Here is a 69206-nt window from a genome sequence, read left to right as displayed (position 1 = left end):
GTCCTGTGCATTGTCCTGTTTGGACCCTTCTAGGTCCTCTTCTCCTACCTGGAATATGCGCTGTGCTGCCAGAACCTGGGCTGCCGGGAAGAGTGGCTGCAATACGGGCGGACGGCCATGCAGCTTAGCGCTGACGTGCAGCTCTTTGGAGGAGGGGTATTAAACACTGCCAGCTTCGCCCAGGCCCTGTCCCATCTGACCCTCAGCCTGGGAAATCTGCCCCTGTCTATCGACGTAGGTAGGTACTGCCCCCGCTGCCCGCGAGAAGGAGTCTCTGCAGAGAGAGCCTGTGCGAGCCTGCTTGTTTTCTTCCCAGGCTATTGCGCCGAGAGGCTCTGCATGCAGCTGCAGAAGCCCGACCTGGACTACGTGGTTCTCAGGACGCTCTTCACAGCGCTCTTTCTCCAGATGAGGTAATCATGGTGCTGGAGAGACTGCTGGTTGCCCAGTGTCAGGGGGCTGACCTTTGGGTGCAGAAAAGTCTGATGGAGAAACTTGGATGGAGTTGTGAGAAAGAGCAAAGAAGGGAAAGCGAGGCAGAGAGGGATGCTGGGAAGGGGAGCAGAAGTGTCTGGAGGTGCTGACTGGGCTCCCACCCCATGGAGACGCTCCATGGAGGCTCATCGTGTTCCTCCCCAGGTACCCTGAATGTGAGGCAGTGCTGCGCAGGCTAGAGAAGCAGGTGTCTGGAGAGCACAGGATCGTTGGGCAGGCGTGCTTCTTCTCCTGCTGCTTAGACCTCTTGCTTGATGCTGGTGAGTCCTCAGTGATCAGGTCCCGGAGAGCCAGGAGGCTTGCAAAGACGCCCACCTGTTTCCTGGTCAGGCAAGACTGCCATACTGGACTTGTCGGCCAGAACTGGTGGCTTTGTCCAAGATTTAAACAGGCAGAGCCCCCCCAGGGCAGGCATAAAGGAACCGGCAATACAAGACTTGTGGAGTATCTTCTACCCTTTGGAAACACGGAAACAATTGTGCTGGCCAAAGTGGTTTTTCTCCTGATATAACAATGACCCCAGAGCCCCCAGCAATCCTTTTACTTCCTCGACAGAGTCCTTGGCCTTTTGGCTGTGTGCATGTGTGTTTGTCTCTTGATTTTTTTTCCCCTCCTTTTTTTCTTTTTCCATTTTCTACATGTGAGCAAAGAGTAATTTCACAAAGCTTTAATTATCCCCTTTCCTTGCTGTGTTTTGAGATTGCCCTTTCTGAAACCTCTTCTCCGACTCACTCTGCTCTGGCTTCCCAGGAAGCAGGCCTAGCAGTGCTGGGATGTGCCTGAGCAGAAGGCACCTAAGAGCCTGTGCTCTGGGGTCCCTGTCATTGCTGATCAATGGCAGCATGCCTTTGTGCAGTGGTAGAAAGCTGCAGCTTTTGCAATGGAAAATGCTCTCAGGGGAGTTGTGAGTTCTCTTTTTTCCTTCCTCATGTTCTCTGCCCTTGCCTTCAAGGGCATTTCTGTGGAGATTGAAGAGCCCTGAGGAGCTAGGGTAGAAGTTGAGCCCTTGCATCCTTCCTGTGTGGCTTGCCTGCCAAGAACTTCCCCGGCTGTGCTTGAGCCTTCTGCTGCTACGAATGCCTGAGGCAAGTCGAGGCCGGGGAGGGAGGTGCTGCTTCTCTGAGACCCATTTGTATTGCAGGGTGGCAGTACAAGTCATTTGAAGAGTGCAGGAGCTTCGTCGAGCAGAATGAAGCCAACTGCATTCTCAAGTCGCAGAGCAGCATCCTGCTTGGACTGTATTCGTGCCTGGCTCTTTGGTAAGTTAGAGACTTGCTTTGAGTGCGGAGAGGCCCAGGCAGTGATTGTGGCAGGGAAGGTGGGAGCTCTGGCCTTGTCACATCCCCCCATCGCATGTTCACCAAGGCGGCCGTCTCTGGGGCACCGTGGTGAAAGGGGCCGGGGGAGCCGTGCACTGTGAGCAAGGTGGCAAGGAGCCCCGCGATGTGCTTCTGTGGAGCCCTGCCAGGGAAGGATGACTGGTGGCATTTGGCCACAGCTTTCCTTTTCCCCTTTTCTGCTCTGAGTGATGCTAACCAAGAGGAGCTACAACACACTGCAGTTCACCCCCCCATGGCCCCAACACGGCCCCAACATGCCCCCAGTAACTTCCTTTTCCTATAAGATGCATTGCCTCTGAAAGCCAGCTTGGGGCTGGAGGGTATAGCCTAGGAGACCTTTTGATTACTTCCTCATCTCTACAAAATGTGTGCGCGCGTGTGTTTGTTTCTCTGGACAATGTAGGTTTGCAAGGCTTGGGCAGTGGGACAACTTCCAGAAGCCCTTTGAAAAGGCCAAGAGGCTGCTGAAGAGAACTGGTGCCTCCCTTGTGGCCAGCCAAGCGTGCAGCCGGCTCCTGGAGTGCCACAGCCTGGTGCTGAAAAAGGACATTGAGCACGGATCGGCGAGGGCCCGTGAGAGCCGCACCAGGGCTCTAAGGGTGAGGGATGAGGAGGAAGGGGAGGCGCATGTTGCAAGGGGACTCTAGGGAAAGCCGTGTTGCTAGCAGCAGTGGGTTGACCTGTGCGGGTCGAAGCAGCCATGACAGCATGGAGTCAGGGCAGTGCCAGAGGGTAGTGGGTTAGAGAGCAACATGGCAAAAGACTCCTCTCACAAAGGTGTCAGCAAGAGATGGAAAAGAAGGCAGTCAGGTGAAGGCGTTCTTCCTGGGCATGTGAGAACTCCCTTGTGGGAATGGTCGGCAAGAGAGGAGAAGAGACTTGCAGAGCCATGAGCTAGTGAGCTCTGCTGAAATGCCCGCTCCGTATGAGGTCTTAGGGCTCAGGAGAGATTTGTGCGGCATCTCAGCCTTGCTAGCTGTGCACTCCTTGTCTCTTTAGGGCTGGTTTTTCTCTTTGGGGAATTGGTGGCCTTCTCAGTGCCAAGCCGTCGCTGAGCTCTATGACTTCTCCCAACGTGCTTCTCTGTTGTTTTCTGGGCAGCTTGCGGAAGAGGTTTTCTCTCAGTGCTCTACAAGCCCCGTCTTCTACCCCAGAGTCTACCACCTGCAAGCCTACATTTTCCTCATGCTGGGGAATGAAGAGCAGAGCCTGTTGTGCCTCAAGCAGGGCCTCCAAGCCTGTGAAGACTATGGCAACCTCCTGGAGAAGACTTGGCTGGAGATGAGCACTGTAAGTACTTCATCCGTGCCTTTGAGGTGCTTCCCGGGCAGAGGAGCATGCTGTAGCAGACGGTGGGCCAGACTGTGCTCCAGCAGGTACACGTAGGGAAAGCCCCCAGAGAGCTTCAGGGGCATGTGCTGAAAGTCCCTGGTGAGCTGGTAGGGGCTAGTAGCCCTGTTCAACAGGAGGGCAGAGACAGCTGCGATGTATCTCCCCCAGGTGGGGCTGGACTGACACCTGAGGAAGCAAGATGCCTCCTTCCCAGCATCTCTGCTTGGCTGAGGAGTGGTGAAGTTGAATCTTTCCCTGTTCCTTAAGGCAGCTCTGGGAGGCCAGGATCAACGTGTGCTGAGTCAAATTTGCCTTCCCTCTCCTTCTCCTCACTGATAGACTTTGGCAGCGCGGCAAATTGGTTGATGGATGGAACAAACTCCTGAGAGAGGCCTTGGTTGCCTTCCCAGACAGAAATGACAGCTCTGGGGATCGCCTGCTCTTCTCAGCTCTCACTGTGGCTTTTTTTCTTTTTTTCTTTTTTTCCCCTTAGGAGTCGTGGTTCACTGGAAAAGGCCCTATGGGAGATTTGTGGCTGAAGACAGCTCCACATTTTCCCCAGCTGAATCAAGCAAAGCCAGAGGTCTATAGCTCCAGGTACCTGCTGAAGCTGCCAGCACTGCAAAGGGAAGATCCTTTTCCAGGAATTAAATACTGTCATCATTAGTCCAAACGCTTCTTCCTTTCCTTCTTCCTTTACTATATGCTGCATCAGGCCTCGTTCTCTCCTTTCCCACAACAATGTTTGCACAACAGAAGATGGACTGAACCAATACGTACGCAATTAGTAAGGTCAATACCTGAAACAAAATAGTCTTCGCTGGTGTTTTAAGCAGATTTCCCAACCCTCCTGTCCATGGTGGGGCAAAGGCAACTCTAAGCCACATTTTGAAGAGTTAGTTACACTAACCCATTCTTGGGCAAGAGTTCAATCCAGGGTAGCGTCCCAAGTCCTCCAAAGGAAAACTGGAAATGGCTGTACTGAAAACAGTCGGAGCATTTTGAAGTTCTTAGCAGTCAGGCTTCCATCAAGTGAGGAATATGATAAATAAGGCACAAAGCACTGCAGAGAAGGTAATGCTCTGGGGGATTAGTAAATTCCCATAGTTTTATAGTTGCTGCCATGGGTTAATAGTATTCCTTCTTCCTGGGGAGAGGTAAAGCATTGGGCCATTTCAGGCCAGTCTCTGTGCAAATCTTCACCAATTTGGTTCTCCCGCTGGAGTTTTACCTTTCTGCAGCCCCACGGGATTGGGGGTGATAGGCACAAGGCACTAGAAGAAGCCTCCCAGTCACTGGCCCTGGTCCTCCTGGGTGACTTGAACCATCCCAATAGCTGCTGGAGGGACAACGCAGCAGGACACAAGCAAGGCAGGAGGTTCCTGGAGAGCATCAATGACAACTTCCTGACACAGGTGATAGAGGAGCCACTGGGGAGAGATGTTCTGCTTGACCTCGTACCTACAAACAAGGAAAGACCCCGTTGGCCAATAAGCAGGGCAATAAGTAGGATCGCAACCCTGGACTTCAGGAGAGCAAACTTTGGCCTCTTCAGGGACTTCCTTGGAGGAATGCCATGGGTTAGGGCCCTAGAAGGAAGGGGGGCCCAAGAGAGCTGCTTAATATTCAAGCATCACTTCCTCCAAGCTCAAGCTCAGTGCATCCCTAGGAGTAAGAAGTCAAGCCAAGGGGGCAGGAGACCTGCATGGATGAGCAAGGAGCTCCTGGCAAAATTCAAACAGAAGGAGGAAGTATACAGAATGCGGAAAGGGGGACAGGCCACTGAGCAAGCAGTTCTTGTGTGAAGGATGAGCTGTTTAGGGCTCTAAGGCAGGGCAGTAGTGGGGTAGAAATAGCGTGCTGGGCGAAGTGTAGAGGCCTGTAGAAGTGGAGAGGCAGGCCAGGGCATAGAGGAGTCACAGCCTGGGAGAGTAAGAGAAGAGTTGCCCAAAGGTCCGTAACCTGCAAGCAGAGGCGGCAGAAACAGGAAACCACCAGCAAGCTCTGCCAGGGACTTGCTCTGGGCTCTTCCCAGCCCACAGGGAGCCACCAGAGGCTCCCGTGCACACCAGGACATGGCAGCCTGCAGTGTCACTCTGGGTGACAATTCATCCTGCCACAGTTTCAGAGGAGCACTCAGCATCCTGAAACTCTTGTCCCGCCCTTTATAAAATACTTGGCGGTTAGAAGTATTTCGATCACACTGGAAGACCCATGCTTAAATACCTCTCTCTCCAACAGCAATGCACACCTCCAGCAGAAGGTTACACTCTGTCTTTTCAATTTAGGTTTGACCAAGGGCCTGGCAGAAAGCGATGACACTGGTGTCAAGCAATATTGGAAAAAAAATGAAAAAGTGGGCCCTAAAATGTAAATCGCTTGAAAAGACTAGGCATGCAAGCATGTGTTCACCTCCTTCTCCTTGCTCCAGAGAAGGCTGTGCCCATTCGTGCCCATCCTTTCCCTTCCCTCCTTAGCAACTGCAGGAAAAGAGGAAGCCATCAAAAAAGCGCTACAACTCTACCTAGACGTACAGAACTTCAGGCCCTGCTCTTTGCAAAACCCTTTTTCTCCACTGCAGCAGACAGCACAGCTTCTCAGGGGGCATCACTTTAAGCTGCCAAGTCAGGAAAAAGTCCCATTTTCATAGCTTAATCAAAACCTTTGACAACTGCCCTTCTGCCGGACACTACAACAGCAGCTATTGCCCATCGACTTTCCCCAACAGCTCCACCACCCTCACCCAGAGCCTTTCACCTTCCCACTATGCCACGACATCCCTGCACTCTCCAGCTGCCGCCTTGGCTTTCACTCACGACCTGCAGTTCTCAGAGCTCAAGACCTTGCTGCAGCTGCCAGGCCACAGCGTAGGCTGAAAATACCCCTCGCTGTCATCGCGATGCTCAAAGACAGCACCTGCCCCCCCGCCACAGCTCACACTGCTCTGCGCAGGTGCCTTCCACACACTCGCCCAGGCCACCGCAGCAGAGCTGGGCCCGCGGCAGCAGCTCCTGAGCACCAGCGGTGTCCGGCAGCTGCTTGCCCGCAGCACAGCTCCCGCAGCCCCAGTACCAGCCCCGGCGCCGGCCCCATTCCCTCCCCACCACCTTTCCCACCCGCAGCAGCCACTGCAGCCTCCCGCCCGCACCAGCACGCGGCAGCCGCCAGCGCCGCTCCGCGCTCCCGACACCACAGCCGGCAGCAGCCCCAGCGGGCACCAGCAGGCCGCAGCCATGGCCGCCACAGCCCCGCCCCCAAGCCGGAAGTGACACCTCCCGCCCCACAGCCCCGCGCTCCCCCATTGGCTGCCCGGGCTGCCCAGGCGGCAGGGGCGGGGTCACGGCAGTGCGCCTGCGCCAGCGCGGGGGGAGGGCGGGGGGTCGGGTTGGGTTGGGGGGGGGCTGGAGCCCCCCGGCTCTTGCGGCCCTTCTGCTGGCAGCCCCGCGGCTTGGTCCCGGCTGCGGTGGCCGTTTCCCAGCGCCACCGCGGCTGCCAGGGCAGAGCAGGGCCCCGGAGCAGCAGAGCGCGGCGCAGACACGAGGGGAAGCACTGCGGCCCTGCTGCGGAGGGAAGCGCAGGCCGCAGAGAGCCCCAGGCCCTGCGCAGAGCCTTGCCCTCCGCCAGCAGGGCCCGCCAGCTGCCCAGGAGCCCCCGCGGGGCCAGCGCTTGCAGCCCCTGTGTGGGGCAGCGGGACACGGGCTGCGGCGGGAGCCGGGCCCCTCTCCTCTGCTGCGGCGCTGGCCGCCGAGGAGCTGCCTCGTGGCCTGGCCCCCGGGGCCTCTGGGGCAGCGTCACCGAAATGGGGAGTAAAGCTCCTTAACACCAACGTAGCCTTAAGAAGCAGGCATTCTCTTCATTACGGCGCCGGATGCACGGGGGATCGCTCCGCCCAACGTGCATGATGCATTAGCCAAAGTTTCTATTGCTCTGTTACATACATACGCATTAAATTTCCCAGAATGATTATACGTATTCATTCTATTTCCTGGAACTAATTATCATATTTACATAGTCATTACGCATGTGGTCTGAGTCTCCAGGGGCTTCTATGGGGGTCTCTGGGGGTCCCTAGTGGTTACTGAAGAGGTGCCTTTTCCATGAACTCCGAGCTCCTTTTCCGTATATGGTCTCGGCTTGGCTCATTTCTTTGCTTGAGAAAGCTGTCTTGTTCCTAACCTTGCTTTCAACTGGGTTCTGCCGGTTTCTCTGTACTCCTTTAGGATGTATCAGCTACAGTTGCGAGAATTGTATCCTTGGGTGCATTCTTGTGAGAATTGTATCCTTGGGTGCATTCTTGTCTGAGGCTCCTGGTAACAGTTTCCCCGTTTCCCGCCCCCTTTTGAGACTTCTTCTTGTCTGAGGCCCTTGGGAACAGTTCCCCCCTTTGAGACTTCCAAAGTAAGATCTCTCTGGGAGTCTCACCTAGATTGCATAATTCTGATAATACTTTCGACTTTCAGGTACCCACAATTGGGTCCAACATACCGTAATTAAAGGTAAACATTGGATCATAATACAGCACAATATGCATACCACAACTACGGCTATGATTATTACCAACAATTCTTTTAACCAGGTTAGGTTTGGTAGCCATGAAGTTAACCAATTCCACCCTGAGGAAAAGGACTCCTTTTGTTTTCCCCACTCCTCTACTGCTTTCTCGATTGAGTTTAGTACAATATTCTGACCATCCTAGAGGGGTGGGTTTAAAAGGAAATCCTATTCCCCCCCCCCAACATTATCTGAAATACCCAAACGAATGAACTAGGCAAACCAATTCTGACTGATCTTACCCACGCGTTGCCTCAGCGGCCAACCTACACTCAGTACCAGGGAAGTAACTGCGGGAGGGCGTCTCTGTCCCGAGGGGCTCCTCAAGCTGGCAGACCCTCTGTCATTGGCAAAGAGCCAAAGACGGCCTCCGGGGCCAATCTGTTTATACCCTTCAGGGGAAGGTGGAGGTGGAGTCGCTAGGCCAGTTGCAGTTCTCTTCACGCAGGCGCGGTCCCTGGCTCTTGGCTGCTGCAGGGTTCAACTCTCCTCCATCGTTATGAGGATCGATCGCACCCATAGTCATGGGGTAAGGGGGGGTGGCCGAACACCCCCAATGGTAGGCTAGCTGCCTTGCGCGCTCTTCAGCACTGAAGAAAGGAGTTTGAGTGACTGTGAATGACTGCTTTACTCTTGCAGTGGGGGTCCCAAGGAGAGATCCCAGAGCTGGGCTAAGAAGGAGTTAATTCCAGTCCACAGTGGGGCCCCAGCAGTGAAAGCAGGTGTTACCTCTCAGGGTCCTGATGAGGAGGAGACAGTCCTGACCACAGCAATTAACACTGGCCCAGCAGTGAGAGGAGGCTTTTGTTTCTCAAGGTCCAGGTGCCCAAGCAGGCCTTATCTTCAAGTCTTGACATCCTTCCTTTTGGAGTGTAAAACACAGGAATTCAGGCTACTTGTAACTGGCACCAAATGTGTATGGGGGGTGGGGGGGAAGCTGGGAGCATCCCCCCACACCAGCGCTGAGGTTTGGCAGGTGGACTTGTTGCTCATTATGCTCCTTGAGGACCCCCTGCAGACCCCTGCCCTGTGGCTGTACTGCAGAGCCGGGTCATAGCCTCTTCATGCTGCCCTCCCTGTTGTGCCTCTGTCAATGCCTGAATAAAATCATGCCCCCGAGTTGCATGTCTGTGAGGAGGCAGCTAATGTCATGGATTCATTACAAAGGATGTACAAATGATTGCCTGAAGACTTCTGAAGAGAAGGGAAGAGTGTCTTTTCTGTCCTTTGTCTCCATTTCCTGCTTTTCCTAGAGCAGGAGAACAGAAAATGGGTAACTCTTATCCTGGCTCCCTTTCTTCAATTCTGTTTTTGTCACCTTTGCAATTCCCCCCTTCCCTCGCTTCTCTCTGTCCTTTGCATCCTTTTCAGATGACAAAATCTTGCAAGAGGCAGCCCAGCCTGAAGCAGACCCCCACCAGGAACAAGACCAAGCAAGGGAGGAAACCTCTTTATTGCACTCAGCTTCTGATGTGCTCAGCTGTCGCTTGGAATATACAGCTTTCAGGTCAAGTCATACATGGTGTGAAATACAGAAATAACACCGGAGGAGAAATTGTCACTTGTGTGCTTTCAGACATAACCACGACCCACGAACCATTGCAATGTGACAAGCAGAGAAGGAGTAAGCAAGTTAACCATAGCTGGTAAAGGAGTATCTGGGGACATGAAAGCAATATGGGTTCCGGTATCATAAATGCAGAGTTCAATCAAGAGTCCCAGATATGTATTTCTTCTTTTTGCATCAGGTTATTCTCAGAGAGTCTCCAGTGTGGGAAGCTCCCTATCGAGCGCCAGAGCCACAAGCAGCATAAATCAAGGGAGTTGCCTCTTTCCAGTTTGTGGATCTCTGTCGGATTTGACCACTGAAGAAATGACCTTGATTTCTTCAGAGCTGGTAAAACAGGATGTGGCATTTAAAATGTGAACAAAGGCTAAAGGGAGAAAATATTTCTCCTGTTTCCCCTGTTTCTCTCTCCTTTTTTTTTTTTTTTGATGCATTCAGATGTGCACATCAAATTAGATTTCCCTTTTTAGACCACAGAGGTTCCTTCTATTGTTGATCCTGAAAGATCCTGAAAGGCCACATTTGTGGCCAGAATATCCACTGTCTCTCAGGGGATTCTGGCTGCATTTGAGCTGCCTGGGACACAGCATTGCGGGCAGTGACGGCTGAATGGTAGGCTTATTTCTCCGCTGCTCCCAGAGAGAGGAGGACTAAGGGATCCTGTGTCGCTGTTTCATTCCTCCTCTCTGCCTGGAGAGCTGAGAGCCTGTAACTCATGCTCGCTTCCCCTCGTGCCCTGCTGACTCATAAACTCCAGTGCTATTGCCACAGTTCTTGAACAGAAGAGGAAATGCTGAGTGCCCAATACAGAAATGATCAGGAAATGCTGTAAAAATAGGGGAACTCCAACACCTGTGAGGATGCACTCTAGCAGAGAAGGGGAAGAAGACAATTGTCTCTATGCTGTTAGCCTCTGATACACATGAATCTGCAGCAGCCACAGGTGGTGGCACTGGGCATTGCATCAGCTGGAATTGTCTGTCTGCAGCGATGTTGTGTCATCGTATACCTGCACGACACGGAGCTCCACAGCACTTCAGGAGATGCAAACCCTAAGGAGAGACATGAAGTACATTTCCTGTTGTTCGTGCTTTTTCAAGGCTCCTCAAAAGGTTTCTTAGGAAGGCAAATGTGAATCTTGCAGTTGTGACCACAGTCACTTTGCATTGAACATTCTCCTTTACCTAAATTCTGTTGTTAGACATGTATTTGGTGACAGTCCCTCATCTCCTGTCCCTGTGAAATATATGTCTTAGTCCTGCTGCTTTTCAGTAGAAGGAAAGCGATTATGGTTTTGGGGAGCCCAGTCCTACAACCAGCTGCGCACAGACATGCTCTTGCCTCTGCTCATAGCCCATTGACTTTGTCCAGCTGACATGGGACTCCTGTGCAGGCAGATCTTGGGGCCCAGCTGCCAGGTGTGGGCCAGGAGATGGCGTATGGCCCAGCACTCCTCAGCCTCCCCCGGCGTCTTCAGCCCAGCTCCCCTCAGCTGGACACCAGCGCCAGCATGGGCTTCTGGGGGGGTGGGGGGCGTGCCCTGGCTGGTGGGGAGTGGGGAGCCCCCCTGCTAGGCTAGCGCCGCCTCCTCCTCCTCTTTGGCCCCTCGGCCAGGGTGATGAGCTGTGGGGTGGGCTGCCCCTCCGGCTCATCCGCCTCTGGGGGCTCCTCCTCCTCCAGGGGGTCCACGTCCATGGACTGCAGCGTGACTGCGGTGGTCCCAGATGGTTCTGCCCCACCTTCCTCTTCATCTGCAGTGCTGCCTTCCTGCTCTCCCACAGCCCCTCTGCCTGGCTCATGGCTGGAGCTCCCTGTGGCAGGCAGGAGTGGAGAGCTTGATCCTGGGCCCTCTCCCACCACCAGCCCGCTCCCAGCTCTGGAACAGCAGTGCTGAGGTCACTGCTGACACAGGGAGGTCATAGTGACAGCACGTCTGGCTTGGTCCCTACCCTCAGCCTGGCTCTGCCCCGTGGGGGGATCCTGGAGGCTGGAGGGTGTCCCTGTGGGGAGGGGCCCATGGGGCTGTGGGCTGATCTCCTTGGGACCTTTTCCGTGGGCTGTCTTGCTTGCTCGGGGAAACAGCTGCTCCAGAAGTCCCTCCAGCAATGGGAGGAAGGAAAACCACAGTAAGCAGAAGTCTTTGCCTTGAAGGAGCTGGTAACAGAAACAGAAAAGGCAGCTTGTTCGGAGAGATGAAAGAGCTGCCTGGCAGTGAATGGCTTTACTCAACACGAGCTGGAGGAAGAAATGCAATGAAAGCCTCCAAGCAGGGGTGGTACCCAAAGTTCTCCTAAGTCAGAAAACCCTGTCTCTGGGAAGAGGGGAGAGTTTTGTAGCACACTGGGATGTTCTCATCCCATGGCAAAAGACAGGGCAGTTTGGGTTTATTCCCTCTCAGGATGGAAACCAGTCCCAGAATACTCTCCTCTGCTCTGGGATGGAAATGCTGCTTCCTGACAACCTCTGCTTTAAATATGAATATGCTGTGAGTGTGTGATGAGTAGGGAGAGACTGTGCCACAACCTGCCCCTGCTCGGAGTGGAGATGTTGGGGAAAATGTCACCTGCAGATTCCTGCAAATCAGGGGGAAGGGACCTCACAAAGGGACCCAGTGCCCCATGGAGATACAAAAAACCTGGGGGACTGGGGTGAGGCAGGAGAGCTGCAGTGTGTAACCGCACCAGTGACGAGGGAGGCAACCCGCAATGTGCAACTGCCCCACACACAGTGGGGGAGGTGAGGGCAGATCTTCCCTTTCCAAATGATAAAATGGCTGACTTCTGCTTCTGTAACTAACAGCGTCCTCTGTCATTCAAAGCAACTTGCCATCATTTTGCATGATTTTCTAACTCTACTTTTTAAGCTTTGGTATAAATCTGGTGTCAAAGTTCGGTAACTTGGACTGTTTAGCCAGTCCAGCTGCATTCACTAATATTCTACTTCTAGCAATGTCAGAGAGAGGCATGCTGAAGGCAGACAATATTTTGTAGGATATTCATATAAAACAGATGATCCAAATTTCTGACTTTTTCCCTTTGAGAGGCACGTTCTGGATCTGCGGTCTAAGTAAAATGATTATGTGAAAGGAACACACAATAATAGTGGGTAAATGCAGCCTGTTAATAATCTTCATTGTGTTTGACCCAAATAGCAACCAGGAGAGGAGATTTGTATAAAAACTCTTAGGGTGTCTGGTATCAATGATCTGAGCTAAGTAAAGGAGCTGTATAACTGTACACAGAATCACAGAATCACAGAATGGTTGAGGTTGGAAGGGAACTTGGCAGATCATCTAGTCCAACCCCCCTGCTCAAGCAGGGTCACTGAGAGCACATTGCACAGGATCGCATCCAGGCGGGTTTTTGAAAATCTCCGGAGAAGGAGACTCCACAACCTCTCGGGGCAACCTGTTCCACTGCTCTGTCACCCTCACAGGAAAGAAGCTTTTTCTCATGTTCAGATGGAACTTCCTGTGTTTCAGTTTGTGCCCATTGCCTCGCGTCCTGTCGCTGGTCACCACTGAAAAGAGTCTGGCTCCATCCTCTTGACACCCTCCCTTTAGATACTTGTACACATTGATAAGATCTCCTCTCAGCCTTCTCTTCTCCAAGCTAAACAGGCCCAGCTCTCTCAGCCTTTCCTCATGAGAGAGATGCTCCAGTCCCCTAGTCATCTTCATAGCCCTTCGCTGCACTTGCTCCAGTAGTGCCACATCCCTCTTGTACTGGGGAGCCCAGAACTGGACGCAGTACTCCAGGCGTGGCCTCAGCAGGGCTGAGGAGAGGGGGAGAATCACCTCCCTCGACCTGCTGGCAACACTCTTCCTCATGCACCTCAGGATCCCATTGGCCTTCTTGGCCACAAGGGCACATTGCTGCCTCATGCTTAACTTGGTGTCCACCAGCACTCACAGGTCCTTCTCTGCAGAGCTGCTTTCCAGCAGGTCAACCCCCAACCTGTACTGCTGCATGGGGTTATTCCTCCCCAGGTGCAGGACCCTGCACTTGCCTTTGTTGAACTTCATGAGGTTCCTCTCTGCCCACCTCTCCAACCTGTCCAGGTCTCTCTGAATGGCAGCACAGCCCTCTGGTGTATCAGCCACTCCTCCCAGTTCTGTATCGTCAGCAAACTTGCTGAGGGTGCGCTCTGTCCCTTCTTCCAGGTCATTGATGAAGAAGCTGAACAAGACTGGACCCAGTACTGATCCCTGGGGGACACCACTAGCTACCGGCCTCCAACTAGACTCTGTGCCACTGATCACAGCCCTCTGAGCTCTGCCATTCAGCCAGTTCTCAATCCACCTCACTGTCCACTCATCTAACCCACACTTCCTGAGCTTCCCTATGAGGATATTATGGGAGACAGTGTCAAAAGCCTTGCTGAGGTCAAGGGAGACAACATCCACTGCTCTCCCCTCATCTACCCAGCCAGTCATTCCAAATCCATGGGAGATGCCCTGGGGTGTCTGTCCAGCATCCATCTGCAGCTCCCCTGCTGTCCCTGCCAGCCATATGTGCTTCTGCTGGACACCCAGGCATCTCAGGGGACCCTGGAGCAGTCTGCTTAGGCCATTAAATTGAGTTTCTGCCCTGAATCACCTTACCTGAGTACAATGCTGGCATGTACATGTGTCTAAGTTCCTAAGGAAGGGAGATCTCGTAAATCTAGTGGATGGAGCCTAGAGAGACACATAGCTCTCTCTATCATTCATGTCTCTTGGGTTCAGCTGAGTAGCTCTGCAGGCTGCACTGAACTCAGTGCCTGAGGAGAAGTTTCTTTCTCCCAGGCGTGGGCAGCTGGTGCGTTTCATACGGCCAGGCAGTCCCCCCCAGAGCCCCCAGCTGATGCCACACAAGGGTGTGTGTCTCTCAGCATTGCACAGGGCGGGCTTGCAGTCACTTGTGCATGCCTTGCATCACCTCTGGCACCGCAGATGTCACCTGGTGTTCCCGCAGGAGCAACTGACTCCCACCCTCCATCGCCTTGGACTAGAATGCGAGTGGAGACAAGGCGGCAGACAAGGTGGAGACAGGCCAGCGTAAATCAGGGGAGTTGCCTCCTTGCAGTTCATGGAGCTGTGTCAGATTTGAGCACTGAGGAGATGACCTTGATTTCTTAAGAGCTTGCAAAACAGGAGATGGCATTAAAAATGTGCATGAAGGCTAAAAGGAGAAAAAAAATCTGTGTTTCCCCTGTGCTGGGACATTCAGTGATGGCTGAACAGCAGGCTTGTTTCCCAGCTGTCCCCAGAGCGAGGAGGCCTAAGAGATCCTGTGTCGCTATTTCTTTCCTCCTTGCTGCCTGCAGACCTGAGAGCCTGTAATTCATGCTAGTTTCCTCTCATGCACTGCCAACTCATCAGCTCCAAAACTGTGGCCACAGGTCTTGAATGAAAAATGCTGAGCGTCCAGAGCAGGAATGCTGCGGAAATCCTGTCAAAAGAGGCAAAATCTAGCACCTGTGAGGAGGCGCTGTGGCAGAGAAGGGGGAAAAGTCATTTGTCACTGTGCTGTTAATCTCAGAATGAATTTTCAAGAGCAGCCGGTGGTGGCACTGGGGATTGCGTCAGCTGAAACTGTACCTGCAGCACTGTTGTGTCATCGTATTCCTGCACAGTGCAGAGCTACGCGGCGGTTCAGGAGATTGAAGCTTTCAGGAAAGACATGAAGTAAAGTTCCTGTTGTTTGCGCTTTGTCAAGGCTCCTCAGACGGTGCCTTAGGAAGGTGGAGAGGAACCCCACACTTGTGGCCACAGTCACTTTGCATTAAACGTTTTCCTGTACATAAATGCTGGCATTGGGCACGTATTTGGTGAAACTTTGGAATCCCATGTCACTGAGAAATATATGTCATAGTGCTGCTGCTTTTCCATAGAGGGAAAGAGGATGGTTTGGGGGGCCCAGTCCTACAATCAGCTGCGCACAGACATACTCTTGCCTCTACTCGTAGCCCAGTTGACTTAGCCAGTTGACCTGGCACCGCATGCATGTGTGCGTGTTATGGACATTTGTGGCACCCCTGGCACCTGCATGCTAAAGATCTTGTGAAAGGAGAGACTTTGTAAAGGCCTAGCCCATGGTAGTCCCTCCATTCTTCGGGCTTCCTCTGTCACTATGGCTACAAAGATGCTATTTCCTAAGAATCTCTGAAGGAAGACTGTTGTAACTGCCCAAAGGCTCCTGTAACTCACTGTAACTACCTACCCCCTCTGAATACTGTAACCACCTCTAAGCTAACTATCCTAATGCTGCACTATACCATTAACGACCCTCCCCTAAGAATACTATAAGAATACCCTCTCCTAAGAATACTATAAGAATACTATAACTAACTCTGAATGAAGACTACTCCAACTGCCCAAAGATTATGGTACCTACCTACCTAACTGTAACCAGCTGCACCCTAAGAATAAGTTTCCGCCTCTTGGGCCCCTCAGGCTGGGTGCCGGAGAACGGGGCAGGCTGCCCCTGCAGCTCGTCCACCCCCATGGGCTCCTCCTCCTCTGGGGAGTCCACCTCCATGGGCTGTGGGGCAGCTGCGGCCATCCCAGATGGTTCTGCCTACCTTCCTCTTGTTCCGCAGTGCCACCTTCCTCCTCTCGCTCAGCTGCTCTGCTTGGCTCGTGGCTGGAGCCCCCATTACGGGCAGGAGCAGGGAGCTCAATCGCGGGCCCTGTCCCACCGCTGTCCATGTTAACAGCTCTGGCACAGCGGCGCTGAGGTCACTGCTGACATGGGGAGGCCATGGTGACGGCACACCTGGCTCAGGCCCCACCTGAAGGGGCCCTGCCGGGCTCTGCCCCATGGAGGGATCCTGGGGGCTAGAGGGTGCCCCCGTGGGGAGGGAGCTGTGGCGCTGAGGGCTGCTCTCCTTGGCACACAGGGAGGCAATAGCCCAGGGGCCTCCAAAATTCACCTGCTCTCATGTAGATGCTCTTCTGCAACTCAGGACAGCTCCCAAGGCACAAAGCAAGGGACCCGCCAGCCACATCCTTGCTCACAGACACCTGAAACAAGGCAAGGTGCATGCTTGGTATTCTTACCTAGTCAGGAAACACACGCTGTCATGGTGGGCCTGGGCATCTTCAAGGGAAGCCCACACACTCTGCTTCCCGAGCAGCCGTAGCCATCTCTTATCAATGCACTTGCCCAGTACAACCTCTAAGGCCTCAATGCAAGGCCTGGTGATAAAAGGAATAAATTAAATTAAATTACATTAAATTAAATTGAAATGAAATAAATCTCAAGCAAGAAAAGTTTAGAGGAAGATGTGTCTTGAGCAGTCCTAAGAAAGTTTTTTGAGAAAAATGCAACGTGCACAGAAATGAAACTTGATAGACCTGCAGTCTGCAAAGCTGAAAGAGCGCTGGCCTCTTCATCCTTTCTGATGCCCCAAAGCAACTGATAGCATGAGAAAATCCCAAGGCCCTAACATACTCAGTACTAAAAATCCCAGGGAAGACCTAATGGCTCTTCTAAAAGGCAATTGATAAAGCCTAACTTGCAGACAGCAAATAGCACTTTTTGTTTTCCCTACTCTTTATGAGCTGGAAGGTCAGCAGAGCACTACAGCGCTACAAGGAAGGCCCCTGGGGAGGGCCCCCAGGTTGAGGGTAGAGATTTTAAGGGGTGTCTAATTTCAAAAGATCAAAAACATTCTCTTTTTGTTCTCAGAGTGTACTCTCAATGCTGCTGGCAGCCTGACTAGTGCTTTGCTATTTCTCCGTTTGTCCCTGTGGTGTGTTTCAAGCTCATCTTTGGTGACTGTAAAAGGCCAAATTATGGTGCTTCATCATACGAAGATGTTGAATCTTACCTCCTGATTGACATTTGTTGTCATTTGGCAAAGAAACTTCCTTGACAAGAGGAGAGGAGAGGAGAGGAGAGGAGAGGAGAGGAGAGGAGAGGAGAGGAGAGGAGAGGAGAGGAGAGGAGAGGAGAGGAGAGGAGAAAGAAGAAACTGCTCCAGATGGCTGCAGGATGCCCAGAATTTTGTGATGCAGTTTAACTGAATGGTACTAGTTAAATGTTGATAACCTTAATGTAGTCACTAAGAATGAGCTTGGTCTGAGTTGTGCTGCACTTTTTTGGCTTAAGCTGAAGTACAAGACTTCCAGACTAGAAGGGACTAAAAGCAGAAATTCTCAGGCTTTTCTAACCATGCGAAGGTGTGGTTTTGCTACGTTTTCTTGAAAAAGGAACGTGACGGGCTTTGCAAGTTGCAACTTGGCTCTCCTGCTGAGGCTTCCTGTTCCTTAAAGAGTACTTTCCTGTAGGCAGATTCCCTTGCAAGTTGCTCTGTTTTTTTCCTTCCTAGTTTTCTTTTTCTACAGGATTTAGAGGCTACCTTCACTGTGGAAGCAGTGTGCAAGTAGAGTCTTTTTCTAAAGAAAATTTTCCTTCTTATGCTTTTTAACACACAATTCTTACTGTAATATGTTCCTCCAGAATATTAGCGACAGGTGTTTGGGGCCCTTCATAAACTGCTATGCTTCCAATTAAATGTTCCCCCAGAGTTTCTCCAGGTCCCTTCTGAGTTTTTCTCTGTGTGAGGAAGACAGCAGAGAGGACACTGACACTGTGATGACCGCGAGTTGCTTGCCAAATGCGTTTGCTACAGGGCTGCCTTCATGCCTGCCTGGCATCTCTCCAGGCATGTCGTGATCCTGTCCATGATCACAAGCGAGCAAGGAAGTGTGTATTTCTCCTGCTCAGCAGTGCAGTTAACAACAGAACAAAAAAAGTGGGAGATGAATGTCTCTGCTGTGCAGTGTTGAAACCAGCTCTGCTGCATGGATAAAGCTCTGCTCATTCCCCTGGAAGATGTGTCTGGGGCTGAGCAGGGGCTGGTTTGGCAGCTGCGTCAGTGCCCCATCCGTGTGTCTGAGGGCAAGTGGCTGTTTGCTGCGCTTGTGCTGAGCTTGGTGCGGTGGTCTGAACTCCACGGAGTTACCTGCAGGGTGATTTTTGCAACTGTAGCTTTGAAGCGAAAGGGCTGCAGGGAGCCTAAATCCTGAAGCAGGCCCCCAGGGGCCTCTTCTGCTCGGGCAGTTGTGCTGACTCCGCAGCCTTTTGCACGCTGAGTGCCTGTGAAGGAGGGAGCTGTGCTTTTCCCCTAAGAATCACTGTGTGCAGGGCACACAAGTGCTTTTCTTGCATGTGAGCTTGTGTTTGGGGTGATGGCCTCCTGCTTGCACAGTCTTCAGCCTCCTGCAGAAAAATGTTTCAAGGAGGGCGCTGAGTCTCCCTCTCCTGCTGGGCAGCTTTGTGGCCACAGGGCCGCAGGGCTAGCGCCAGAGCTTCTCTGCAGTTCAGAGAAAGCTTGCTTGGTCCTGCCTAGGAAGGGGAGGGATGCCTACATGGACACACGTGAGCTTACACGGCCTCTACTTGTCTCTGAGTTTTGTGGGAGCTCGATTAAAGTAGCCCTGTGGCTGGTACAGAGCCCTACTTTCACCAGCATGTGCTGGACAAATCCTCTTAAATTTCTTCCTGCATTTCTTCCCGCCCTGCTGATGTCAGCCCCTTCCTTTTGCTGGTCTGAGCGTTACTGTGATCACAGACTCGCCATCAGTCCCAAGGCAAGGCAAGGCGGCTTTACAACTGAATGCATGCCCTAGTCCGTAGAGAATAGGGATGCCTCCAGCAGCTGCTCTTAGGCACTCGGTCTCTGCAGGAGCTGGTCCCTGGAGCCCGGGTGCTCCCAGCTGGTGCCCTCTGGACGGAGCAGCCCCCAAAGCCCGCAGCTGTCTTCTGTCTAAAGGGACGGGTGCGCTTAAGTGTGATGCCTGGCAGGCTAGATTCTTGAGTTTATTTGAGAAAGAGAAACCAGGAAGAAAAGAACAGAAAACAAGCAACTTGTAGCAGCCAGCTGTACTTTGCCTGGCTAGAGGCCAGCATGCAGCTGTGCGTGCCGTGTTCAGCCCCTGCGGGACTGCGCCCCTTGGGCGAGGGCACTGCCTGCGCGGGGGTCACCCTCAGCTCCCGGCTCACCTTCCCATAGGGAGCAACGAGCTGTGGGCTGCGTGTGAGCTGGGGTGCCCAGTGTGGGTGCATGTCCCTGCAGCGTGAAAGCTTTACACAGCTCTCAGCCCCAGAGCAGGGAACTGGAGCTGCCTCCTGCCGAGTCTTTCAGCTTTTTCTTCCCCTCTCTGATGCGCCTGTCTGCCATGGTCCTGGTGCAGCCCTGTCCGTCTCCTTCTGGCCTCCCCCAGGAGGCCTGTGGGTGGAGGTTTGCTCTGTCGCCCACCTTCTGGAAAACACCCACTTGTTCTGATGACAAAAGAACCCAGGACATGCCCGGCTGTGTGCTGCAGTTGCCAGGGAAGCGATGGCATGCAGAGGCTGTCGCTGTTAGCTGACCCTGTAGCCTGATGACAGCATAGAGGAAACGGATGACGTGCAGCTGATGTCACTGCCAGCCGATTGTGACCCGCCCCTTGGTGGCAGAGGGCCAGCCGCCCCTCCCAAGGCCCAGGCTTATTGCGCAGCCCTGCGTGGTGCCGTGCTATCCTGTCCTGCTCCCTGCTGGGCACGGTCGTCTTGTCCCGAGGTACCCCGTGTACCCCAAGGGTGCTGACGATGTCTTGTGCCTGGGAGAGAAGGTCCAAGCACTGCTCAGGACTGGGGGAAGTAGCTGCTTACGTCCCCGATCTCGTTTTGTCTGAGGACTTGAGGCACGAAACCGGTTGCGTTCAGAATTTTCACGGAGTACTGCTCTTTGCAGATGTGTCAGGTGGGTCAAAGGCTTGTGAAGGGTGAGCGTTGAGAAGAAGTGAGAGGCACGAGGCATTGGGACTCCTCGGGCCTTTTGGAGCCCTGGTGCCACCTCTAGTGGCGAATGGATCGGAGGAGATCTCTTTGCTGCTGACGTCTTCCGCTTTGGCAGAAGTAGAGCTCAGAGGTAGCTGACGTCCCAAGGAGCAAGGGGCTCCAGAAGATGAGAGGACTGGAAGAGGCCAGGAGTCGGCTAGCTGAGCTCGGCGGAGGCACCCAGTGCCAGGCAGTCCTCCATGGGCTGCAAGAGAGCATGGGCCAGGGGCACCTGCTCCAGGCTGTGCGGTGTGGGGGGACACACGCTGCCAGGAGCAGCGGCCAGTGCGAGAGTGTTGGTTTCTCTTGGGCGGTCAAGGCTTGTTGTAACCGGCCAGGTCAGGGCGAGATGTAATGTGCAGGCTCTCTGAGGTGGGAGCATGAAGCTGGCTGCCAGGTCCTCGGGCCATGTAGGCACTTCCTGATTTCTGTGTGCCTATGTGTCCCTGTTCTAGGTTTCACTGCTCTGACAGAGAAGTTTAGCCAGAGCATCAGCATAGAGCGGGGTGCAGATGAGCTAACGCAAACCCTCAATGACTACATGGGTGACATTCTGGAGGGTAAGTGCCGTTCTGCAGGACTGTCTGCGATGGGGCCATGAGCCTGCTCTTTGGGAGAGGAGAGAGGTGTGCTGGGCAGCCTGCTGCTGCCTCCTTGTGCAGGCTGGGCGTTTCTGTGGGCCCTGAGGACCACCGAGAGCAGCTGGACTCTTGCGATGGAGGAAGCTTTTGCTGGTGTTGGGGCCCAGGGGAGTGGGGGGGCATGCAGCCAGTATCAGTGTGCAAGTGACGTGGGGACGCTGGTGCTGACAAATGAGCGTGTTACCTTCCCTAGCTCCCTTTTGCAGGGCCCGGTACTGCAGGCACCAGTGCTGTGGTCCCTGTGACCAAAGCAGAGAGGCTGCAGCTGTGCTTTCCTGAATTGTGCCCCACAATGCACTGCTGCCCTTGTGCTCCTCTGGCAGCAGAGTGCCTTCTTCTGCGGCTTCCTTGAAGAAGGCAGAGAGGCAACTCTTCTCTTTCTTTTGCCTGCAGAGCTGCTGGGCTTTGGAGGAGACATCCTGAAGTTTGCAGGTATATCTTTCTAAACGAACCTTAGCTTTGTCTGCTGCCACTGAAGAGGCATGCTAGGGAAGAGGACAGAGTGAGCGGCGAGCTGGCAAAGCCCAGAGGGGTGGCTCTGTTGGCACGCAGGTGCTCAGGGGGAGCTGCCATCGTGGGCCCCAAGCTGGAAGCTGCAGCGGGACGGCGCTGATGTGCAGGGGTTGGGGGGGGGGTAGCCTGGGAGCTCAGGTTTGAGGCAGCATGTGAGGAACGAGGGGTCAAGAGAGCCCCTGCATCTCTGTGCTGAGTGGGAGTGGCTGTGGGGATGCCAGTGTTGCTGCAGACCTGCTGCGCGCCCTGGTCCTCTGCCAGCGTGTCTGCTGTTGTAGCTGGCCTGGAAGAGGGGAAGGCGTCCCTGCGCGCAGGGTGCTGTAGTTGAGGAGGATGCCTTCCCCCAGGTGCATGTCCCTCAGCACGCCTGCTGGTTTCTGCTGTCTGTGCAGGTGGGTGCAGGTGAGGGAGTGTCAGGTCTCACCAGAGCCTTCCCCCGTTGCCTTGGTTTCCGCAGGGGATGCTGTGCTGGTGCTGTGGAGAGCGAGAGAAACGCAGCTGAGAGACACCATCAGCCTGGTGTTGCAGTGTTGCTGGCAAATCCAGGAGAAGTACAGCATCCGTGACACAGCCGTGGGTCTGAAGCTCCGACTGAAGCTAGGTACAGGGAGTGCTGAGTTGGCTGCGCTGTGCGAGGCTCCATGGCCCTGTGCAGTGCTGAAGGGTGCTTTGCCCCCTGAGGCAGAGTTGTGATCCCTCCTGGGGCCAGTGGAAGCCTTTTGCCTGGAAGGCTCTTGTGCGTTCTCAGGCAGCCGGTTACAAGCTGCCTGCATGCACCCTGAGCAGATGGCCAGCAAAGCTGCTGGTGTGCTGGGCCTCTGCGGTAGGCAAGCGCAAGAGGTGCCCTGGCCCGTGAAGACTTTGTCAGTATCAGCTTCATTTGCCTCTTTCTAGATGCCCATTTCAGGCCCCTCTGCCAGGAGGCCCCCTGCTTAGGACCCCCTCCCCGTCGATACTCAAGCTTGACTCCGTAAAGAGGGATGGGCACCTCCAGCTGAAGCAGCTGAGAGAAGGAGCCTGTCTTCAGGGCTGAGCTTCAAACTGAGCCTGTGAAGAGTTGAGCGGCGCGAGGCTGCGCAGGTAAAAGTGCTCTCTGCCTCAGCTGTGCTTGTCTCTCCCCAGGGATCTCTGCAGGGCACATGTCCCTGCTGACTGTTGGAGACAGAAAGGAGCAGCGCTTCCTGATCCTTGGCAAGGCCGTGGGTGAAGTCTGGCAGGCCCAAAACCTTGCAAATGCAAGTGAAACTATCCTGTCAGCCAGCTGCTGGGAGCTCTGCAACCAGAACCAGGTCAAGAGCAAGAGAGCGAAAGGCCAAGGAGCTGTGAAGGTGGGTGAGATGGCCTCTCGAGTGGTTTTGAGGAGCTGGAGGTGGCGGTGAGGGAGGAAGGTGTGAGAAGGCTGAGGAGACGGCCGTGGAGGGAGTTGTAGCTGTAAAAGGAGGTGGACAGCTGTAGCTGTTGCCTTTCCAGCTGAGGCTTAGCTCTGGACTGTGCTTGCTGGGTTTGAGGTGGGGTCAGGAGGGACTGGCAGGATTTGGCCCTACTGGTAATGTCCTCTGTGGGTCATGGAGTTGTTCTGGAGACGGGGGAGATGCTTGGCCGATGGCTGCGCAGCTCGTGTGCTGCCGATGCCAGTGTTTGTCCCAGCGCAAATCCAGCAAGGTGGCCTTGACACACGAAGATCTTCTCCCCTTCTCTGGGAAGTGACAGCGGAGCGTAGGAGGGGGCCTTGGGACTCTTGGGGAGGCCGATGGCAGTGCTTTTGCTGCGTGTGCCTTCAGGTTACAGGCATGCAACGGCTGTCTGTGTCGGAACGTGAAGACCTTTTGTCCAAGTTCACGCGAGCCCGGCTGAACTGCTGTTCTCCTGAAATGCCAGGTGAGTGCCAACTTTGCCTTGTTCTGTGCCTGCCCAGAAAGATGGGCACTGGCTTGCTGAGGGGCCAGTGAGGAACGGCCTCTGTCCTCTCCCCCTTGCAGTTAGGTTTTGTGCCTTGGGCCCTGCTGTGCTCCAGCGGAGGCACTGGCTGCTTCCTGCTGCTGCTTCCAGGGGACTGCTGTGGCTGAGCACCTGCAGGAAGAACACACGGGCAAAGGGCAAAGAATTTTTCTCCCTGAGTTGCAGTGCCAGCCCCTGCTTTGCAAGGCCCCCGTAGCCAGGCTCGTAGCGCCATCCTGCCAGTGACTGCCTGTATTTTCCTTGCGTAGGCATCCTGAGACCTGCTGTTACCTTGGCCCCTCATCGTACTCTGGGGAAAGTGCTGAGGAAGTACATCCCAGCAAGTGTTCTGCGCAAGGTATGGCCACAGGTGCTGGGAGGTGCCTTTTGGGGAGAGGGGAGAAGGAGATGTGCATTGCAGAGAGGGAGTTCTCAAGAAAGCAGACAAGGCAAAGAAAATGCCCCCTTCCTTAGGTGAGAACCTGGGGAAACGGGTCCACTGTGCTACACATGCCAGGAAGCTGCCCGCTGTGTGCTCCTGCACAGAGAGACGTGGGCGGCGGGAGGTGGATTGCCCTCTGCATTTCCTACTGATGTTGTGGCCATGACCCTGTGATAAGAGAGAGATTCCTCTGGAGTCGCGACAGCATTGCTGAGGGTGGCCCCTTGTGTGCATACCTGCAGCAAGGTGTGGTGTTGTCGGCAGACGTTTCTCTGCCTAGTGCTTTCTTGTCCGGTTCTGTGTCTGTCTTGAGAAGGCTGATGCCTGCTTTGCACTGCGGGGAGGCTTTCTTCGTTCCTCTGATAGCGCCTGCTATGGCCCTCTGTGTGCTCTGCCTTGGTATCTGCTGCAGGCAGTAAGCACCCAGGGAGAGCGGGCCGCTGAAGGTGCCCTGCTCTTGTCTTCCAGATTGACGACGGAGAGCCCCTGGCGTGCTTATCCGAGCTGCGGCCGGTCACCTGCCTCTTTGTGAGGCTGCAGTTTGCTGCCAAGGTCAACCTAGCCCAAATCTGCAAGGCTATCCAGGACAGCAGCGTGCTGATTTCGGAGATCCTCCGTCCTCACAAGGGTGAAATCAACAAAATCTCCATGTTCGATAAGGTGAGCGTGGGGGAGCAGTGCCCCCGCGCCCAAGCGTGGGTGGCAGAGCGGAGGGAAGCGGCTCTGTCTCTAGAGCAGTGGGGAAAGGAGGAGCAGCTCTGCCTCGCTGTTGGGATTGGTACCTCTGGCCTGGGGTTGCCCTGAGGCTCTGCTGGTCTTGGCGGAGGCTGGAGCCTCAGGGCAGGAAGGGTTTGCTGCAGGCGTTGTGGCAAGGTGTGCTGCCTCTGTCCTGGGCAGGGCTGCACGTTGCTGTGTGTGTTTGGCCTCCCTGGAGGAAAGCTGCCCTGCGAGAGCGTTCACGCCTTGGAAAGCGCGATTCAGATCTCCACCGCCTGCTCCACAAGGCCGAGGAAAATTGAGTGAGTGGGGAGGCATGCTGCCTGGGACGGTACGGGGTGAGGTGGGCGGTGGTTTTTCGGAGAGACGTGCCCTCCAGCTTGGCCTCCACCGTCGCTGGGGGGAAGGAGGCCGTGCCCTGAGAGGTGGCAGATGGCCCTGGGGTGCGCCCCCCATAGCCAGGGGAGTTCCTGCAGCCACCACAGGCCACTCACGGCCCTGGAAGGAGCCACCACGAGGGCAGCGGCCTCCTGCGGGCCAGGGGCAGGCGCTTGCAGGTGCCCGGCGTGTGGAGCGGGACCAGGCCACGGCGCCTGGCCCGAAGTTGCTGTCGCTGCAGGCAGGGTGCAGAGAGAGCCGCCTCCCCCCCCGCTGAGGAGACGTGCTGGGGCCTGCTTGTGTCGGGAGGGGATTTGGGGCACGTGGCAGCTCTTGGGCCTTAGGGGAAGGGTGCCAAACCGCCGGGCTGCTCTCCGCAGCCCCTTCAAGCTGGGGCTGTCCGGCTCCTGAGCTCTGCCAGTCCCCGAGGCCTGCGCTGCCGGGGCGGCTGGCGGTGCGCGGGGAGATGGGGAAGGGGTGGAGGGGGGCAGGCAGCACTGCTCACGGGCGCTGCTGAGTCCCTGCCGCTCTGCCTGCGCGTCAGGGCGGTGTCCGTGGGGGTCACCAGCGGGACGGCGTTCTGCGGAGTCGTTGGCCACCGCGTGAGGCACGAATACACAGGTACGAGGTGTTTGTCTTGGAGTGGGTGCCTGGGCTGGGTCTGTGGAAGGACAAGGCAGAGTGCCGGGGAAGAAGCTGTGGGCCGTGTGCGCTGGGCTGGGACGAGGGCCTGGCCTGCGGCCCGTCAGGAACGACAGAGGCTGAGCGGGTCCCACTGTGGGGCTGGGGAATGGGCTCCAAGCCTTGGCACTCCTCTCGGTCGTGCTCAGCAGGGTTTGGCTCTTGCCTGTGCTGGCGGTGATGCAGCCGTCAGCCTGGCAGGGTGGTGCGGGTTGGTTTCCTGGGTCCGTCAATGCGTGCTCTCTCTCTGCGGCAGTCATGGGCCAGAAGGTGAACCTGGCAGCGCGGCTGATGGAGCACTACCCTGGGCTGGTGTCCTGCGATGCAGCGACCTACGCGGCCTCCAGGCTGCCCCAGTCTTACTTCAAGGAGCTGCCAAAGGCCAAGATGAAGGGGGTCGGCGATCCTGGCACTGTCTATCAGTACCTGGGGATGTCGGAGAAGCTGTGAGTGTCCTCTCTGAGCAGGCTGGCTGGGGGCGTGGTGGCACACAGGGTCCAGCCTTGGTCAGCAAAGAGGAGTTGTGCGGAAAGAGACCGAGCTGCCGCCCTGCCCACACCTCCCACCCCTGTGGCTGAGAAGATGGAAAGCCATAGCGTGGCTGTGCTTTTTGCTTGTTCCCCTTGGGGCCTGTTGGTGTTGGGAGAGTGGGAGTGATGCAGTAGGGGTGGAGAAGGCTCGTAGGTGTCTCTAGGCACAGAGTGGCCTGTCAGCCCCTGTCCAGATGGCTTCCAACTGTACTTTCTGCTCTGTGCTTGCTTGGTTGCGTGCAAGACTAATGCAGTGGTATTTCTGAGCCACCGAGGGGGTTTTCTCTCGGCTGCTTCTAAGCAGGAAGCTCTTGGAAAGCTTTTGGTCAGTGCTGTTCCCCTGGGAAAGCGTGGCTGGCTGGGACTCACTTCCTGGTGGAACTTGAGCTGTTCCTCTGGGACAGGCTTTGAGGTTCTCTTTGGATGACGTTTTGAACATTAGCATTGGCCGTCTCTTTGAAACTACAGAAAAGCTTGAGCCCAAGATGCCAGGCGCTTGGTGTCTTGGCCAACTAAGTGACCCTTGTGCTCCTGTTGCACGTCCTGGCTTGAACCGAGAGCTTATTATTCCTCGTCTTTACCTGGATAGCATCTGTTGCCCTTCTATAAATTGCTTCCTGTGAGCAAACCTCAGGGAAGCAGTTTGCAGGACCAGAGGCTTGTTTTGCTTGTCACGTGTGGTAAAGCAGTCTGCTCGCCAACGGTCCTCCCTGGGTTCTTTCTCCTGTCTTTGCTTTCTTTGGTTTTGGCCTCTGGTGCTTGTGTGTTGATACAGTGTGCTGTCGCAGTGTAGCCGTTGGGCTTGTTTGTGCCGAAAGTTTTGCTGGTGCTTGTTTGGTGTTTTCCCCCTCTCATGGGTGAGCATGAACTTTGGCAGTGGGAGCGTGGGCAGGATACCATGGCGCTCAAAAGAAGAGCGGTAGCTGGGAGTGCATCCTCAGCTCCACGCATGGCTCTCCATCCTCAGCTTCTGCCTGCTTCATTGACTTTTGTTTTTCTCTTCCTCTGCTAGCATATTTGGCCTGGATCTTATGGAGGAGAGGTCTGCATATGGCCCCTTGTTCGGTAGGTGAATGCCTTGCTCTTCTGAACACCAGTTTCTTGCCCTTGGTAGCTGTTCGAAGCAGTCTGGGAATGGAGAAGGTTTTGCGAGGAATGGTGTTGCCTGCAGTGGCCATAAGGGTTTGGTGCATCCCTTGGCTCGTAGCTGGTTCATAGGTTTGGGGTTGGGCCAGAGCTGGAGGTGGGAAGCAGGGTGAGGCGCCTAGTGCTTCCTGCTGTGCTCCACAGCTAGCATGGCGGGAGCTTTCAAGCATGCAGTTGCTCCCAGGCTCAGGGCTAAACTGATGCACATAGCTAGGATGAGGAAGGAGTTTTCCTTCTGTCTGTCTGCCTGCCAGTGCTTTTTTTTGGCAGTGGGTTCTCTCCCTTGTAGTCCCAAGCATTCATTTCTTGGCAGCACCTGGGCATCTTCCTGTGAGGAGTGCCTGCTGCTGTGGAAATGCCAGGGCACACAGGATGCCTGTAACTGCTGCTGCTGTTGTCAGCTGTTTGGGGGCTGAAGATGTTGCCTTAGCTGCAGGGAGGTGGGAAGTGTTCTGTTGCTTGTGGTGCACGGAGGAGATGTTCTGCATCTCTTTGGGCCCTAGGGGCCTGCAGTGACTCAGATTGTCCCTTCTGACCTTGCCCTGGGTGACTGTGGGGAGTTGTGGGAGGATGCCTGAGGAGATCCCTTGCCTGTGGGCAGGGAGGCAGGGAGGGAAAGGGGGCATGGGAGTTGTGGCGTGAGTGAGGCAGGGAGGTGGGCCTGTCAGTGCTCTAAGGCAGGCCTGGCTGCAAAAGTGTAGCTGTTTGGGTGGGAAGGAGCCCTGGGTGCAGGCAGGCTCGCAGGGGCGATGGAGGGAAGGTGCTGTGGCAGCAAGAGGGAAGGACGCCCACGGCTGTTTGCTTTTGAGCTCGCTCCAGCAGCTTGCTTTCTTGTCTGCCTTCACAGGTCGGGAGAAGGAGATTGCCCTCTTTGAAAGTGCCTTGGAAGCCTACGTGGCTCATCAAGAAAGCCACATCCTAGCATTTGAGGGCATGCTAGGCTCTGGAAAGAGCCATTTACTCACGGAGCTTGCCTCTTTAGGCCAGGCTGCTGGCCACAGGTGAGTGTTTTGGAGAGCTACCTGTGGGACACTTCCCCTGCCCATCCACTGATGTTCCTGGCATCCTCGAGCCCCTCTGCTAGTGCGCCTGGCCCTTGGCCTGCAGCATCCCAGAAAAGCCTCCGGGAGCCCCTGGTTAGGAGCAGCTGCATGCTCTCCCACTCCCTCTTGAGGGAGCTAGAGGTGGCTTGTGCAGTCAGTGCTGTTCCTCTTGCATCCTTGGGCCGGACCCGAAGGGAAGGAAAGAGCCCAAGCTGCGTGCTTTTCATGCAGCTTGAGAGCAAAGAGAAGAAAGCTGGGGGGCAGGGGCTGCCTGAGAAACGCTGCTTGCCCTCGGGCTTTCATCCCAAAGGCCCACTGGGGCAGCAAAGCCTTCCCTCCCGTGGTGTAGGAGGCAGATTGTGAAGCTGTGGAGTGGAAACACAAAGGCCCAACTTGCTCGGTCCTTGCTGCTTCAGCTGGCAAGTTGCTGTGCAAGGGGGGGAGTGCTGAGAGCTGTGGAGACACAGGGTCTGGTGGTGGCTCTGCCAGGGGCTTGGCAGGAATTGCCCCTCTGTGCCCTTTCCTTGTAAGAAGAGGGAAAAGCTTGGCCCTCTGTGAAGCGCTCTGAGGTGTGTGGATGAAGAGTGCGTCTGGGGCTGCATGTCTAAAGTTCCCTTGCAGTCAGCCCTGGATGATGTGTCTCTTCTCTCCTAGTTTTGACTTGGAAGTCTGCAGCTCTTTGCATGCCTTTCTGAGTCTCAGTCCCTTTTGCTTTTGCATGGCAGGGTAGTAGCCGTGGAACTGACGGAGCTAAACCTGAAGCAGGTCCACTCTGCTGTCCGTATGGTGCTGGCCATGGCCCTGGGCCTCCAGGCCTGTAAATCCTGCGGTGCCAGACAGCTTGACCTGCAGGCAAAGCTCCGAGGGCTGATGCAAGAGAGCAGCTACTGCCTCCTCAATGAACTCTTCCTCGTTAAGGTGAGAGGCAAGACCCTCTCTGGCCCTGGCAAAGGGCTGCTTGTGAGCTTTTGTCATTTGGAGGCTCTGATGGGGAGTCGCTCCGCTCGCTGGTGGCAAGAGCAGGGGGATATAGCACAGGCTTCTGTTCCTGGGTGCAGCGGGGGGGCTCCCTGTTGGGGGTGAGCTCAGGTGCCAGGCTGGTGCACGTAGTTCCTGATGTCTTGCTCAGCACCCTGGAAGGGGCTTTGAAGAGCAGCTTGGAGGTGGGGCTGATGACCTTGTGTTGAGCTGACTGCTGCGTGAGTGGTCTGCTCCCTCCTGAGATTCCCATCGTGAGAGAACAAGCTCTTCACTCCTCCCACCCCCAGGAGCTCTGCTAGAGACCCTCAGGCCTCAGAGGGCCTCTGTTCTAGGCGCCAGGTGATGTCTGCCCTGTGTCTCCTTGCAACTGTGATGGGGAGAGGGATGATGCTGAGGCCAGGAGAGGCATTTTGCTGGGTTGGTGTTATGTGCTGGGTAGGTGTGCTGAAAGCCCCTGAAAGGCTGTTCCTCTGACTGTGCTTTTCTGGGCAGTTTCCCCTCTCGAAGGCGGTTTCCCAGATGAGTGGCACTCAAAGGCAACTGGAGCTGGAGGCGGTTTTGAAGAAAGTGCTGCAGAAGGTGAACTATTCTCTCCATCGTGGGTCAGAAAAGGAAAACAGCCCTGCAGGTGGAGGGTTCTGGAGGCGAGTGGTGGGAGCTGGCGGGAGGACGATGTACTTGAGTCATTGTCCTTCAGAACCTAAGCACCCCTGCCCATACCCCTGATAACTTTCCTCCTGTAAAGTTGGTGGGCACATGCTTGGGAGAAGCAACTCTGTCTTTCTGTACCACCTTGCGCGAGAGACCTTGAAGTCTCAGAGAAATTGCAAGTCATTAAGATTCTGAATGCCTAAGTAGCTGGGGAGAGGAAAGGGACTTCACAGTGTTCTCTCTCGAGAGAGAGAGAGAGAGAGAGAGAGAGAGAGGCCAAAGTTGCTCCTGTGGAAGCTACTTGAGAACCCATCAGAATGCACCCAGAGCAAGCTGTTTGTTTCAGGCTGTTGAAGAAGAAGTCATCATATTTGTCATCGACAATGCCCACTGCATCGACTCTCTCTCCTGGAGCCTTCTGTGGAGTGTGCTCAGGGATGTCTCGATCTTTATGGTGATGGGCTTCGCTGCCGGTCACTGTAGAAGACAGAGGCTTTGCAAAGCTGCAGCAGACATCCCGAAGTTGCAGAAAACAACCTCTGTTCATCTGGGAGGGCTGAAGGCTTCCGCTGTGGTGCAGAAAGCCTGCCAGGCCCTTGGAGTTGCCAGCATACCCCAGGATCTAGAGACGTAAGTCGCAGGCAGGGCCTCTGAGCTCTTCCTGAGCGCTTGAACCTGTGCAGGGAGCAGAAGAGAATGAACCCCTAGAAAAGGCAGTGCAGGGCTTCTGGAAGGGCCAGTGCCTCTAGCCAGTGTCAGATGCTCACAGTTGTGAGCTGTGAGTGGGCAGCTGCCCAGGCACAGAGCATAGGAGGTGTCAGGCCGCCTGTGTTGCACTGGAAGGCAGGAAGGAAGTGGTCCTGCACCCTGGCATGGCTGAGGTGTGGCAAAGGCGTTTGTCTGTGTGGCGGGGCTGTGGGGGTGATTCGTTGGGGCCTAGGTTCTCCCTGGTGCCGGAGAGGATCTAGGCTGCTGGGGACAGGAAAGACGAGGCTTACTGCTCTGTGCCTTGGGCTCTGTCCACGATGGTTTTCCTGTGGATTCCAGCAAAGGCTGTAGCTTCTGGGTGGCTCAGATGCCAAAGCCAGTGGGAGTTGTGGCCCTTTCACAAGTGAGGTGGAGCTGTGGTGAAGACGTTGCTTCCTGCGTTACGCCCGCGTGGCTCAGCGCCCATCTGGAACGTGTGCACGTGCCTTACTTTGCCTGCGTCAGTGAGTGCTGGATCTGCTCCTTTGCAGGTTCCTGATGCAAAGAAGCTATGGCATCCCCTATTACTGTGAGGAACTGCTCTGCTACCTTAACTGCCACGACTTGCTCTTGTTCCACCCACTGGGGAAGGAAGAGAAACGAGAGGACAAGTGGGAGAGCCTCTTCAGTAAGCACCTTTGTGGCTGCCTGCCTAGCGGCTGTGGTGCATTTTCCACAGCACATTCTTGCCTGGGGGTTCCCCTGCGACCTAGGAACAGTCAGCTCTAGCAGCCATACAAAGCTTGGTGTGGATGGGGTGTGGGTCTGTACATGCCTTGCTGCTGGGACAGCCAAAGGAGAAGCTGGGGAGTTTTGGTGTCTTTGAGAGGCCAAGCAATGGTGCCGTGGCAGCCAGTTTCAAAGGAGGAGAAGAGATGCTGCCTGGCACTAAGCTAAGCGCTGCTCTTGTTTTGAACCTGTATGAAGCGGGGTGCTTATTCTGGCCCAGTACTGTGAGTCCCGTGGCTGCAGTGTTCCTTGTGCACAGCCACACGGCTGGACTGATTCTATCAATGCCCCCTGGTGCCAGCTGCTGTAAGACCTGCTGGGGGATGAATGCTAAAGGGTTGAGGCTGGAGGGAGCTAAAGGATGTTGGGTGGGGAGGGATTTAGAGGAACGGAAAGAGGGCCAGAAGAGTTGAGTGGGTTAGCGAAAAAACCTGAGGGCAGGGAAAGGAAAATGCATCCCTGGAGTCAGCAATGCCTGGTCCGCCGCTGAAAGGAGAGCTCCTGCTGGGCCCATGATCTTCACTATATGGGTAGATGTCATTGGCGCACTTTACGTTCCTGCCCACACCCTAAGTGTTTGTTGGTCAGAAAAACTGTCTTCATCAGCAGGTGGGCCGAGGACTCAGGCTTTTCTGAGCCCCTGCTGTGCTTCTCCTCTGCCTCGTAGGCCAAAGCGTAGTTTGAAGCATGCGTCAGGAGGCAGGGAAGAGCAATTTCTGTCCCTGAGTGCAGTTGCTTAGGAAGTGCAATGTCTGGGGTCAGGGCAGGCAAAGGCAGAGCAGCATGACCGCAAGCTGGCTTTGGGGATCCTCTGGTTAAAGAGAGTGAGAGATTAAACACAAGAGCCCTGTTAGGCACAAGCAGGGCACATTTCTTTTGCCTGTAGCATGCCCCATGCGGGGGGGTTTTCATGGGGGCCTCTAAAGTGCTGCTGTCTGACCTGTGGAAAATCCCTTCCTTCTCACTTTCAGTCCCACTCCAAATTCTTGGGCTGCACTGGAGAACTCTGCTCTCAGGCAGACGCATGTGTGTTGTTTATTAGGCATTGGAATGTGCATGTATTTACCTTGGCAAAAGGCAAAAAAGGTCACTTGCAAAGAAGTCTGTCACCAAACCCACCCGGAGGCGAGGGACAGGCCTTGGAAACTTGAATGCCAAAGTGTGAATCCCCACAAAGGTGCTACTAAGTGAAGAAGGCAGTGGTAACACCACCTGGAGATGAATGCCAACCAGCTTGCCATGGCTCTGGCAGCAGCCCTGAGTGACCTGCCCTTTTGGATGAGCACTGGCAATGTGCCTGGCTCTGGGACAGTAGCAACACTGCTGCTTTCTGTCCTGAGGCGTTCCTTCCCCAGCTAGAAAGTCTGGAAGTTTTGATTTGGGAGTGTTTGGGAAGACTGCCTGGCAACAGGAAATGTTGGGGAAGGGCTCTGGAAGCAAAGGTATGCAAGGGCAGTGTTTTGCTCTTCTTAGCAACCGTGTTGGGGGCAGGCCGAGTGCATCTGCCCACCTAACGCAGGCCTTGTCCTAGCTAAGGTGGCTTTGGTAATGTTTGCAAGCAGGAAGTCATGACATGAATTGTCTCCCTTTGCTAATGGCTTTCTCCTGCTCCCTTGCTCCACTCAGCTTCTGTAATGGAGGCTTCAACCACTGCAGCAACGCGGAGCTCCAGCACGGGGAAGGACCGCAGGGTGTGCACCATCAGACCGGACGTGACCCTGCAGAACACCATGCTTCCCCCCACATTAAAAGGTGAGGGGCCGAGCCCCGCTGTGGCAGCTGGCGGCTGTGCTGGGTCCCTTTCCCGGGACATGAGCTGGAAACTCTGGGCATCCATGTGCTGCAGAGGTAGCCCTCTGCACTCTGGGACTCTGCTGGGAAGGTTGCTCTGGTCCCATTAGATTTTCCATGGAGAAACATGCCTGTGGCTGTGCGAAGTGTTTTTCCCCTCCTGGATGTGGCCCACCTGGGAGCGTGTTGTCTGCTCTCAGTGAAGAATAGGAGAAAAGAAGTTCTTGGGGCCACACTGTAATGTTTCGCTCTTCTCCGCGAGAGCAAATGCATTGCTGGGGAGTATTTGACTTGGCTCTGACTGAGCTTTGAACTAGGCTTCTCACCTTACTGTTCTGTTTGTAGTTGTCCAGCTCATGCTGCTCTCAAGACACTGAACAGCAACCAAAGCCATCTTGTGAATCTCTCTTTGCCTGTTGTTTTCTGGGCTGGCCCAGAAATCCCCCTTTCTAGGGGGTGCTGGATAGGAAGCTGTGAATGAGCATGGCTGCCCTCTAGCTGAGCCCTGGCAGAATGCAGGTGGCAGAAAGCTCCTAGTTTCCAAAGTGTCCTTGTTGCAAGAGCTGCTTTGTCAAAGAAGGGGAAAGTCCTGTGTGACCAAGTGAAGGCAAGGGTTGTGGGGAGCTCTGAGTCGGCCTCAGTGGTGGGGGAAGGGCTCTCTGTCTGTGTGCCCTGCGGGCATAAATATACCCTAGAGCTGGCAAGCCGCATCCCGGGATGTATGCATGTGTTGGATGCTGCCCTGCTCATCCGTGGTGGGGGAGCATTCGTTTGAGCATCTCTGCTTTCCGACGACCTTGTTTCCTGTGATTCGAGTAGGAGCAGAGCTGTCTTGAAGACATGTGCCCTGGGTTGTGATTGCCCAAGGGGCTGAGTCCCTAGGAAAGATGGGGAAAATCTACCATGTCGGGTGTTGCAGCTAATGCAGCCTGTGCAGCCTGAGCCTGGGGAGTGGGCAAGAGAGAGAGCTGTGGCTTGTTTTGGACAGGGATTGCGCTGGCTGAGCTGGACAGCATGAAGCCCTCGGAGCAGATGGTTCTGAAGTGTGCAGCCATCCTAGGGCCGCTGTTTAGCACTGAGCTGCTGTTCCACATGCTTCCCGGGTGGAGCAGGTCCAAGATGAACAAGGTGCTGAGTGACCTGGTGCGATGCAACATCCTGAAGTGGCTGAATGCTGAAAAGGTGGCAGAAGAGAGCAGTGTTCCCACCAAGGGGTCAGGCACCTCTCTGGAGGAGGAGAGTGGTAAGTGGTGGTAGCAGGAGCCCGGGAGCCCTGTAGGCTCCTGCTGCTGCCCCCAGCTATGTCCCTGGTGGGGCTCCCCAGAGCACGCTGCACTGCCCCAGTGGAAGCGTGTAATGCTCAGGGCACCGTGGGTGTTAGGGATGGGTTGTTAAAAGCTCTGACAAGTCCATTTCAGATTAGCCTGTGCCACTAGCTTTGTGCTGGAGGGCAATATTGCAGTGAGCTGCTCTGAGTCCCTCTGCTCTGCTGCCTGCAAACGCAGCTCATAGCACATGCAGGGAAAGGGGTATGAAAGCCCTGACATGCTTGCGCAGCCTCCCGCAGTGTGCAGATGCGGGATTTTGTGCAGTGGATTTTTATTGCCCCCTAGCCCAGGGGGGAGCATAGGAGGCTGGGAGTGCCTTGCAGAGCGGGCAGAAAGAGCTGGCTGTGTCTTGCTTCTGCTGCTGGCAGCATGCCCAGCTCCCACCTGGAGCGCAGCTGCACACACTGTCTGTTGGCAGGGAGAGCAGGCTAGCAGCCTGTTGCGCTGGCCATGCTAGTCTGAGGAAGGCAAGCTGGGCCCTTTCGCTGTATGGCCACGAGGTTCTGAATGCAGGAGCGCTGGTTTCCTGCCAAGGATGCACGCCAAGGCCTGTCTTTCATGGTGCAGCTGTGGCGTCCCTGAGCTCTGGCCCCAGCTCTGGCTGATGGGAAGCCCCGTTGCCTTTCAGATGCCCAGAAGTCATCCATGGACGAGACCAAGAAGATGGCGAGGCTGCAGTCTGGTGTGCTGGCCTTCTGCGCCCCGCTGCTGCAGGAGGCTGCCTACGAGTTGTGGCCGAAGGGACAGGGGGTGGCCATGCACCGCAAGTGTGTGGTCTTCCTGGAGAGGCACGTGCACAAGTGCCAGTGCTGTGGCGGAGGGGACTTTGTTGCCTTCCACCGCTTTGCCATCGGCAGCACCCAGGAGGCAGAGAGCTGTGAGGACCATGGCAGCGACTGCTACTGGCGCAGCTGGGAGGCCTCGCAGGCAGCAAGCGAGGAGATGAAGACGGATGAGCTCCCCACCACTACGGGTATGCCCTGTGCCGTGCTCTGGAGCCTGGGCCCTGCCCACTGTTGTTGCACACGTAATTGCAGTGTTCCTCTATCTCAAGGCCTGCCTGCAGAGCCATTTCACACAAGCTTGAGGATGCTTTCAGTGCAGGGCAGCTGCATTTGTAGGACTAGTTCAGTTCTCCACTGAGCACAGGTTCGCAACAAGAGACATGATGTGGCCACAGCGTAGAGCCTCTCTGCCCTTGAGTGTCCTGCTGCGTTTCCCCAGAATTACAGGAGAGCAGCCCATCTCCTTGCAGAGACCAGAGCCTCGGGGTGCACCCACGGCTCAGCAGGCTGAGGTGTATTTGCTAGTGCGTCTAGTACCCTTGGCCGAGCTGGGCTAAGTCTGGAGAAATAGCAGCCGCACAGTGAAGGCAGATCTCAGGGGAAGGGGCCGGGAAGGGAGGTGCCGTCAGTGCCTTTGGCTCTCCTCTCCTTCTCTTAGTGCTCCAGAATGGCAAGAAGCAGCTCTTTGTGCATATGCAGGGAGGGGGTGTTTAACCCCGTGCTTTCTTTGCAGATGCTGCAAATGGTGGGCAGAAGGAGAAGAGTTTCTTGGAGGAGACTTTTCGGTGAGGAGACAGGGTTTTGAAGATTATTTTTGAAGGCAGTGGGCTGAGGGTGTGCAGAGGGGACAAGTGGAGTCGCACCAGCTTGGGCTGCTGGTTGTGACTCTGGCTTAGGAAAGAGCAGGCCCCAGCTGTGGGAGCTGGCTTGAGATGGCCATGGAGGTGAGCATCTTTGAGGAAGCCTGTGGGATCCCAGTGATGCTAGTCACTAGAGTGGAGCAGCCCTGGCTTTCTAGCTGTTCGAGAGCAATGTTGCAAGCTGTGCAGGGGCAAAGCAGCCCTTGGGAGCAGGGTGGCTTGTAGAAGGTGACCGAAATGCCAGCTGGTCTCTCTGGCTGCCTAAAAGAGCAGTGTTCCTCCAGAGCAGGGTCAGCAAAGGCCCCAACAGGATCTGTGCTCATGCCTCCTTGTTACAGCTGTAGCCAAACAAATAGCTTGCCAGTGCTGAAAAGGGGAGCTGCTGCTCCTCATGCCAGTTCTGCCCTGCCTGAGCACACTGTCGCTGTGCTCTGGGGCCCCGGGGCTCCTCCCCCGAGTGCCCAGTATATTGGTCGACATCACTGCACTGGCAGGGAACGAATCTTGCCAAAAAGTGCCGTGTCAGTGAGTTGTCCTGGCTTTGCTTGCCGTTAGGGGAGAGCCAAAGGTCTTGAGCAAGGAGAGAAGGCAAGAGTGGAAGGGAGGAAGGAGCACAGCGGGAAGACAGGGCAAGGATGGGGGGGTCCCTGCCCACTCAGGAGTCGATGGTGTCAATTGTAACCTGGAATGCCCCAGGGAAACTCTGGGTGCAGGTCACCGTTGTGTGGGGCAGAAAGAATGAGTGACCGAGCTCACTCAGCATGCCTGGGAAGGCTGTGAAACCCATGGCCCCCGCGTGATGCCTGTGTGCACGTGGCCTCGTGCTGTGCTAGAACGTGTCATTAGTGTAGGCTGAAAGAGCAGTGTTGGTGACGCTAGCGTGTTCTTTGGTGTCTTCTTTCTCCGTGATCTTGTCTCTGACTAGAGCGGCAGAGCGGTTTTTGGCTAAGACCAAAGGGATCTGTAAGGTGCCCAGCAAGACCCCGTGGACCCACGGTGTCGTGTGTTCCTGCAACTGCAAGGCCATTGTGGAGCTGGTGCTTGTGCCCTTGGCTCACCATCACATGGCAACGGGCAACGATGCCAGAGCCTTTTATTATCTGCTGGAGGGTGCGGCTGCCTACTTGCACGTCTGCAACAACTACCTGGTGAGTTGCCCTGCTCGCCAGAGCCCCTTTGCCCATGGCGTCCTCTCAAGTGCCTTGCCCTGAGCAAGCCCATTTCCCCACTGCAATAGGGCATGCCTGGGGGCATGCCTTTGTGGGGACTCGGGTATGAATTGCTGGGGTCAGGCGCAGAGTTTGCCTCCTGTTTGCCTCTCCTGTGGCAAGAGAGACAGGGCAGTGAAGCAGGCCCTTTGCGCAAGGTGCACCTCCAAAGAGGTGGTAGGAGGGAGTGCTTGTGCCCGTGGTGTGAGAGGCAGCGTGACTGTGCTCGGGTGGGCATCGCCGGGCCAGATGCAGGCCCTCCTCAGAGAGATGCTGGAGGCAAGCGGGAAGGATGGGGCTGGAGGCAGGCTTGGCAGCGATGCTCAGCTACTCTGTGTGTTTGTTCAAAGGCCTTCCTGACCCTGAACAAAGCAGAAGCGCTGAGGAACTCGGTGGCTAAGAAAGGAAATGTGCTTGCGTGCTTTGAAGAAGCCACCTTCCTGAGCCTCCAAGGGGAGGTAAGGTGACAGGGAGGTTTTTGTGGGCTCTGCTGGTGGGTGGAGTTGGATGCCTTCCTGGGGGGTGGGGGAGGCTGTCTCTGGCATTGCTAGCCCTACTGCTCTCAGCAGCCTTTCCTGGGCCCACTTCGCCCTCCGGCCAAAAGCAGTTGAGGTTCTGGCCTTGATTCCGCCAGAGACTTGCAATTGGGTGTCTGCTGAATCGGAGCCCTTTGGGACCCTTCCCAGCATCCTTGCTCTCAGCGTTCCCAAGAGGGCGGGAGGCTCAGGATTCTCTGCTGTGCCTGGGGCTGCTTGACTGACTTGGGATGACCTTTCATGCCAGACGGGACTGCCTTAAAAGCCCTTTTGCTGTGCAGGTCTGCTACAATATGGGACAAATGGAGCTGGCGAAGAAAAAGATCAGGAAGGCATTGAGGCTGCTGAAGAGGAAATTCCCCAAGACCTCCACTGGCGCCTTCTTGCAGTTTGTGCTGGAAAAGTCCGAGCACGCCTCTCACAAGAAGAACAAAGACTCCTCCCTTCATCAGGAGGCAGGGTGAGAAGCAGAAGGGAAAGCGAAGGGAAGGAAGAGCCATTTCATAGCTGGTCGTGGGCATCTAGGCCCCAACCTGCCGAGGCTTAAGCCCAGGCTTTGCCTGATGCATCGGTCTTAGCAAGACAGAGGCATGAAGTAGCGAGGTTTGGGTAGAATGGGGAACGACGGAGCCTGACACTCCCACGTGTACAAGCATTAGAGCGAGGCATGCATTTGCGTAAAAAGCAGGCTTGTATCGTGAGGGCTGCAGCTGCGTTTGGTGGTGCTGCTGAGAGCATTTGGTTTGCTTAAAGGCAGTGCAGATGCTTGAGCTTGGGACCAGTGCTCTGAGTGACCCATTTCTGATGAGACACTGGCAGGAAGGCCACGCGAGCAAGTTTGTCCGATTTTTGCCCTGCACTGCAAGTCTTCCAGAGCAGGGCTGTATGTCAGCACGTGTTATGTGGACTGTGCTGGTGAACGTGTTTCCAAAGGCTCTTCTACGCATAAGTGTGGAGGCTGTGGGGTGTGCGGGGGAAAGCAGCTGAGGGAGCTGGAGGCTAATGAATGGGGAGCTGGGGGTTGTGATGGGGAGCTCCTGGGGCATTGGCATGGGGGCTGGTGTGAGTGGGAGCAGAGAGGTGTTAGCAGGGAGTAGAGGCTGGAGAGGGGAAGGGAGTGCGCTGGCGGGAGCAGGAGGTGGGCCTGGCGGGGTAAGTGGAGGCGAGATGTGGGAATGAGGAAGCTCGGAGGCTGTAGCCAGGTGCAAGCCTCCCGTGCAATGACCCTTTTCCTCCCAGGGCCCAGCTTTGCTTGGCCTGCCTGGGCTGTAGCGCCAAGACACCCTCTTTAGCAGTCCTGTTTCCTCAGTGGTACTGCTTGGTTCTCCCACTTGCATCGCTGCAGCCCTCCTGCGAGGAGGTGCAGCTGCCTCCTCCGTCCCCCTGCTTCCGCCATCCCGTTGGACTTTGCACTGTGCAGCTAGTGGCTGTGGCCCAGCAGTTTCCCTTGTGTGGCAGGAGGGAGAGGCTCCCCTGGCTGTTCCGGCAAAGCCACTGCCTGTCCTTACTGTGGCAGCTCTTCAGCCTGGAAAGCACTTGCAGCAGCCGGAGGCTGTCCCGCCTGGCAGGGCTCATGAAGGTGAACACGGCCGAGGAGTCCGAGGATGCGAGTCACGTGAGTGCCTTCTCTCTGCAGCAGCAGCAGACCCCTTTCTGACATAGCTCCTTTCCCCTGGCCTGGCAAGAGTACCACCAGGCCTGCCCCCAGCAAGAAGAGCCCAAAGATGACAGAGATGCACGTGTGCCTGCACTTTTCTGCATGAACTTCCAGAAGACGTGGGTTGCTGTTCCTTTTGGTTGTTCCTCTCCTTGGATTTGTTTCATAATTGTAAGCGTGGAGCTGGTTCTGGTTTTAAGCCAGCACCACTTTCTGTAGTCTGTCGTTTCCTTGTGGCTCTTGAGAATGCTTGTGTGCAACGCACGGGGGCCCCTGCCTAGACACGGCTGCAGTTAGCAGTGGCAGTAGCAAGAGCCATTTGTCGGATGGGTGAGAGCCCTGGGAGTACAAGAGAAGAGAGAAGCTGGCAGTTGGGTTTATGGCCTGTCCCCTCTAGGCCAGAGAATCACCCTGGAGAGATTCAGTCCTGTGCATTGTCCTGTTTGGACCCTTCTAGGTCCTCTTCTCCTACCTGGAATATGCGCTGTGCTGCCAGAACCTGGGCTGCCGGGAAGAGTGGCTGCAATACGGGCGGACGGCCATGCAGCTTAGCGCTGACGTGCAGCTCTTTGGAGGAGGGGTATTAAACACTGCCAGCTTCGCCCAGGCCCTGTCCCATCTGACCCTCAGCCTGGGAAATCTGCCCCTGTCTATCGACGTAGGTAGGTACTGCCCCCGCTGCCTGCGAGAAGGAGTCTCTGCAGAGAGAGCCTGTGCGAGCCTGCTTGTTTTCTTCCCAGGCTATTGCGCCGAGAGGCTCTGCATGCAGCTGCAGAAGCCCGACCTGGACTACGTGGTTCTCAGGACGCTCTTCACAGCGCTCTTTCTCCAGATGAGGTAATCATGGTGCTGGAGAGACTGCTGGTTGCCCAGTGTCAGGGGGCTGACCTTTGGGTGCAGAAAAGTCTGATGGAGAAACTTGGATGGAGTTGTGAGAAAGAGCAAAGAAGGGAAAGCGAGGCAGAGAGGGATGCTGGGAAGGGGAGCAGAAGTGTCTGGAGGTGCTGACTGGGCTCCCACCCCATGGAGACGCTCCATGGAGGCTCATCGTGTTCCTCCCCAGGTACCCTGAATGTGAGGCAGTGCTGCGCAGGCTAGAGAAGCAGGTGTCTGGAGAGCACAGGATCGTTGGGCAGGCGTGCTTCTTCTCCTGCTGCTTAGACCTCTTGCTTGATGCTGGTGAGTCCTCAGTGATCAGGTCCCGGAGAGCCAGGAGGCTTGCAAAGACGCCCACCTGTTTCCTGGTCAGGCAAGACTGCCATACTGGACTTGTCGGCCAGAACTGGTGGCTTTGTCCAAGATTTAAACAGGCAGAGCCCCCCCAGGGCAGGCATAAAGGAACCGGCAATACAAGACTTGTGGAGTATCTTCTACCCTTTGGAAACACGGAAACAATTGTGCTGGCCAAAGTGGTTTTTCTCCTGATATAACAATGACCCCAGAGCCCCCAGCAATCCTTTTACTTCCTCGACAGAGTCCTTGGCCTTTTGGCTGTGTGCATGTGTGTTTGTCTCTTGATTTTTTTTCCCCTCCTTTTTTTTTCTTTTTCCATTTTCTACATGTGAGCAAAGAGTAATTTCACAAAGCTTTAATTATCCCCTTTCCTTGCTGTGTTTTGAGATTGCCCTTTCTGAAACCTCTTCTCCGACTCACTCTGCTCTGGCTTCCCAGGAAGCAGGCCTAGCAGTGCTGGGATGTGCCTGAGCAGAAGGCACCTAAGAGCCTGTGCTCTGGGGTCCCTGTCATTGCTGATCAATGGCAGCATGCCTTTGTGCAGTGGTAGAAAGCTGCAGCTTTTGCAATGGAAAATGCTCTCAGGGGAGCTGTGAGTTCTCTTTTTTCCTTCCTCATGTTCTCTGCCCTTGCCTTCAAGGGCATTTCTGTGGAGCTTGAAGAGCTCTGAGGAGCTAGGGTAGAAGTTGAGCCCTTGCATCCTTCCTGTGCGGTTTGCTTGCCCTCTGAGTGGTTTGCCTGCCAAGAACTTCCCCGGCTGTGCTTGAGCCTTCTGCTGCTACAAATGCCTGAGGCAAGTTGAAGCCGGGGAGGGAGGTGCTGCTTCTCTGAGACCCATTTGTATTGCAGGGTGGCAGTACAAGTCATTTGAAGAGTGCAGGAGCTTCGTCGAGCAGAACGAAGCCAACTGCATTCTCAAGTCGCAGAGCAGCATCCTGCTTGGACTGTATTCGTGCCTGGCTCTTTGGTAAGTTAGAGACTTGCTTTGAGCACGGAGAGGCTCAGGCAGTGATTGTGGCAGGGAAGGTGGGAGCTCTGGCCTTGTCACATCCCCCCATCGCATGTCCACCAAGGCGGCCATCTCTGGGGCACTGTGGCGAAAGGGGCCGGGGGAGCCGTGCACTGTGAGCAAGGTGGCAAGGAGCCCCGGGATGTGCTTCTGTGGAGCCCTGCCAGGGAAGGATGACTGGCGGCATTTGGCCACAGCCTTCCTTTTCCCCTTTTCTGCTCTGAGTGATGCTAACCAAGAGGAGCTACAACACACTGCAGTTCACCCCCCCATGGCCCCAACACGGCCCCAACATGCCCCCAGTAACTTCCTTTTCCTATAAGATGCATTGCCTCTGAAAGCCAGCTTGGGGCTGGAGGCTATAGCCTAGGAGACCTTTTGATTACTTCCTCATCTCTACAAAATGTGTGTGTGTGTTTCTCTGGACAATGTAGGTTTGCAAGGCTTGGGCAGTGGGACAACTTCCAGAAGCCCTTTGAAAAGGCCAAGAGGCTGCTGAAGAGAACTGGCGCCTCCCTTGTGGCCAGCCAAGCGTGCAGCCGGCTCCTGGAGTGCCATAGCCTGGTGCTGAAGAAGGACATTGAGCACGGATCGGCGAGGGCCCGTGAGAGCTGCACCAGGGCTCTAAGGGTGAGGGATGAGGAGGAAGGGGAGGCGCATGTTGCAAGGGGACTCTAGGGAAAGCCGTGTTGCTAGCAGCAGTGGGTTGACCTGTGCGGGTCGAAGCAGCCATGACAGCATGGAGTCAGGGTAGTGCCAGAGGGTAGTGGGTTGGAGAGCAACATGGCAAAAGACTCCTCTCACAAAGGTGTCAGCAAGAGATGGAAAAGAAGGCAGTCAGGTGAAGGCGTTCTTCCTGGGCATGTGAGAATTCCCTTGTGGGAATGGTCGGCAAGAGAGGAGAAGAGACTTGCAGAGCCATGAGCTAGTGAGCTCTGCTGAAATGCCCGCTCCGTATGAGGTCTTAGGGCTCAGGAGAGATTTGTGCAGCATCTCAGCCTTGCTAGCTGTGCACTCCTTGTCTCTTTAGGGCTGGTTTTTCTCTTTGGGGAATTGGTGGCCTTCTCAGTGCCAAGCCGTCGCTGAGCTCTATGACTTCTCCCAACGTGCTTCTCTGTTGTTTTCTGGGCAGCTTGCGGAAGAGGTTTTCTCTCAGTGCTCTACAAGCCCCGTCTTCTACCCCAGAGTCTACCACCTGCAAGCCTACATTTTCCTCATGCTGGGGAATGAAGAGCAGAGCCTGTTGTGCCTCAAGCAGGGCCTCCAAGCCTGTGAAGACTGTGGCAACCTCCTGGAGAAGACTTGGCTGGAGATGAGCACTGTAAGTACTTCATCTGTGCCTTTGAGGTGCTTCCTGGGCAGAGGAGCATGCTGTAGCAGAAGGTGGGCCAGACTGTGCTCCAGCAGGTACATGTAGGGAAAGCCCCCAGAGAGCTTCAGGGGCATGTGCTGAAAGTCCCTGGTGAGCTGGTAGGGGCTAGTAGCCCTGCTCAACAGGAGGGCAGAGACAGCTGCAATGTACCTCCCCCAGGTGGGGCTGGACTGACACCTGAGGAAGCAAGATGCCTCCTTCCCAGCATCTCTGCTTGGCTGAGGAGTGGTGAAGTTGGATCTTTCCCTGTTCCTTAAGGCAGCTCTGGGAGGCCAGGATCAACGTGTGCTGAGTCTGAATTTGCCTTCCCTCTCCTTCTCCTCACTGATAGACTTTGGCAGCCCGGCAAATTGGTTGATGGATGGAACAAACTCCTGAGAGAGGCCTTGGTTGCCTTCCCAGACAGAAATGACAGCTCTGGGGATCGCCTGCTCTTCTCAGCTCTCACTGTGGCTTTTTTTCTTTTTTTCTTTTTTTCCCCTTAGGAGTCGTGGTTCACTGGAAAAGGCCCCACGGGAGATTTGTGGCTGAAGACAGCTCCACATTTTCCCCAGCTGAATCAAGCAAAGCCAGAGGTCTATAGCTCCAGGTACCTGCTGAAGCTGCCAGCACTGCAAAGGGAAGATCCTTTCCCAGGAATTAAATACTGTCATCATTAGTCCAAACGCTTCTTCCTTTCCTTCTTCCTTTACTATATTCTGCATCATGCCTCGTTCTCTCCTTTCCCACAACAATGTTTGCACAACAGAAGATGAACGGAACCAATATGTACGCAATTAGTAAGGTCAATACCTGAAACAAAATAGTCTTCGCTGGTGTTTTAAGTGTTTTCCCAACCCTCCTGTCCATGGTGGGGCAAAGGCAACTCTAAGCCACATTTTGAAGAGTTAGTTACACTAACCCATTCTTGGGCAAGAGTTCAATCCAGGGTAGCGTCCCAAGTCCTCCAAAGGAAAACTGGAAATGGCTGTATTGAAAACAGTCGGAGCATTTTGAAGTTCTTAGCAGTCAGGCTTCCATCAAGTGAGGAATATGATAAATAAGGCACAAAGCACTGCAGAGAAGGTAATGCTCTGGGGGATTAGTAAATTCTCATAGTTTTAGAGTTGTTGCCATGGGTTAATAGTATTCCTTCTTCCTGGGGAGAGGTAAAGCATCGGGCCATTTCAGGCCAGTCTCTGTGCAAATCTTCACCAATTTGGTTCTCCCGCTGGAGTTTTACCTTTCTGCAGCCCCACGGGATTGGGGGTGATAGGCACAAGGCAACTAGAAGAAGCCTCCCAGTCACTGGCCCTGGTCCTCCTGGGTGACTTGAACCTTCCCAATAGCTGCTGGAGGGACAACGCAGCAGGACACAAGCAAGGCAGGAGGTGCCTGGAGAGCATCAATGACAACTTCCTGACACAGGTGATAGAGGAGCCACTGGGGAGAGATGTTCTGCTTGACCTCGTACCTACAAACAAGGAAAGACCCCGTTGGCCAATAAGCAGGGCAATAAGTAGGATCGCAACCCTGGACTTCAGGAGAGCAAACTTTGGCCTCTTCAGGGACTTCCTTGGAGGAATGCCATGGGTTAGGGCCCTAGAAGGAAGGGGGGCCCAAGAGAGCTGCTTAATATTCAAGCATCACTTCCTCCAAGCTCAAGCTCAGTGCATCCCTAGGAGTAAGAAGTCAAGCCAAGGGGGCAGGAGACCTGCATGGATGAGCAAGGAGCTCCTGGCAAAATTCAAACAGAAGGAGGAAGTATACAGAATGCGGAAAGGGGGACAGGCCACTGAGCAAGCAGTTCTTGTGTGAAGGATGAGCTGTTTAGGGCTCTAAGGCAGGGCAGTGGTGGGGTAGAAATAGCATGCTGGGCGAAGTGTAGAGGCCTGTAGAAGTGGAGAGGCAGGCCAGGGCATAGAGGAGTCCCTGCCTGGGAGAGTAAGAGAAGAGTTGCCCAAAGGTCCGTAACCTGCAAGCAGAGGCGGCAGAAACAGGAAACCACCAGCAGGCTCTGCCAGGGACTTGCTCTGGGCTCTTCCCAGCCCACAGGGAGCCACCAGAGGCTCCCGTGCACACCAGGACATGGCAGCCTGCAGTGTCACTCTGGGTGACGATTCATCTTGCCACAGTTTCAGAGGAGCACTCAGCATCCCTGAAACTCTTGTCCCGCCCTTTATAAAATACTTGGCGGTTAGAAGTAGTTCGATCACACTGGAAGACCCATGCTTAAATACCTCTCTCTCCAACAGCAATGCACACCTCCAGCAGAAGGTTACACTCTGTCTTTTCAATTTAGGTTTGACCAAGGGCCTGGCAGAAAGCAATAAGGACACTGGTGTCAAGCAATATTGGAAACAAAATGAAAAATTGGACCCTAAAAAGTAAATCGCTTGAAAAGACTAGGCATGCAAGCATGTGTTCACCTCCTTCTCCTTGCTCCAGAGAAGGCTGTGCCCATTCGTGCCCATCCTTTCCCTTCCCTCCTTAGCAACTGCAGGAAAAGAGGAAGCCATCAAAAAAGCACTACAACTCTACCTAGACGTACAGAACTTCAGGCCCTGCTCTTTGCAAAACCCTTTTCCTCCACAGCAGCAGACAGCACAGCTTCTCAGGGGACATCACTTTAAGCTGCCAAGTCAGGAAAAAGTCCCATTTTCATAGCTTAATCAAAACCTTTGACAACTGCCCTTCCGCCGGACACTACAACAGCAGCTATTGCCCATCGACTTTCCCCAACAGCTCCACCACCCTCACCCAGAGCCTTTCGCCTTCCCACTATGCCACAACATCCCTGCACTCTCCAGCTGCTGCCTTGGCTTTCACTCGCGACCTGCAGTTCTCAGAGCTCAAGACCTTGCTGCAGCTGCCAGGTGGAGTCGCTAGGCCAGTTGCAGTTCTCTTCACGCAGGCGCAGTCCCTGGCTCTTGGCTGCTGCAGGGTTCAACTCTCCTTCATCGTTATGAGGATAGATCGCACCCATAGTCATGGGGTAAGGGGGGGTGGCCAAACACCCCCAATGGTAGACTAGCTGCCTTGCGCACTCTTCAGCACTGAAGGGAGGAGTTTGAGTGACTGTGAATGACTGCTTTACTCTTGCAGTGGGGGTCCCAAGGACAGATCCCAGAGCTGGGCTAAGAAGGAGTTAATTCCAGTCCACAGTGGGGCCCCAGCAGTGAAAGCAGGTGTTACCTCTCAGGGTCCTGATGAGGAGGAGACAGTCCTGACCACAGCAATTAACACTGGCCCAGCAGTGAGAGGAGGCTTTTGTTTCTCAAGGTCCAGGTGCCCAAGCAGGCCTTATCTTCAAGTCTTGACATCCTTCCTTTTGGAGTGTAAAACACAGGAATTCAGGCTACTTGTAACTGACACCAAATGTGTATGGGGGGTGGGGGGGAAGCTGGGAGCATCCCCCCACACCAGTGCTGAGGTTTGGCAGGTGGACTTGTTGCTCATTAGGCTCCTTGAGGACCCCCTGCAGACCCCTGCCCTGTGGCTGTACTGCAGAGCTGGGTCATAGCCTCTTCATGCTGCCCTCCCTGTTGTGCCTCTGCCAATGCCTGAATAAAATCATACCCCCGAGCTGCATGTCTGTGAGGAGGCAGCTAATGCCATGGATTCATTACAAAGGATATACAAATGATTGCCTGAAGACTTCTGAAGAGAAGGGAAGAGTGTCTTTTCTGTCCTTTGTCTCCATTTCCTGCTTTTCCTAGAGCAGGAGAACAGAAAATGGGTAACTCTTATCCTGGCTCCCTTTCTTCAATTCTGTTTTTGTCACCTTTGCAATTCCCCCCTTCCCTCGCTTCTCTCTGTCCTTTGCATCCTTTTCAGATGACAAAATCTTGCAAGAGGCAGCCCAGCCTGAAGCAGACCCCCACCAGGAACAAGACCAAGCAAGGGAGAAAACCTCTTTATTGCACTCAGCTTCTGATGTGCTCAGCTGTCGCTTGGAATATACAGCTTTCAGGTCAAGTCATACATGGTGTGAAATACAGAAATAACACCGGAGGAGAAATTGTCACTTGTGTGCTTTCAGACATAACCACGACCCACGAACCATTGCAATGTGACAAGCAGAGAAGGAGTAAGCAAGTTAACCATAGCTGGTAAAGGAGTATCTGGGGACATGAAAGCAATATGGGTTCCAGTATCATAAATGCAGAGTTCAATCAAGAGTCCCAGATATGTATTTCTTCTTTTTGCATCAGGCTATTCTCAGAGAGTCTCCAGTGTGGGAAGCTCCCTATCAAGCGCCAGAGCCACAAGCAGCATAAATCAAGGGAGCTGCCTCTTTCCAGTTTGTGGATCTCTGTCGGATTTGACCACTGAAGAAATGACCTTGATTTCTTCAGAGCTGGTAAAACAGGACGTGGCATTTAAAATGTGCACAAAGGCTAAAGGGAGAAAAGATTTCTCGTGTTTCCCCTGTTTCTCTCTCTTTTTTTTTTTTTTTTTTGATGCATTCAGATGTGCACATCAAATTAGATTTCCCTTTTTAGACCACAGAGGTTCCTTCTATTGTTGATCCTGAAAGATCCTGAAAGGCCACATTTGTGGCCAGAATATCCACTGTCTCTCAGGGGATTCTGGCTGCATTTGAGCTGCCTGGGACACAGCATTGCAGGCAGTGACGGCTGAATGGTAGGCTTATTTCTCCGCTGCTCCCAGAGAGAGGAGGGCTAAGGGATCCTGTGTCGCTGTTTCATTCCTCCTCTCTGCCTGGAGAGCTGAGAGCCTGTAACTCATGCTCGCTTCCCCTCGTGCCCTGCTGACTCATAAACTCCAATGCTATTGCCACAGTTCTTGAACAGAAGAGGAAATGCTGAGTGCCCAATACAGAAATGATCAGGAAATGCTGTAAAAATAGGGGAACTCCAACACCTGTGAGGATGCACTCTAGCAGAGAAGGGGAAGAAGACATTTGTCTCTGTGCTGTTAGCCTCTGATACACATGAATCTGCAGCAGCCACAGGTGGTGGCACTGGGCATTGCATCAGCTGGAATTGTCTGTCTGCAGCAATGTTGTGTCATCGTATTCCTGCATGACGCGGAGCTCCACAGCACTTCAGGAGATGCAAACCTTAAGGAGAGACATGAAGTACATTTCCTGTTGTTCGTGCTTTTTCAAGGCTCCTCAAAAGGTTTCTTAGGAAGGCAAATGTGAATCTTGCAGTTGTGACCACAGTCACTTTGCATTGAACATTCTCCTTTACCTAAATTCTGTTGTTAGACATGTATTTGGTGACAGTCCCTCATCTCCTGTCCCTGTGAAATATATGTCTTAGTCCTGCTGCTTTTCAGTAGAAGGAAAGCGATTATGGTTTTGGGGAGCCCAGTCCTACAACCAGCTGCGCACAGACATGCTCTTGCCTCTGCTCATAGCCCATTGACTTTGTCCAGCTGACATGGGACTCCCATGCGGGCAGATCTTGGGGCCCAGCTGCCAGGTGTGGGCCAGGAGATGGCGTATGGCCCAGCACTCCTCAGCCTCCCCCGGCGTCTTCAGCCCTGCTCCCCTCAGCTGGACACCAGCGCCAGCATGGGCTTCTGGGGGGGTGGGGGGCGTGCCCTGGCTGGTGGGGAGTGGGGAGCCCCCCTGCTAGGCTAGCACTGCCTCCTCCTCCTCTTTGGCCCCTCGGCCAGGGTGATGAGCTGTGGGGTGGGCTGCCCCTCCGGCTCGTCCGCCTCTGGGGGCTCCTCCTCCTCCAGGGGGTCCACGTCCATGGACTGCAGCGTAACTGCGGTGGTCCCAGATGGTTCTGCCCACCTTCCTCTTCATCTGCAGTGCTGCCTTCCTGCTCTCCCACAGCCCCTCTGCCTGGCTCGTGGCTGGAGCTCCCTGTGGCAGGCAGGAGTGGAGAGCTTGATCCTGGGCCCTCTCCCACCACCAGCCAGGTCCCAGCTCTGGAACAGCAGTGCTGAGGTCACTGCTGACACAGGGAGGTCACAGTGACAGCACGTCTGGCTTGGTCCCTACCCTCAGCCTGGCTCTGCCCCGTGGGGGGATCCTGGAGGCTGGAGGGTGTCCCTGTGGGGAGGGGCCCATGGGGCTGTGGGCTGATCTCCTTGGGACCTTTTCCGTGGGCTGTCTTGCTCGCTCGGGGAAACAGCTGCTCCAGAAGTCCCTCCAGCAATGGGAGGAAGGAAAACCACAGGAAGCAGAAGTCTTTGCCTTGAAGGAGCTGGTAACAGAAACAGAAAAGGCAGCTTGTTCGGAGAGATGAAAGAGCTGTCTGGCAGTGAATGGCTTTACTCAACATGAGCTGGAGGAAGAAATGCAATGAAAGCCTCCGAGTAGGGGCAGGAGGTGGTACCCAAAGTTCTCCTAAGTCAGAAAACCCTGTCTCTGGGAAGAGGGGAGAGTTTTGTAGCACACTGGGATGTTCTCATCCCATGGCAAAAGACAGGGCAGTTTGGGTTTATTCCCTCTCAGGATGGAAACCAGTCCCAGAATACTCTCCTCTGCTCTGGGATGGAAATGCTGCTTCCTGACAACCTCTGCTTTAAATATGAATACACTGTGAGTGTGTGATGAGGAGGGAGAGACTGTGCCACAACCTGCCCCTGCTCAGAGTGGAGATGTTGGGGAAAATGTCACCTGCAGATTCCTGCAAATCAGGGGGAAGAGACCTCACAAAGGGACCCAGTGCCCCATGGAGATATAAAAAACCTGGGGGACTGGGGTGAGGCAGGAGAGGTGCAGTATGTAACCGCACCAGTGACGAGGGAGGCAACCCGCAGTGTGCAACTGCCCCACACACAGTGGGGGAGGTGAGGGCAGATCTTCCCTTTCCAAATGATAAAATGGCTGACTTCTGCTTCTGTAACTAACAGCGTCCTCTGTCATTCAAAGCAACTTGCCATCATTTTGCATGATTTTCTAACTCTACTTTTTAAGCTTTGGTATAAATCTGGTGTCAAAGTTCGGTAACTTGGACTGTTTAGCCAGTCCAGCTGCATTCACTAATATCCTACTTCTAGCAATGTCAGAGAGAGGCATGCTGAAGGCAGACAATATTTTGTAGGATATTCATATAAAACAGATGATCCAAATTTCTGACTTTTTGCCTTTGAGAGGCACGTTCTGGATCTGTAGTCTAAGGAGAATGATTATGTGAAAGGAACACACAATAATAGTGGGTAAATGCAGCCTGTTAATACTCTTCATTGTGTTTGACCCAAACAGCAACTGGGAGAGGAGATTTGTATAAAAACTCTTAGGGTGTCTGGTATCAATGATCTGAGCTAAGTAAAGGAGCTGTATAACTGTACACAGAATCACAGAATGGTTGAGGCTGGACCTCTGGAGATCATCTAGTCCAACCCCCCTGCTCAAGCAGGGTCACCGAGAGCACGCTGCACAGGATTGCGTCCAGGCGGGTTTTGAATACCTCCAGAGAAGGAGACTCCACAACCTCTCTGGGCAGCCTGTTCCAGTGCTCTGTCACCCTCACAGGGAAGAAGTTTTTTCTCATGTTCAGATGGAACTTGCTGTGTATCAGTTTGTGCCTGTTGCCTTGCGTCCTGTCACTGAGCACCACTGAAAGGAGTCTGGCTCCATCCTCTTGACACCCTCCCTTTAGATATTTGTACACATTGATAAGATCCCCCCTCAGCCTTCTCTTCTCCAGGCTAAACAGGCCCAGCTCTCTCAGCCTTTCCTCAAAAGAGAGATGCTCCAGTCCCCTAATCATCTTTGTAGCCCTTCGCTGCACTTGCTCCAGTAGTGCCACATCCCTCTTGTACTGGGGAGCCCAGAACTGGACACAGTGCTGTAGATGTGGCCTCAGCAGGGCTGAGTAGAGGGGGAGGATCACCTCCCTCCACCTGCTGGCAATACTCTTCCTGATGCACCTCAGGATACCATTGGCCTTCTTGGCTGCAAGGGCACATTGCTGCCTCATGCTTAACTCGGTGTCCACCAGCACTCCCAGGTCCTTTATCAAGCAAAAAAGGCAAGCATGGCCACCGAGCCACTGGGAAGGGAGATCCTTTTCCTCATGCATTGCCCAGGGCTCTTCCTTTTGTCAGTGTGCAGGTGGGGGTGTGCAATGCAGCGTGCAGGACCCCTCTCAGGGTCCCCAGGGAGGCAAGGAGACAATGAGGCCCTGGTGTCTCCTGGTAGGCCTTGGTGGCAGAGACAACAGCCATAGCCAAGAGGACAAAGACCTCAGTTCTGTCAGGGCCTTTCAGCCTTGGCAGTGCTCTTGGCCATCTCCACTCCCCCACTGCCTGGCCTCCAGTCCTCTCCACCTCCCCTCCAAACATTATATCCATCTTCAAGAGGGACAGGAAGGAGGATCTGGGGAATGACAGGCTGGTCAGCACCACCTATGTCCCTGGGAAGCAAATCTTCCTGGAAGCTAGTTCCAGCCACATGAAGGGGTTGGGAACAGCCAGCAGGAAGTCACCAAGGGCAAGTTGTGCCTGACCAACCTGACTGCCTTCTGTGATGGGATGACTCCAGAAATTGGAACATAAGGCGGCTGAAGGGAAATCTTTCTGCTCTTTCTCTGGCTCTGCCATCTCCATGGAAGTGACCTACTGAGCCCCCAGATGACATGACCTGAGGTCACAGTGGGATGCGCTGTATCACAGGGAGGTCTCCCTGCTGCTGCAGTGATGCACTCACTTCCCACAGCTGCCCTTTGGAGCCACTCCATGGCAAGCAGTGGGGACAGGAGGAAGCAGGGCCACACTGGGGCCCCTCGCCAACACGCAGAGGAGCAGAAGCACATCAGAGAACAGTTTTGGGTGACGCGATGGAAAGAGCATCCTTTTTCCCCGGCTGGAGAGGCAAGCCAATGGCAAACAGGCAAGCAAGATGGAGGACTGCTGGACCCATACCATCAGCCCGGACAGCAGTTCTTTGTTCCCAATGTTCCTGTGGCTCTCCACCAAGGGTAAGGGTTTCGGGAGCTGCTTCCTAAGGTGTCACACAGAGACGCTTAACCGCAAAAACTGCTGTAGATCCTGGGCTGAGGGGGTGGCTGGTCAGGGCTGGGGGCTGCTGCAAGAGCCCTGACTGAGGGTCCCAAACAGCTTAGGGGACAATGTGGCAGCCAGGACTCCTGGGTCTTGGGACTGGGTCTGCCCTAATCCCCAAGGCTTCTGTGGGGCCAGCTCCATCCCCTCGTGGGGGTGGAAGGATAATACATGGCCAGGTTTCCCTGGGATTGAGATCTGGCTCTGGGAGAAAAGGGGTCCTGCGTCCCAGAGGCTGCAGTGTACTGTAGCTCCCATGGGATTCTCAAGAGCCTGCTGGAAATGCTCATGTTGGAAATGGATGGTCCACCTTGTAATAACCCCCAAGTCATCTCTTGTTTGGGAGAACCTCTGGTCCTTTCCCCCGGATCCTCTTGTGCCTCCAGCTTGGCAGAGCAGGTTTGAGGCTCAGAAATGCCATCCTGAGATGGCCACAGCCCCTGTCCTTCTGCAAATTGGGCTCAAACCTCTGCACCCAAAGGAGAGCACGATCGGGAGAGCAACTTGGAAACAGGTGGGGAACGCCATCCCAACCAAGCAAGTGCTGGCTGACCCCAAGGATTTTTCTCTGAGCCGTGGTGGGTAGTGCTGGGGTGAGTCCAACACAACTATCTACCCCAGCCCTCCTCCCCAGCCTACACCACCTCTCCCCAGCACTGGCAGACCCAGAGCTGGTCTCCCCATTGCTGTTGCATGCCCCCTTGGGGTTTCTCAGCCCTCCGGAGTGACCCACCTATTGGTTAGCATGAGGAGGAGGGCCAGGCTGGATTTCACTGATGGCTCTGTCAGCTAATTGGAATCCACTATCTGGAAGGAAAAAAGACACCCAAGAAAGACGTAAAAGAAGAGAGGAAGCAAAGCAGGCGAGAAGTGAGCGGGAGAGAGAGCAGGTGCGAGTGGGTCTGGTGGGGTCTGCGGGCGCGTTCAAATGGTGGCGGGTGCCCTCCTGCCGGGGCAGGGGCAGCAGTGCTGATGATGGGGCTGCTTTCCTGCAGGAGCTGCATCAGGGGCTGGTGGGGCTGTGACCACAAGACAAAGCGACCTGTAACAGAGGGGAGAACTGACCTACCTGTGAGCCAGACATGCCGGCCTGCCCCTGACCAACTCAGCCGGGGCACCTTGGTGGGATTTTTGGATGCAAGAAACTTTGCCCCTGTTGTGGGTCTGAGACCCATTTTAAATTATTTGTAGACCTTACTTCCATTCCGAAGTGTCATAGACTAGGTGTAGGTAATACCTAGGCAGAAGGTAATCTTTTTTGGGGGTAGTAACTGATACGTAATCAGTGTCTTGCTGCACTATGAGCATTGTGAGGGGCACGACGTGGATCAGGGAGGCTGTTCAGTAGCTAGCTCAACCTTAGGGGAGGGCATGGGGAACTGCAGGTGGCAATAGCCATGTGGCCGTGATGTGGGTAGTGAGGTCACTAGTGTCTAAGAGAGCTGTGCCAGAAAATCACCAGTGTCAAGTCAATTCTTTGTAAGTAGCTGATAGGCCAGCAGGAGGCAGATGGCTTGGCTATTGATTAGGAGGTCACTTCTGCCTGAGCACCTGATAGGCCAGTACCAGGAACAAGGCTTGACTGTTCACTGTGAGGTCACTTCTGACTGCTGAACCGATTGGACAGCAGCAGAGATGTGGCTGGAAAGGTGACTGTGAGGTCACTTCTATCTGAGTGGTTGATAGGGCAGCAGCAGGTCCATGGCTGGGATATGCGTTTTTGAGATCACTTCTGCCTGAGCAGCTAATAGGTCAGCATTTGGTGCATGGCAGGGGAAGTTATAGTGAGGTAACTTCTGTCTCAGAGGTTTATAGGCCAGTGACAGAGAGATGGCTGCGAAGGTGACTGTGAGGTCATGGCTTTCTGAGTCCCTGCTAGGCCAGCAGCAGGCAGATAGGCGTGAATGATGATTGTGAGGTCTTTTTTGTCAGAGTACCTGCTAGGCCAGCAGTAGTTCATGGCTGGGGGAGTTATTTGGAGGCAACTTCTGTCTCTGAGGCCCATAGGCCAGCAGCAGGCACCTAGTGCAGGTATGCGCTTGTGAGGTGACAGGTGCCACACAAGCAAGTGTGGGACTCCAGATGGTGCAGTCCACAGAAGAGGGGTTGGCTCTTGGGTGCTCCCCAGGAGTTAAGGAACCCCCGGGTGCACCATGGCTGGAGCCACCACACTGTGGGGTTGCTGCAGCCTAGGGACACACCCTCTAGCGACCCCTTGACTGACAAGTCCAGACAAAAGAGAAGTGACACCACAGACCCACACCATAAACATTTAGGTGCTGTGGAACCATTCCCCACAGAAGGACCTGTTAGTGGGTGTGTTGTTACTAACTGAGCAGTGCTGTGGGCTGAGCACTAGGTTACCTGTTGATGTGCACGCTGTTATTGACTGAGGCCATACAGCCTTTGTGTAACTGTGGGTTGGCATTGTTCTGACTCACTGTAGAAAAGAGTAAGCCACAGAAGTTGGTGTGGACTCTGGCCGACCACCAGCTGGCCTGCGGACCCAAGGACCCACCCATCAGCAGGGACACCCCTGATGTCAATGGTGTGGTGAGGAGAATCCTTGCAAATCTGTACTGGAAGGCTAGCCAATAAAGGGGGAGAGTGGTCGCTGTACAGTGCACTTGTTGTTTGAGAAACCAGGGAAAACTATACTGGAAGGGAAAACTATACTGGAAGGCTGGCCCATAAAGGCCAAGAGTGGTCGCTGTACCGTGCATCTGTAATTTAACTGTAGAGCTCTGATATGTATACATATTTTTTCAGTTCTGTTATATTTCTATCTTTTTTTTTTGTTATGACCTCTTATCTCTAATAAATTCTCATACTTGACAAATGATGATCTCTTGGAGTTCAGTGCAACTAACTCCTGAATCCAAAAGAATCCCAGACACCCCTCTATTGGCGCATCACAGGTAACACTCACAAGGGGCATCAAATCTCTTGAACGGGATGGTTGGTTACTGTCCAGATGGTGGTGGCAGTCTCCTTTGCCAGGGTCCTTCCAACAGTGGCTTCCACTGGATCAGATGAGACTCCCCAAACTGTTCTTCCGGGGAATTTTTATAGTCCAGCTGGCTTGTGGTCCTGTGTGACCTCTCCAGCATATGCACGAGCCATTGCTACTGATTACCTCAAACTGCATACCAAAGCATCTCCTAACTCTCCTAAGAATGCACAGAAGACTGCCCTACATGGCCTCTTCTTCATTTGCAGGAGTAGTTTCCACTGTCAATTTTCAAGGGCCTTAAGTATTTACAGTTTAATCAATTCTGTAGCTGGCATCTCTGCAGGGATCTCTGAAACAGCCAGGTACTTCCACCTGTGATGGTACTCACCACATTTAAGCACAGGAATTGGTCCAGGCACAGTAGGATCTGCCTCTACAAATCTTTAGAACTGTCTGAAATACCCACTTGGAGAGGTTCTGCACCAGTCAGTCCAACACTTAATTTGGAAAGTGGTAGGAGTTCAGTCAGTCTCCTAGTTTCAAGTCTGAAACTGCCTGTCTCAAACCTGCCCATCAGCTCACCTGTGTGGATACCCACAAGTACTGGTTCTTAGCTAGCAGTGCAGACTCCCTCTGCAAGCAAGTGAGGCAGAAGAGTTATTTACTGTGTCTAAAGACAGGTGGGATGAATCAACCTTTATTTCATGGCATTGGATATAAACAAAGAGAAAATGAGAATCCCTTGTGCAGTTCTGGTCTCCCACCTCAAGAAAGAAAAGTAGGACTAGGAAAAGGGAAGGGAAAGTTGATGAAGGCAGCAAGATGAATTTCATCACACATGACATTAGTTACTCTTGTCACACCTTCAACTGACTGGATTCTGAAATGGATCCTCCCAACCATACCATAGTGATCAAATTCTTCAGGAAGGCCTTTTCAGTCACTCATGAAATGCAAATCCTCTTCTTCACACTGCCGTGGGTGATTTATCTGCTCACTGCCATGGAGAATATGGTCATGATAGCCATCATTTGGCTCAACCACCAGTTTCACCCCTAGTGTATCACTTCCCCAGCAGCGTCTCCTTCTCAGATATTTGGTTCCCTTTGCCCCTAAAAGGTTTGTTGGCCTCATCTTGGAGATTAAGACCATCCCATGGCTGCTTGTTGGTTCCAGACCTTTGTTTCCATCTTCCTGGGCACAGCTGAGTTCAACCTACTTGTTGTGATGTCTTTTGATTGCTGCGGGGCCATTTGCAATCCATCACACTGCACCATCTTTAGGAAGCCCTGGTTGGACTCCACACTCATCTTTACCCATTGGGTGATGGCATCTCTATCTTTGCTCAGCCCCACCATCTTATATACCAAGGTACCCTGTGTCCCCAGTAAAGAGACTCTTTCTTCTGTGGCCTCATCCCTTTGATGAGAGCAGCCTGCATGGGCACCAGCTACCTTCAAACATGAGCTTTGCTCTCTCCTCTGCTGTGTTGCTGAGCTCCTTCACATTGACCCCTGTGTCTTATGCCTGCACTAGATGCACTATCCTGAGAATACCCTCTGGGAAAGCCATATGAAGCCTTCTTCACCAGCATAGAAGGTGACACTGCCATCGTCACTATTGCATATGGTAGCTCCATTTCTGGCTACGAGGGGCCTGAATACAGCAAATCCTTTGAACCAACCAAAGCCAGATAAAAGGCTTCAATACAGGGTTACCCCCATTGTGAGCAGAGAAGCTGCTTTGCTGTAAGCTCTCAGCAGCTTTGCAGGTTTCTCTAAGAAAGTACATTGAGGAGAAGCATGATTTTAGCTGACATCCAGCAGACTAAGACACAACATTTTGAGTGCTGGAACTTACCCAGCAAATGGGAAGCTGGGACTGTCACCTCTGATTCACTGAGGCTACAGTGATATTGCTGTAGGTGACTGGGCTTGAGTTTTTGCTCAAATAATTACAGCCAGTGGTTCAATTTCAGCATATCTTCCAGATGAACCTAGTCCAGAGATTCCCTTATGCCAGACTAGAAGCAGAGAGTAAGACAGCATCTGGGATCTAGGACTAACCTGAGCCCCAAGTTAAAATGCCAGTGCGAACATGGGGTATTGCCCACTACTGAGCTTCCCGTTTTACTCTCTGTGTAAGAGTCACCCATTACACTCTGAGACAGGGTCTGGGGGACAACAGAGTCTGTGGAGAACCTCTGGTTCACTCCTTGAAATCCATCATCTCCTTCTCCCCTCCACCCTTGTATTTTTGAGGCATCCTGTTTGTGGAGTCATCTGCTCCTTTCCTTTATATGTCTAAAACCAAATGCAAAGGTGGAGGGAAAAAATTGTCAGAATTATTGCCTATGTTTTCCTTTGGCTTCCTTCTGTTAAATGTGTTTTTTGGTTTAAAAAAGAAATTAGCAGGTAAATAAATGAAGAGATTTGAGACTGAAATAGGGAGTTCATCAACTTCACTGGAGGTGCCTGTGAGCAGCTGGAGTGTGCGCTTGTTTTCCCTTGGTCCCTATATAGTCATCAGAGGGAAAGAGAGAGCTCTAGAGGCTGGGTCCTCCCAGACTATAACTGGCATGTGAAAGAAGTGTTACCAGTCTCTTCCAGACACTCTTCTCTCTCTCTGCACTGACAAGATGGGAGGAAGCTAACTTGCTCAAATCAAAGTGCCTGACTTTTAGGCATCTCAAATATAACCCTGCTTAGTATTTTCTTTGTTCCAGACCCTTCCTATTTCAAATAATCAAAAGGACAGCCTTTAAGTTCTTTAAGATGAGACAATCCCACCCCTCCCCTAGAGGGAAGGCAAGGCATTTAGGTCAGGACATTTAATAACAATGGAATTTGGCAATGCTTTGGCAAGAACTCTATTTCAGTGCACAAGGATATCAGATGAGACTGTCTGACACAGACATTTCCAATGACTGAATGGAACCCTCCTGAATTTCACTATTTAGAGTATTAAAGAAGGCAAGCTATACTTGTTCTCTATGTCTCCCCCTTTTCTGGAGAAAGAGAGAGGAAGAAGCTGTGGAAGAAAGCAGGGGATTACAGAAGAGATGCTCAGTACTGGCTTGTTTTGAAAGCAACAGCCTCACAGAAGTTCCAAGTCAAAAAAGGCAAGCACCAAAAAGTAGAAGGAATAACTTTCCAAATGCTTATCTAAATGGATGGACTGGCATCTGCAGATAATAGTAAGTACTTTTGCTGGGAGATTAGGTTGGCTTTTGAAGCACAGATGTGATGGATGTTTGCAATAGGTCGAAATGAACAGGGAATTTCCCAGGCATGGCATGAAATAGTTCACAACCTCTTTACAATACTGCGCTCTTGAGAAAGAATGCTTTGTGAGCATTTGGAGAAGGTAGAAAGAAGACAGTAAAATCTCTGAGGACTGTAAATGTGAAGCAGAGAAATCAGGGTGCGATGAATGGCTGAGAGGAATATTTCTGTCTGTGCTACCTAGGAAGCAAGCAAGGGAGCAAAGAAGGAAGGATCTACCCTCCCGTCGAGACTGTGAAATTCTCACACTTGTTTCTTCATGCTCCTGTCTCAGCAGGATGTACTGAAATTAGACATGGGACCAGGAAATGAAACTGCAGTTGCTGAGTTCATCCTGGAGGGTTTCTCAGGGCTTGATCAAAGACTACAGCCATTTCTCTCCCTGCTCCTTCTACTCATATACCTGACAACAGTGACAGGCAACACAATGATCATCTTCCTCGTGTGTGTGGATCACCGCCTGCAAACTCCCATGTACTTTTTCATCAGCAATCTGGCATTCCTGGAAATCTGGTTCACATCCTCCACAACCATCACATTGTTGGCGATTCTGAGCTCTGGAAGGAGAACAATCTCATTTAGCAGCTGCTTTGCCCAATGCTATTTCTATTCTGCCCTGGGTTATACAGAGCTCTCCCTCCTTGTTGTCATGTCCTTTGATCGCTATGTTGCCATCTGCCAACCTTTGCATTATGCTGCTGTCATGAAGTGGCAGCTCTGCACCCGTCTAGTTGTTGCTGTGTGGGTCATAGGCTTCACACTCTCAAGTTACCATCTGGTCCTCCTCTCAAAGCTGACTTTCTGTGGCCCCAACAAGATCCACCACTTTTTTTGTGACAACTCCCCCTTATTCAAACTGTCCTGCTCTGACACCAGCCTGCTTTGGAAAGCAGATTCCCTTTTGATATCATTTCCATTGCTGGGTTCCTTATGTTTAATCCTGGTGTCCTACACATGCATCTTCCACTGTGTTCTGCACATGCCGGCAGCATCTGGGAGGAAGAAAGCTTTAGCTACATGTTCTTCCCATCTCACTGCCTTAGCCATTGCATATGGAAGCTGCATTGTTCTCTATGCACAGCCCTCAGAAGGGGTTTCCTTGGAGACCAACACAATTGTAGCTTTGCTGAACACTCTCCTGTACCCATTCTTAAACCCCTTCATCTACAGTCTCAGAAACAAGACTGTGAAGGTGGCCCTGAAGGAAGCCATTGGTCGTGCAAAGGTTTGGCTTTTCCCCCGGTCATGATGCTTTTCATGACAGCAATTCTAGTTATGTACCATATATTATATCACACACACATATGTATAGCTATTAAATATGGGTGCCTCAGGAGATTTATTTTCTCATTGGATTGTAGTGGTGAAAGGAAGGAACGTGAATTGTGAGTCTTGGTTACAGAGGGCTATTATAAACAAAATCTAAAAAATACTAATAAAATGTTGAACACACACACTTCTTAGGACTGCGACATAGACTGCCAGTGCATGCTGACACAAGGAAGTTTTCATAAGTCATCTCAGGAAATTTAGCTGAAAACTCTGGGGACAATGTCCAAGGGTTGTTGATAAAAGCTCAAAACACTTTCTCTCCCTGAATAACAGAAGATGCTAAGCACGAAAATTAAGCTCAGACATTACAATGGGTTCAGATTCACTGGATTCAAATCCATAAAACACTTCTCAGTTTCATTAGTGTGATGAAGACAGCCTCACTGATTTGCCAGTGATGGCATGCAGACAACAGCTTTTTTCATTCACTTTGTGTTATTGGGGGGGGCACTACCAATAAGCATAATTGGTGCGGACTCTCTTTTCTTCTAATATAGCAGTATCCTAGAAACTCTTTGCTCTTAATTAACCATCCAAGTAACCTCCCAATCCAGTGAAATGGGGGGGGGGGGAAGGGGGGCAGGATTCTGAGCTCTCCCTGCCAAAAGGCTCGCTGCCTTGCGGATCTCTGCTGCAGCCTGCACACCATGCACTGCCCCGGGCCCTGAAACAAGACATCCAGGGGCTGACTTCCAGGAGGAGGCGGCAGAGAGCAGTTTTGACATGGTGGGACTTTTTTCTCTGGCATAGTGAACAAGGAAATGGTCTTGCTGTGACAGAGCTCTCAGAGGTACTCTTTTGAGCAGCAGTGCCACAGTCATTGCCTTTCAAAATGGGCACATAAGGAAAACTTCCAAAGACAAAGTATTTCTTCAGAAAAGAATTGGCCTCTTACAACAAGTTCTCCCAGACGCACATAAAACAGTGAGTGATGTTTCAAGGGCTCAGAGCTTATTTTTTGTGCTGAAAACGAAGAAAATCACAGCATTGCTTTTGGACCCTGAAAATCATCGCCTGCATGAATACCTGACTGGATAGAAGCCAAAAACATGCTGAGGTGATTTCCATAAGGCAAGGTAAAAGACCAGCAGCAGGCCCATTGGCTTGGTAGGTGATTATGAGGTCAGTCATGTCTGATAGGCCACCAGGAAGCTGATGGCTGGGGACATTTTTATGAGATTAGTTGTTTCTCAGAAGCTCATAGGAGAGTAGGAAGCCCATGATCATAAAGATGAAAGTGAGGTCACTTCTGCCTCTACAGGTGATGGATGATGAGCAGACACGTGAGTGGGAAAGTGGCTGTGAGGTGACTTCTATGGGTGAAGCTGATAGGCCATCACTTGACTCCTGTCTGGGGTAAGAGGTTGCGAGGTCCTGCCTGCCTGAGTACCTGCTAGGCCACCAACAGGCACAGGGCTAGGATGTTGGTTTTGTGGTCACTCCTGTCTCTGGTGGGTGCAACTTGGTCTGTGCAGAGAGTGAGGAGTGGCATGGACAGCCCTGGGCTGTGAGTGGTTTTGGGCCACTGGGCTCTGTGTGAGACACAGAAATATATTTTTTAATGGTGCAGGCCTGATAATACCAGAGATATTTAGAAAACGTCAATAAAAAATGAAACAAGAAAGAAAGTAAGAAAATGATCTAAAATGAAGAAATGTTTTGTTACACTTCCCAGCTTTTAAATTTTTTTGTGTTCTTGTTGTCTGTCTTTGCTTTGTTGTCTTTTTTTTTTAATAGACTGGTCTTTTTTTTTTTTTTTTTTTTTGAAAAGGAAAGTGATTTCCAGAATTGGGGTGGGATGCAGTCACAGGGTGACTGATGGCTGGTGCCATTGTAGGTGCCCTGGTCCACTCTGCCCACCCTCTATCTGCAGCTTCAAGGGGCTCTGGTCTTCCGCAGGTCCCCTGTGAGAGCTGCCAGGCCTAGGGAGGTACCTCAGACATACCAGGACCTCTCCACGTGCCACTGGGTGCTTGTGGTTAGAACAGAGCTCTGCCTGAAAAGGTGGAGAAGAGTTTTCAACATTTAAAAAATATGAGCACACTTTCATCAGCTAAAATGAATGACTAATTTTAATGTCCATTTTTCCCATGATAAAATAGTGGAAATGTTCAGGCAGGGTATGAATCTCAGGAGAAGAAATCTTGATCTGCCCCTCAATTTGTTACCACCGCTCTGTCTATTATGCTGTGGATTTAACCTCAGTAATTCCTCACATATTTTCACATGTCCTGATTAAATTGATCATTTCTAAAGGCATCTTTGCATCAGACTATCTGGACATAGATTACTCTTTATCCATCAGGTACCTCTCAACTCTCCAGCTGCTGCTCTGAGCTTCAGGGGGTCTGAAGCCTGCCTCGTCTTTAAGGAGTCTGTCTCTTTAGCCAACTCCTTAGTTCTGTTTCTATCTTTCCTTTCCTGTCTATCTGTCAAAATCATTTCAAGGAGGGTTATTCCTTGTGGAAAGTGGACCACACTGGAGGCAGCTTGCACTTAACATACAGTTGAGGAGTGTCTTTTACCTTTTATTAAACTGTATCCTATTTTATTTTTGCTTGTTTGCAGTTGAGAAAAATCCTCCTGTGTCTGCAGCTAGTTGTCTAAGGGAAGCAGGTGGGAATGGGTGAGTAGGAGCTGTAACATTCAGCTACAGACTCGAGTGGAAAAAAGTTAGATTTTAACAAGAGTCGTATAAGTCCCCCAGTGGCTGATGAGAGAAATGGCAGGGTTGGGGAGGTGAGGAGGAAAATTGTCCATAAAGGTCTCGTATCGAAAATACTGCTTTTCCTAATGTCTGGACTTCATTAGGAGACCCTCTGGGTCAGTACAAATTGGAGAATGTGGCTCTCACTTATTCTGTAAGCTGAAAAATGAAGGAAGCTTAAAAAGGAGAAATCCTTTCTTTTTCAGGTGCTCATGGAAATCTTGCTCTTGTAAATACACTTCTGAATCCTCTCCAATTAGGCACACAAGAACTGAAGAACTGAAGAAAATTAGGGGGAGTGACATGCCTTGTTAGGGCTTTTGGCATTTTAATGGCCTCTTGAGTGTATTTGGTGCTGAGTCCATGAATCTCAGATACTGAGAAGAGATTGAACAAACCTCTCAAGAAATTAAAATCAGAAGTAAATTCCAAAGTTTCTTGGAGCGTTAATGGGTCCCACTGAGGGCTGTTACCAAAGAAGACTCCCCAGGGGCTGATGAGAGCAGAAAGCTGGAGGCCCTGATTGCAGGTAGGCAAAGGCAATGTGCGGGTGGCTCTGATGCCAAGTAAGCCTTGATGTGTTTTATCAAGCAGAATGGCCAGGCACTGACACCCAGCCCCTGGGCAGGGTGATCTTTTCCCTCGTGCTTTGCTCAGGGCTCTTCCTGGGGGCAGTGTGAGGGTGGGGGTGTGCAACGCCGAGTGCAGGACAGTGATACAGCACCTCCTGAGTCCCTGGGGAGGAGAAGGCAGTGAGGTCACAGAGCTTTAAGGAAACATCTTCTTGAGGGCCTCAGTGGCAGGGACAACAGCCATAGCCAAGAGGACAAAGAGCTCAGTTTTGTAGGCAGCTTTCAGCCTTGGCAGTGCCCATGGCTGTCTCCACTACAGGCTGTCCTACGCTGTCCCACGCCTGTGTCTGTTTCCCTGCAGACTGTACACACCAACCTGCTTTGCCACCTTGTTCTCACCCATGGATCTCCCTACCTCTACTCATGTCTCTCTGTCCTCACTTGGTTTTCCTTGAAGCACAAAGCCAGGGGCTGATCACAGACACCCTCTGGGTGACCTGTAGCACCACAGCACTGCCCTTCAAGTGACATTCCCTTTTCCTGATGTTACATCTGAACCCCGCAAGCTGCTGTCTGTGGCTTTTTTCCCTTCTCATGCTTTTTCCCACTGCCAAGAAAAGCTCCATCATCTCTGAAATCACCCTTCAAGCAGTCACAAGCTACTACTCTCCTGCCCTTCACCTCCACTTCATCAGGCTAAAGAAGCCCAGGTACCCCAACCTCTCCTCATGGATGCGGTTATTCCTCCCTGCTCACAGGACTTGACACTTCTCTTGTAAATCTCCATGAGGTGTTTGTTGGCCGAATCACCCAAGTTTCTCAAGGTCCTTCTAGACTGAAGTTCCTCTGTGTCAAAAAAAAAAAAAGAAAAAAAGAAAAAAAAAACCCACAAAACGGGAAAGGGTAAGCAGGTGTGGGCTGACTATATGAGAGGGGATAAGTATGTTAAAAGGCACAAACTTAGAAGGGGGAAAGGGGGGAAAAAAAGGGGGAAATTAAAAGTGAAGCAAAGGATTGATCAAGACCTTTGGGGGAGTCCTGCCAAGAAGCCCTGCATCTGAACAATTCGGAATGGAGGAGAAGAAAGCTGACCTACTTCCACTGTTAAGGGGAACCCGTGTGCTTTCCCTGACATCGACAAGCTAAGACCCAGAGGGGGAAGAATCACAGACTCCATCAGGGTGGAAGGGACCTCAGGAGCTCTCTAGCCCAATCTCCTTGCTTGCAGCAGGGTCAGCTCTGGGGTCAGCCATGTTACTCAGGGCTTGATCCAGTCTGGTCTTGGAAACCTCTGAGGGAGGAGATGGCACAGCCTCCCTGGGCAACCAGTTCCAACACCTGACCATCCTCTTAGTGGAAAAGCTTCTTATCCCCTGCATGAACCTCTCTTCTTTCAACTTATGCTCATTGTCACTTGTCCATCTACCACGCACCATGGTGAAGATCCTGGCTCCATCTTCCTGGTGACCTCCTTGTAGCCTTTGGAAGGTTGTTATGAGGTCCCTCCAAAGCCATCTGTTCTGCAGGTTGAACAAGCCCTGTATCTTCACAGACAAAGTGCTCCAGCTCCCCAAGTATCGCGAGGGCCCTCTGCCAAACACAATCCCAGTTACCAACCTCTTTCTTTTTCTGGGGACCCAAACTGGATGCAGTACTCTATACGTGTTTGAATGAATACTGACTAGAGGGGGATCATCCTTTCCCTCCACCTGCTGGCTGTGCTCCTGGTCCTACAGCCCACGGTGCTTTTTCACCTTCTTTGCTGCCAGGGAACGCTGCTGGCTCGTATTTTGGCTCCTGTCCACCAGGACCCTCAAGGCCTTTCCGCAGAGCCACTCCTCAGGCCCCAGCCTGTAACACTGTGGGGTCTTGGTCTATGCCAGGTGCAAGACCTGGCATTTGTCCTTGCTGAATTTTGTGAGGTTTCTGAAGCTCATTCCTCCTGCCTGCCTATGTCCCTCTGAATGGCAGCCCTCAAGCATATGACTGGTCTCCCCCTTCCATTTTGGGGCAATCTACAAGCATGATGAGTGTTGCTTCCTCCGTGTCACTAATAAAGATGATAAACAGGACAGGTTCCTGGAGAGATCAGTGGTACTCCACTTATCTCTGGCTACCAGGGAGAGTGCTACCCATTCACCAGTGCCCTCTGAGCCTGACTATCCAAGCAGCTTTTTACCCATCTGGTTGTCTATCTGTCTAGGCAGTAATGTTCTAACTTGCATACAAGAATATTGTTGAAGACAGTGTCCAACACCTTGCTAAATTCTAGGTAAAAGACATTTACTCCATCCACAAATACAGTTATTTAATCATAGAAGTCAATCATGTTGGTGAGGCACAATTTACCCTGGGTAAATCCATGCTGACTGCTCTCTATCACCTTCTTCTCCTTCATGTGCCCAGAAATGTGATCTGAGAGGATTCACTCCATGACACACTCCTCACCAAAGTGAGGCTAAACTGCCTGCAGCTCCCCAGGTAGTCCTGTTGGCCTGTTTTGAAGATGCATCTAACATTTGCCTTTTTCCACTCATTGGGACCTTGCCCAGTCTCCACAATCTTTCAATTATGATAGCAAGTGTCCTTGCTATGACAGCAGCCAGCTCTCACAGCATCCTCATATGCAGCCCATCCAACCCCAATAACTTGCATAGTTTGAGTTCTCACAAGTAATCCCTCACTAGCCTCATCCCCTGTTGGTTGTTCTTCTCCTCAGGAGTCCTGAAGTAAGGCACAACAGTCCGGGAGACCTTTTTTTGTGAAAACAGAAGCTAACAAAGCATTGGTTTCTTCAGATCTATCTGCATCTGCTGTTACTAGATTCCCTGCCCCATTCAGCAGTGAGCCCATCTTTTCCTTTTTATTCTTACTGGAGCAGTAGCAGCTCATCCTCATGCTCTTGACACCCTCTGCAAGTGTCAACCCTAGGGGAGCTTTGTCTTCCCAAACACCATGCCTACCTTACCAGACAATATTTCTAAATTCCTCCTTGCAGCCTCTTTCTCCTCCCCCTTCCCATACGCTGCCTTATTGTCCTGGAGCTCAGGTGCAAGTCCCCTGTTTAGCCAAGCTGGTCCCCTGACATGGCTACTGGTTTTACTGTGCATCAGGATGGACCATTCTGGTGCTTGGTGGGTGCTGTCCTTAAAGCCCTGCCAGTTTTCCAGAGCTGCCGCTCATGGGCTCCCCCACTGGTCCCGAGGACAGGCCCAAGTCTGCTCCTCTGAAGCCCAGCGTCTGTACCCTGCTGCTGTCCTTCCTCACTCCCTTCAGGATCTGGGCGTTCACTTTTTCATGGTCACTGTAGGTGAGGCTGTCACTGACTATCCCATGCCTGAGCAGTTCCTCCTTGTTTGCAATTTCCACATCCAGGAAAGCATCACCTCTATTGGCCCATCTGGCAGCTGTGCTAAGAAGTTTTCCCTGACGTCTTCCAAAAACCTCCTGGACTCCTTGCACTCTGCTCTTTGTCCTTCCAGTGAATGTCAGGGAGATTACGGTCTCCCCATAAGAACCAGAGCCCGTGAGCTACAGATTTCCTCAGGTTGCTTAAAGGAGATGGTGTCCACCTCCTCACCCAGATCACATGGTCGGTAGCTCCCATCACAATGTCATCCTTCTTCTCATGCTTACCCACAAGCTCTCATGCAGCTCCTTGTCCATCCCAGGGAAGAGCTCCATGCATCTGAGCTGCCCCTTCACAGAAAGGCCATTCCCCCTCCTCATCTTCCCCAACAGTTTCTCCTGAAGAGCTTGTACTGTGCTATCACAGCCCTCCAGTCATGTGAGTGATCCCACCACATCTCAGTTATTCTGGCAATGCTGCAGTCCTGTGACAGCTTGTGCATCTCCATCTGCTCTTGTCTGTGCCCCAGGCTGCATTCGCTTGCATATATTTGGGTTGCAGAGCCTCAGCTGTGGCACAGAGCATAGATTGCTCGTGGCGAACCATGTTACCAAGAGTCAAGGACACTGTATGTGCAATGGCCCACTTCAGTGCAGGGACATGCTGGCATAGACAGCGGGTGTCAATGTAATGGTGAAAGGAGGTTCCCACTAAGGGAGCAAACCCTGCAGTACCTGAGGCTGGAGGAAAAGAGAGCTGGGCTGTGCAGAAATGGCAGGAAAGGGCTTTGCTGCCTGAGCTGGCTTTGTAGCACCACAGGGCCTGTGAAAGAGGTCAACCGATCTCCAGGAAGGACAAGGTGCCACTGAAGAAGTCCCTGGGCCTGAACAGCCTGTGATCCACCATCCTGTGGACATCATTAGCACAGTCCCTGTTCATATCATCTGGGATGAGAAGAGGTTCAGGGGTGGGAGAGCTTGAAGGGTTTGAGAGTGCAGAAACTACAGCGGAGGCCTTGGTGTGATGTGCCTCCCAGTTATGCAGCTGCTTGAATGTAGATGGGATGGACTTTGCCTAGAGGCAGTGGTGGAATTCAGTTATTTGGGCACAGGCAGAAAACCTGAGATGCCCTTGGGAACTTGCCCAGCAACCACCCCAAAAGGATATGGCTTTCCTGTAGGTCCCATGCTGTATCTGCTAGAGACCTGTGGTTGTGCTGGACACCGCAGGCATCTGACATGGCCCTGACAACCTATCTTTATGTCACTGAATCAAGTGTCTGCACGGAATTACATAAGCTATTTGCACTGTAGGGGTTTGCCTGTGTCTTGGCTTTGTACTGAGTGGAGCTGTAGTAGTAGCAGTAGATCTCTAGAATCACTTCAGATGGCCAAGGAAATTCCCCACCTGGCCCCCACCTCATGCTCTAGAAGGATGCACGTCTCACACTTGCTCCATCACAGCAAGCAGACACCGGCACATGTCTGGGAACACCCTGTCTCTTCAAAGGTCACCAGGTGTTTGTGTGTGGGCAACTGACTCCCAACCTCCATCTCCACTGATTATAATGGGAGCTTAGACAAGGAGCTTGCATGCAGACATCTCTGCTGAGCACACTTCAGCTTTGGCAAGGGGAATCCCACCTCCTCTTTGTTTGTGGAGTTCACGGGAGGGATCTGAATCCTACTCTACCCCAGGAGCTTCTAAACTGGCATGACATGCCCAGACTGACTCATCTGAAGCAATACCTGAACCCTGGGAAAATGAGCTCCCTTCATGTCCCTGTCTAGGTGTCTTGTGTAGCTAAGAGGTGGGAATAGGGGTGTCCAGGGTGGGACATTTCCACGTCTTGTAGATAACCATCCCATGATGTGACAAACTGCAACGTTGGAATCAGTCTCTCTCCACTGTTTAGAGAGAGACCATAGGTCTACCTCAGTGAACATTTCCCAGGAGAAGGGAGCACAAGGGAGAGAGAAATTTACGCCTTCAGCACAGCCTCTGCCAGGCTCCTGGGATGGAGGGAGCTCCTGGCAACCTGGCAGCACTGTCCAGAGACAGCTGTGTCCAGAAGCAGCTCCTCTGCAAGGAGCAGCAAGGTTCCAGGCACTGCCTGCTGCTGCTGACACGAGATGAGGCAAGGCAGACAGAGCGATGTGAAAGGCAGTGTAGAGTGGGAGGATAGAGGAGAGCTCGTTGTGAGAGAAATCTTCACAGCCCTTGCCATGGTAAGTCTTTGGCTGCAGGGCAATGCTACTGAGGTTCCTGGAGGGCTCTTCTAAACCCATTCCATCCCATGACTGAAAGATTTTTTAAGGATTGCTCTCCTGACTTCTCTGGTGTGGGAGAGGAGCAGATGCTTCAGAGCAGGGATTCCCTGCCACACCGTCAGAGGGACAGGGCATGCTGCTACTTTCTCTCAAGGATGGTGCAGGGCTGTGAAGCTGGGAGAAGCACCAAGATCTGCCCAGGGCTGTGATTCAGAGCAGTGTCCCTGCACCACTGCCTGCTCTTGCTGAAATTAGATGACAGAAGACAGAGAGAAGTGAAAGGCAGTCTGGAGTGGGAGGGCAGAGGAGAGCTCATGATGGGAGAAATCTTCACAGCCCTTTGCGCAGTAAGTCTCTGGCTGTGGAGCAATGCTACTGAGGTTCCTGGAGAAGTCTTCTAAACTCATCCCATTCCATGACTGTTTTTTTAAGGATCATTCGCCCAGCTTCTCCAGTGCAGAGGAGGAGGAGATGCTTCAGAGCAGGAATTCACTGCCACATCATCAGAGGGACAGGGTGTCCTGCTGCCTTCTCCCAGGGACACTGCAGGGGGATGAATCTAGTATATGCACACAGGTCTGCCCAGAGCTGTGATTCAGAGCAGTGTCTCTGCCCCCCAGGGCGCTGTGTGCCTGGGGCACTGACTCTGCCGCCTGTGAGGGTCAGCACTCAAACTGCCCAGGGATCTCCCCATGGCACTGCAGGGAGAAGCTCTGGGTGGGAGGATCGACCCCCCAGTCAGGGCAGGTTCATTCTC

The 69206-nt window shown here is 53.2% G+C and overlaps 1 protein-coding gene and 1 pseudogene across 1 annotated transcript; both read left to right on the top strand.

The window, feature by feature from the left end:
* Positions 1-6043, top strand: part of LOC136996269 (adenylate cyclase type 10-like) — a 26172-nt pseudogene extending 20129 nt beyond the window's left edge.
* A 13649-nt stretch (positions 6044-19692) lies between these two features.
* Positions 19693-46132, top strand: LOC136996268 (adenylate cyclase type 10-like). The gene is given in 35 exon segments (XM_067317199.1): positions 19693-19848; positions 19851-20019; positions 20552-20656; positions 21131-21169; positions 21708-21851; positions 22373-22578; positions 23032-23128; positions 23458-23546; positions 24099-24290; positions 24528-24649; positions 25270-25346; positions 25663-25852; positions 26949-27001; positions 27930-28083; positions 28851-29043; positions 29599-29685; positions 30104-30387; positions 30996-31132; positions 32860-32985; positions 34013-34267; positions 34981-35325; positions 35871-35922; positions 36923-37145; positions 37556-37663; positions 38023-38201; positions 39200-39356; positions 39856-40060; positions 40139-40235; positions 40462-40577; positions 41481-41598; positions 42075-42270; positions 42773-42961; positions 43498-43601; positions 45737-45986; positions 46097-46132. Coding segments are annotated over 35 exon segments (5250 nt in total).
* Positions 46133-69206: the final 23074 nt, after the last annotated feature.

The sequence above is a fragment of the Apteryx mantelli genome, unplaced genomic scaffold (assembly GCF_036417845.1).
Source record: "Apteryx mantelli isolate bAptMan1 unplaced genomic scaffold, bAptMan1.hap1 HAP1_SCAFFOLD_33, whole genome shotgun sequence".
Taxonomy (NCBI): Eukaryota; Metazoa; Chordata; class Aves; order Apterygiformes; family Apterygidae; genus Apteryx; species Apteryx mantelli.
The sequence above is the reverse complement of the archived record's forward strand: the minus strand, read 5'-3'. Positions and strand labels throughout refer to the sequence as shown.